General features: G+C 39.1%; 4 protein-coding genes and 1 long non-coding RNA gene across 6 annotated transcripts in view; all 5 read right to left on the minus strand.

Annotated features, from left to right (window-relative positions):
- Positions 1-1014: 1014 nt before the first annotated feature.
- Positions 1015-7640, minus strand: LOC140338629 (guanylyl cyclase-activating protein 2-like). The gene is made up of 4 exons (XM_072422915.1): positions 7446-7640; positions 3969-4118; positions 3286-3394; positions 1015-1690 (listed from the first exon to the last, which is right to left on the minus strand). The coding sequence occupies exons 1-4, from the start codon at positions 7638-7640 to the stop codon at positions 1563-1565; spliced, it is 582 nt and encodes a 193-aa protein (XP_072279016.1). The 3' UTR covers positions 1015-1562.
- A 642-nt stretch (positions 7641-8282) lies between these two features.
- Positions 8283-25733, minus strand: LOC140338630 (uncharacterized). The gene is made up of 4 exons (XM_072422916.1): positions 25534-25733; positions 17737-17824; positions 10725-10883; positions 8283-9822 (listed from the first exon to the last, which is right to left on the minus strand). The coding sequence occupies exons 1-4, from the start codon at positions 25638-25640 to the stop codon at positions 9484-9486; spliced, it is 693 nt and encodes a 230-aa protein (XP_072279017.1). The 5' UTR covers positions 25641-25733; the 3' UTR covers positions 8283-9483.
- A 6834-nt stretch (positions 25734-32567) lies between these two features.
- On the minus strand, positions 32568-37210 carry LOC140338057 (uncharacterized). Of its 2 annotated transcripts, none has more exons than XR_011922173.1 (3): positions 37102-37210; positions 34148-34222; positions 32568-32687 (listed from the first exon to the last, which is right to left on the minus strand). It is a non-coding gene; the product is annotated as an uncharacterized lncRNA (long non-coding RNA). The 2 variants fall into 2 exon arrangements; XR_011922174.1 differs by lacking the exon at positions 37102-37210 and adding an exon at positions 36870-37076.
- A 20711-nt stretch (positions 37211-57921) lies between these two features.
- LOC140338058 (uncharacterized) lies at positions 57922-64533 on the minus strand (the record flags this gene model as incomplete). Its single annotated transcript, XM_072422098.1, is given in 7 exon segments — positions 57922-59437; positions 59682-59760; positions 60146-60175; positions 60505-60614; positions 61592-61727; positions 63131-63264; positions 64395-64533. Coding segments are annotated over 7 exon segments (860 nt in total), but the record flags the coding sequence as incomplete, so codon positions are not given.
- A 2727-nt stretch (positions 64534-67260) lies between these two features.
- The window catches only part of FBXO3 (F-box protein 3), a 17235-nt gene continuing 13528 nt past the window's right edge, over positions 67261-70967 (minus strand). Inside the window, exon 11 of the mRNA XM_072422099.1 lies at positions 67261-70276. Coding sequence (XP_072278200.1) covers positions 70148-70276 — 129 coding nt within the window. The 3' untranslated portion in view covers positions 67261-70147. The remainder of the gene's footprint in view (positions 70277-70967) is intronic.

A 70967-nucleotide genomic window follows, 5' to 3' on the forward strand; every position in this document is an offset into this window, starting at 1 on the left:
AAAAGTGCATCTGATATTCACCAAACTTTCCCTGGTGGAAAATCAGTTACTGCTATATAAAAAACATGCGCACCATAGAATGTTTAGTGAATGTTAGATTTACCACTTCATTAAAAAGACTTTCCCTAAAACCTCTCAAAGAACATATAGCTTGCGTATATCTTTCTTTGCTGTTACCTTTCTCTCATACTTCAGGCACCTTTCACACTTGTGGTTGAAGACCCCGCAGTTGGCTACTCCCAGATACTTAGCAAGCTGAATCATTTTGTGCACATAGTTTGAATGGATCATGGTGCGATTCAAGAAAGTGACAAGATTCCCAACCACTCCCTTTCACTTGAATAGGAGCAGTTGAAGGTTTAGGTTTGTGGCAGAATGCTGTGGTCAACCAAAAGTCTGAAATGACCCAGAGTGTGTGTCTAATAGACAGTAATAACCCATAGAGAGAATTGTAAACGATCAGAACAAATCAGGTTAGTAGTAAGATAATAGCAGCAACTGCAGGTATTAAATTAGAAGGACAGCCATCTGTTGTAGATGAATGTCAGGATGGAAAAAGTTATTTGCATTTGAGTTGTGTTCCCAGAATCATTTTGCATGCAAGGTTTTTTTATGTTTGACTTTATTTGTTTTATTAGTAGTTGTAGTTTATCAATTAGACCCTAAATGACTCATTATATTCTATCATTCAGTTCCATTTCCATTATGCACCCAACAACCAAATTAACTTTAACCCATGACCTGCATTATAGGGTATTGCCATATCATGCATAGCATATTCACACATTTGTCTTTTTATTGCATTCCAATGTTGTGCAGTTTTGATTTATTTTACATTTAAATGTGCTGCCATTTATAAGCTTTCTGCAAGGAAGCAACAATCAGTATTTTTTAACATTCTTCAAAACCTCATAGATGTATATGTACCCTTTGCCTTTTTCAAGTGAACAGACAAAGCTTCCTTTCATGGATAGAATATTTAATGGTTTTATTTTCTTTGTGAAAGCAGTAGCATAAGAGTGAAAAGCATTTCTGAATTAATAATGCATGTTAATTGGATACACCGCTATTAATACAAACAAATGCATTACATGAACAGAATTTAGACCTGCAATTGATGAGTAGCCATTAAGAATAATAGGCAAGGCATCTTCTACCCGATGCAAGCAGGTTCATGACTTTTTCATGGCATTCAGATTCAGGCCAAGTTGCCTACAGGCTAGTGATGTACAGGTGATCTAATGCTATGTTTTCTTCTAATTTTAGAAATAGTCAAGCAGGGCCAAATTTTACAAGTTGCGAAATCTCCATCTGTGATAATGGGTCATTCTGATGCTAGAAATGCTCATAACTGCCCCCGAACAGCGCTAGGTTCTTGCCCCACCATCTCTCCATCATATTGTGGTGGGATCTTGTAATTTGTGGCCAGCTTTATGTATCACATGAGAACAATAGGCGTTAACTAATAAAATTCTAAAGAAGATTGTACGTGGCTTATACAATCTGACAGTAACATGTGTGGCTGTATTTAAATAATGCTGGATAAGTCAGATGTCTTCTCTCTAAAACAAGGCACTCTTCCGTCTTTGTTCCATAAACCAGGTACAAGGGTTCGTATCCAGCTGAAGCATCTTAGAAACCCATCTGTCCTTTCTTGCTCCCTCTACAAACTCATGCAATGTGAGCTGGCCTGGAAAAGAAATACGATTAGAATTGGTATTTTTACGTATCGTTTGTTATTGGGATGAATGTTTTGACATTGGTCATATAATTTGGGGCTGGTTGTATATATTGTACTGTAGGTAGCACTACTTATCTTTTTCCCTCATTGCAAATTAATATTAAGTTCTTGTGATGTGAGAGTATTATCAGTATGAGTAATAAATGTTGATACAACATAGTATTTATTACCATGATTGTAAAAATGTGGCTTCTGTTTAGATTTAAAGTGTATGCAAATCCTGACAATGCATTTGTCTTAATTATATCTGTTCGATAAGAACACAGTTAGCTGTTGAATCTGACTCCAGTGCTGCTCTTTTGATGAGTTACATTGTACATTGAAAATCTCCACCTATGCTATGAAGAGGAGGATGAGACTGTAGGCATAACTCACCGCACACCCTAGGGTGACACTGCTGCTCCTCTAGATCAACATACAAACTGCAATGCAGACCATGTTCTTGTTATATATGTATCAAAGGCACTTTACCTGATGATCCCAGGACTCACCAATCTGTCCAATCGCCAAAAGAAGTTGCTCGAGATAACCATAAAGGCAGGGCCAGAATAGGACCCTAAGCACTTAAAAAACGTTGGTGCCCTGATATGTATGTAATTCAAAATATAAACAATATTAAACCATAATATAAAAGTTTATTTATCGTTAAACAAAACAGTAAGATGGAAAATAATGTTTATTTTTGTATACTTCAACTTTATTTATATTTTAAAAGTTTTCTCCTACTTTTTTTAATTGCAAAGTTCGTTCAGATCCTCAAAATTAATCCTATGTAACACATCTGATTCTATAATTAATAGAGATAAGGCCTCCAGCCTGCCTTGTTGCCTAGTTGTTCTTATGGGATTTTTAATATACTTCAATTGAGAAAATGAACCCTTTTTTTCTGAACTCTCTGAGTGCTCTTGTTAATATTATATATATCTGTATGTAATTTTTTCATTTAATGTGGGGGCCCCTTTTGCAGATCCTGGTTCAGCTGCACCATTTGCAGTATTGCACCATATGGCACATGGACCATGGTAAATTTGGCTATGGAACATTTCTGTGGTGCCCCCTTCCCTTTTATGCCCTAAGGACATGCTTATTTTCCTTAATGGTTAATCCATCCAACAGGCCAGCTTATTGTTTGCAAACCATTTTTGCATACAGCAAATACATCCCGGAACCACCTCCTGATATATTCTCTTTCCCATTCCCATTCTTATTCACATTCATATCCTGGAATGCCTAACCCATAACTTCAAGTACACACCATGTTAATTAAAGAAGAATAGTCACCACTGAGCTTTAACTGAAGGATAACTCTAGCTAAAACTGAGATCACCCACTAATATCCTGGTTGATAATTTAACCTGGAACTATATTGCTGTAAAGTTCTAGCCATAAACCATTGTGCCTCCTTCTATCTAATGATTACCAAATTTTATATGTTTAATAATGGAGGGGAAAGACATAAAAGTGCATGAAGGGAATAATTAAATATAATAATACACAACAAATATGTCACCTTGAAATAAAATAATGGCTGCTGTAGATCTTACCATCACCATTTTCATCCACCAGCTGAAAGATTCTTTCACAAATGTCGTCAGGGCTCAGTAGTTGTGTGTCCTGGTCCCTCTTCCAGTCTTTCTTAATGCTGTAAATAGACTAACATCAAAGTTAATGTTAAGCATAATTTTTTGATATCAGATTTATTTATATAATCCACAGGTTCTTGTTTACATCTCAAAAATAGTTAAAGACTTTTTTCATAAAGTAAGGGATTGCAGAAAATGTGCAACATCCAAGACAGAAGGTTTTCTCTTTTAATGTATTTAGCAGCTTTAAATGTGTTTAATGTTTATTACAATAAACTCATATTTCGCAATCCTCATCAACATTCCAATGAATATATTATTTATACCTTTATTTTAAACAAGGTGTTGTCTCTCACTAGATCTTTGTATTTCTATGCAATGCATGCAAATCTTGGTAACAGTGAGAGGGTCTAACAGGATTCTGCACATAGTTTCTTGAAATCAGTTAAATCAGAGCGTTGGGAATATGGTTGAAAATGTGGTACATTGCTGTAAGGCTGAAATGGACCTTAGGGTATAGCAGCGTTTTTTGTTTGTAAAACGTGTTGGGCATCAGTTTTATTAAATAAATTAGGCTTTAATTGGGCTTTTCAATCTTCAAAGCAAATACAATGTAACATGGTTCCTAATAATTGTATCTTTACCTGGATAATCTCTCTTAGCTCTTTCTTGTCTACACAGCCATTGCCATCCTTATCATATATTTTAAAAGACCATTTCAATTTATGTTCTAGCTTCCCGCGAAGAGCGAGATTCAGGGCAGCCACATATTCCAGAAAATCTATTGTGTTGTCCTGGGAGAGAAACACATTTGTGAATACATATCACCATATTCAAATGTCATGAACCTTGACACTCCTATGGGACAACCCAGGGTTCCCTCCAGGTTGTGACAAACTACAATTTAAGTGGTGGCTAGATAAGAGGATATGCTGTATTGGAGATCTTATGGGATCTTAAGGGATAATATGAGCACTGCTACACTACAGAAAAAATACTCACTCCCACCTTCAGAGATGTTCAGGTTAATGCCCTGACCGTATTTGAAATTTAAACTTAAAGAAGCAATTACCCCCTATCAAAGCACAGCATTTAAAAAGTCATGGTCAGGCTTATCTGAATCTAAGGGGAGAATTTCGGCTGTATATTTAGCTTTATTTGATCCTCGTAAAAAGCTCTTCTATATGTGTGTCAGTTGGAATGTTGAAGAATGGCAGAGTTTTGCGAGCTCAGCTTTGGCTATATCTTGTAATACTTCTCTCATTGAAGCAAACGATAAAGTTCTAATGCCTGGTGGAGTTGCCCATAAATTAAAAGATTCTGGATCAGAATTTACAACCTCATCAATTCAGTCACCCAAATCAATTTATCTAAACCAGGAGTGGGCAAATTTTTTTTACTCATCCAAAATCTGACCTAAAATTTGGCAGACGGGCCGGGCCGTAACGTCATGATGGCATAACCCAGCCCACTCTCCCATTGCAGATCTGGGCCTGCGATGGGAGAGTGGGCGGATTGTTCCCCCCACTTTCTCGAACCCAGGATTTGAGCAGGGGACATGGTCCGCGGCATTGGCCGGTGCCCCCCAAGGGGAGTCAGGAGAAAGACCCTGCTGGGGGCCGCCGCGGCCAGAGACGCGGACCGCTTTATCCGGATAAAAAAGCCTAACGGGCCGTATATGGCCCGGGGGCCATAGTTTGCCCATGTCTGACCTAAACGGTTAGAAACACCCCTATTTGCACAACTAGATGAAGCACTTTCAAAGCCAACTGTCCACTTGATTTTATACACAAATAACAATAGCTTTCTATTTGAAAGCCACTAGTATATCACTGGAATTTACTAAAAACAAACTGAACTGGATCATAAGAAACTGACATGCTTACTCAAAGATTGAGTGAAAATTTTTCATAAAACATGCAGCTCTTGGATCTCTTATCTTTCATCTTAGATAATGCATGAGGAACCTAACGTACAAGCCCCCCCCACATAGAGCCAAAGGAATAACGTTAGAATTAAAACTCATAACAGGAACCAATGTACCAGTGTTTTTTTTTCATTTCTCAAAGACTACTGTACATCAAGATAATGTAATACTGATGATGCAATAGATATTTGAAGAAAAGCCAAATCTTCTCTTCTACTTTTCCCTAATCATTTATCATTTTAGCAATGTTGTTGTGCAAGGTTTGGGGTGTTGATTAAGGATGTGGTACATCTCAGGCTGTGCTAATTCACATATTCATTAGTTGTATTTTTTTGTGTTTGAACTAAAGCTTCTGACTTTTGACAATACAGAACACCTAAACACTAAAAAAAAGTATATAAAACCTCAATTGCAAAATCACTGAGGGTGTATTAAGGAATGTTTTACCCAACACTTATTAAACTTTTACCAATAATCAGCATTTCTCATTGATTTACATTAGCAGGCGGAGTGGAATGGTGATCAATCAGGTGCGTTTGATGGATGTGTGGCAGTTTTGGGAGTAGACAATCATTATCATGTGAGTCACATATCTGGTCATGCAGCAGTGAATTACTAAGGTTAGATGTGTTGGCTGCATTTGTTTTCACTTTTTGGGAAATTCAGAAAATACCTGTTGATCCAACAGAATGTGGTGTCTTTGTCATTTTCATGTGAGCTTAAAAGAATGTACAGATGCTCTTGTCTTTAGTGTGTAAACTGCTAATCACATCAAGTCACTATAAATAGAAAATAATAAAGGTAGACATGTTTGATGTCTAATCTGAGGGACAACAATGACTGCCTCCAGAGATACAATTGTGAAGAATATAAAGGGAAGGAAAGAAGGCTAAACAAAAAGAAACCTAATGCAACTACTACACCTAAGGCCATTACTAGGGTTCCTCTAGAGGTTGCTAGGGGTTCCTTGAGAAAATAGCAATTTGTGACGTTCAGTTCAGTTTAACTATTACCATTATCTTTTTGGCTATCTGTATGCATACTATTCTACCCACTTGCAAGCAATATAATAGGCATTCTTCCTACTGATTACCATGCTAATATACTGTGGGCTGTGATATATGGGATATAGTAATAATCTAAGGCAGAGGTCCTCAAACTACGGCCCGCGGGACGAATATGGCCCGCTGAGGTTGTCCATCCGGCCCGCCGGCTGCTGAGGCTGCCTGAGCCCTGGCTGCCTGCCATCTGCACTCCAGGGAACCCGGTCACGTGACACCACTGTTGCCGGGGTAACGCTGGAGCTGTCGGGCTGAAGCCATCAGGCAGAGAAGGTATGAGCAGAGACTCACTGCTGCCTTCATACATCAGGCTGGTTCTCACTGCAGCACAAATGTACATGATCAATGTACATTTGTAAATAGTATACACATACTATGCACATTGATCATGTACACATGTGCTGCAGTGTGATCCAGCCGATGTATGAAGGCAGCAATGAGTGACAGGTAGCAGACACTGACAAAGTTTTTTAGCAGCCCTTTTTTAATTAATAGTAGTGTTGGGTGTAGGGTAGGGTGTATAAAAAGAAGCAAATTAATGAATTGCTTGAGATTATTCATTTGCATGGAAAATGCAAGATAAATTTGCATTTTCAATACACACAGTGAAAATTCAAATTTATCTGTGCATTTTCCATGCAAAGGAATAATCTCAAGCAATTTTAAAGCCACTTTTTTTTTTAATGATCGGCAAGTGTGCTGTGCATATAGTATTGTTCTTTCATGTTTTTTATACAATAAATACGTTTTGTGCAGTGTGCATAAGAATGTTCTCCTGTTTTTTTTCAAACTATAGTACGGCCCCCCGACAGTCTGAGGGACCGTGAACCGGCCCCCTGTTTAAAAAGTTTGAGGACCCCTGATCTAAGGGGTTCCATACGACCTCAAAATTATTTCGAGGGCTTCTCCCAAGTTAAAAAGTTAAAGAAACATTGACCTAAGGGACGGTAAGAGGCAATCTATTACATTTTATTTTTGGCTCTAGATATGCTATAAATAAGCCCTTCCTCTATGATATATAAGTTCTAATAGTTATGTCATTGGATAAGGAATTCCAAACTATGTCTAAATAAATCAAATTAAACAAAATGGCTTGTAATCATACTAAAGCAGCCTGAAAGAAAACCACTTACCCCATTTCTGTCAAAAGAAGTAAAGACTCGGTCGACAAACTGTGATGCTTCATTATTTGTCGAAATTCCGAAAAACCTTTTAAATTCATGCAAATATAATGCTCCGCTGGGGCACTCTGTGACAAACTTCTTATACATTTCCTGCAAATCTGCCACATCAATTTCCTCCTTAGCAATGCTTTGGTTTTGTCCCATAATGAAGAGTTCCAGAAGTGGCCAGCTTATTTATTGTTACTGTACCATGATGTTATCTGTAAAACTAAACTAGTTTTGATGCTGCAAACAGCCAATCAAATCCTCTGCAGAACTTCCAGCACTTAATGGTAGTGACCTAGTGAAACTGACCAAATCTGATATTATGTGCACAATGGCTGCTTCTTGTCATGATCCTCCCATAATCCCTGCAGTGATCTGCAGCCCAAAAAAGAGACAGCCCTTGAGAAAGAATTATTTTCCTTTTCCAAGAGATTATATATCTTATTATCCAACCAATGTCCTTAGGATGCCTCTGCTAATAAAGGAAATTACATTAGGCTAGTTTATTAGAGATTATAAATAATTCATACAAAATGGAAAAAATGTAAATAAAAAAAATATGTAATAGCATTTTATGTACCTAGCTTCCATCTGTAGTACTGGTTTGTGATTATGTATGTACACGGGGACAGCCATATTGGCTCATTACATATGTGTGCTAAATAATGGTTGGTGTTTTCTGCTTCTTTTCACAATAGAAGTAATCTGTATAACTAAAGAATTTATTATATAAAAGTTTGGACTTTTATTATACCTTTTACTTGATATATATATTCATGAAATACGGTATGCCAATTTGAATCAACTTCATAAATTATTATTTATTTACATAACATATAATACTATACAAAATATAATATACATATATTTTCAAAATATATACATATATTTTCCAACAACAGCATGTCTGTATACAAACTTTTTCTGTTCATTGTAATGAATTACAGGTAGTCCTCGCATTACATACGATACAGAGACTGTAGGTTTGTCCTTAAGTCGAATATGTATGTAAGTTGGAACAGGTACATTGTTTTATTAATGGAAATCAGGACAGATGTTTGTCTCAACATATTAGGCAGTGAGGTGTCAGTTACTGTATAAAATCCTCACTGTGAGTGAGCAAAAAAAAAAAAACTTGTTGGAGCCTAGATATTCATTAACTTCTGGAGCAAGCTGTGATTTAATATGCAAAAAGAAACAACTGCAGAGTTTGCCTTGGTCATTAAAGAGTTACATGTTGCTCAGCTGTGTTTAGCAAAAGATTTCTTCTGCAAGTCATGCAAAACCCCCCCATCAAGCCTCTGTCCTGCACAGGAACTAGCGTTCGTATCTAGGAGTTGTCTGTATGTAGGATGTCCTTAACTCGGGCACTAACTGTACTCCCATAATAGCATCTATAGACCTCACACACCCCATATTTCATACTTTACATGACCATAGAGATTTAATGTTTTTATCCTACATATGGGACTGAGAACTCTTCTTGGTGCGTTTCGCACATCTGCTTCTTCAGGGATATGGAAGTACACACAGAAGAATGAGTAACAGGGACCATAAGGGGTACAGCAGGGGCCTCAATTTTTCAATTAATTTTCCTTATTGATATTGAGTTTTGCAATGCTCTAGCAGTAAAAATTGCTGGAACAAAGAGCAAGGTATTTTCACCATAAGATTATAAAGTATCTGTTCAATAAAGACATTTTAAAGAATAGGCAGGTACGTCAATAATGGAGATGGAGGTTTTCCAGGGTTCTATTGAGGAGAACCGAGTGGTTGTCATCAATGTGGTGAGTTGTCTGGTAGCCAAATTGCAGGCAAGAGGTGGAACACGGTCACATATTTGCAGATCTACACATTCTAGAGATCATCACCCTGCCGCAGAGTGGAATACAAGACAGCATCAATCTGAACATGTGTTGCAAGTCCATTTAGCAGTTTGGCGAAAACTTTAATGGAATTTAATCTAATAGGATGCTATAATGCAGGTGAAATTTTTAATTTGTTATCCAGGCTTATTATTACTCATTGCGCTTCCATTGAGGTTGGTGCTGTAGTGTCTCTGGGTAAGTGGCGCACAAGATCTGCAGTTAATTGATAGTCTGATACGTTTTGTTGGTTCGGTCAGTCTCTTTGCACTCACAGTGGGTCCGTAAATTTTTGGAAGATCTGAACCAAACTTTGTTCTTCTGTCCTGGATATGTCCTGTGTCAGAGTATTTCTGCTCAGGCTTACACACAAGGTTATGGTTAATTCTTGCCAAAGCGGCTGGATGGCTCAAAGATGCAATCGGCCGAGGGGACCTGTTAATGGAACCTTTGGGCAATTCTGGAAATCTGACAAACTGTTGAGAGACATAAAGTGCTAGTCAAAAGAGTAACAATGAAATATCAAATATTACCTAACTGAGCATTAAGAAACAAATGATCTCCAGCAGTTGTTTCTATATTTAGGAACAAGCATAATTATAATATTAAAATCTAACCTTTTACTTTTGCTTTTTCTTTCCTTGAGATTTGGCTTACACCAGAATAAATATTGTTTTGCTTAAATTCAGTCAGACTGCAGTCTGAACAGTACAACTCAAATAACTGACATCCTGTACTGTGATTGGAGAAAATCTTCCTCCAGGGAAGGGACATTGGTAAATGTGTTCTGCAGGGGTGGTCAAAAAGACTTGGGAGCCAGACATTGGAGCTGTAACACTACTCAGCATCTCTGTATAGGGCCCATTTCAAACTTTTGCTTAACTGTCATGTTGTACCACAGGCTCAAATGGGCTCCCAACTGTTGGGAGTAGTTTGGAATAACTTTGTGCACACAGTTACATTACAGTTTTCCCTGGGTGTGCAGTGTCACTTCTGGCAATGTGGTTGCTTTTCCTCCTCTGAAGGAAAAAAACACACTGCAAACTTAAAAGCAACATGTGTAAATGTAATAATTTACGGTATGATTTGCTGCTTTTAGGTGCATAGTAGCAGCTGATTAAGCACCAAGGAGCAACGTACTGCACAGTTTGCAAATGAAAGTTTGAAAGAGGCCATAACCAAGAAGGGAACCCATCAAAATGTATCATCAAAACTTAATAAACTATAAATCTATAAAGACAGCCCTGTATCTTATTATGGATATTATAACATGGATAACCTATTATGATGTTTTTTGGAGACAAGGATCTCCTGGGTTTTAGACATTAAATCCTAATCACGGTTTATATGTTTGTTTTACTAATGTTTTCCAACCGACCTTCTCACAATCCAGAACAGACAACACTTGCACTACGATCACTCGATCATTTCTTTTGACGTTTGACGTTTGTGTTTTTTTCCTCTGGGGATTACTGAATGCCGTCCTTAAGGCTCTCATGGGTTCAAAGTAAACGTTGGCACCGAGAGAATGCCAGACCTGTATGACAATAACGATCGTAAGGTATAATTCTTGTAAAACATAAGCAAACATACACAACTGCAAACTAACAAATTATTTTATTTTAAAAATGAACAGGCAGATATAAAAGGCACAAATAATGTAGCTCTGTAATTGCTATTCTATGCTGTGTATTTTTTTAATTAAGCAGCATAGTTACCTAAATCTGACATGGTATCAGCCTATTGTAAATATTTTACAGAACAGCTAAGAAGGAGGGAGATACAGTACAGGGCGCCAACCATGATCCCTGTTTGCTGGTGGGGAGCAGAATGAATGGTATGGGCTTCTCTATGTACTGTTTCAGTTACAGGATGATGATAGGAAAAGAACCTTTAAAGGAAAGTGAAATTGCAGCAAAGAAAGGTCATTTACCCCTTCTCTGATAGACAGGGCTGTGCTATAGGGAGCTGTGTGGACGGGCAGCATGGCGGTTTGGTGGTTAGCACTAAGCGCTGGGTCCCAGGTTTGAATCTCTTGCTGGGGCATTATCTGCATGGAGTTTGCAGGTTCTCCCCGTGTTTGCATTAGTTTCCTCCGGGTACTCCGGATTCCTCCCAAAAACATGGGGTTAGGTTAACTAGCTATGGCCAAAATTGGCCATTGACTGTGTTAATGACATATGACTATGGTAGAGACATTAGATTGTGAAGCCCTTTGAGGGACAGCTAGTGACATGACTATGGACTTTGTACAGTGCTATATTAATACCGTGTAATAATCCTGTTTGCCTTATCAGCCATTTGTACCAGGAGGCTTTATTATATATAAAAAAAATTACATTTACATAGCTGCACATGTTTTTGAAAGCGCCATAAAACTGGCTTTTCAGAGCTCCAAATGGCTCCAAACAAACATACTTGTACATACGCAGACAGTCAGTTTAATCCTTTATTTTGAACTATGCAGAGTCTAATTACAGTAATTGGTTAAGCCTATTTCTCACTGAAGATGCTACTAAGATACTAAATAAAAGAAGATTAAGGATCCAAGGTCATTGAATAAAATAGGGTTTATATACTGAACCGTTTTATATCCAGGGATAAATAAAACCTTCATCATCTGACCGGTTTGTGAACTTTTGGTATGTATGGCATTATTTAACAAAATTTTCTTTCCTTTTTTTGTTGATTTTTTGTTATTGTTTTCATTATATTTTATGTCTATTTTATCTTTACATTTTTTTATTTTCTATCATCAAAATGAGTCTGAAGATTCCATATGTAATCGTAGAGCAGGTTTACATAATGGGGACATTAGGAGCTCTATTTAAAACTATAGTGGTCAGGTGAAGGATAAAGAGATTGTGGAGTACGTGATGTGTTAAGGTCAGCTTTAAATAGTGATGTTTTTATAAGTTTTGTAAATCTTTTCCTAAACCTCAGATAGCAATATGAAGCCTATCCCTTTTTGTTGGGTGTATTGGGTTATAGAAGAGTTAGATGTTCTGCCAGCAGTAAATATTTCAAACTGTAAATACTTTGCAAAGTGTTTTTAGAAAAGTTTGTGGTGTGCAAGTGTGTGTACTTTTTGCAATAAAAATATTCTCACGGTCAGAGATCTTAAGGAAGAACAAAAAACTGCTGGACGAACTGAGACATTTTTTGTTATATTTTGGACATAAGGCAGCAATCAGCAACAAATATAAAGAGGTCAAATAAAAATTGCTGACCCACTGGTACAGAACCCCAGTTAAATTAGAAAAGATATACTCTCATATTGATGGCAGATGCTGGAGATGTAAAACAGCACCTGGTACGCTCTTACATATTTTCTGGGACAGTCCGGCCCTGGCAGGTTTTTGGGCTGGGGTTGCAGACATAACATTTAAGCTCACAAATACAGACATAATGAATAAGGACGAGTTGGCTCTCCTCCATGTTTCGAGCATGTCAAAAAAGAGGTACAACCATTCTCTACTGCAGCATTTACCGGCATGCTGGAAGCAGGAGAACCTTCCAACGGTAGGCCAATGGCTGAGGAGAGTGCATGATATATACTGTACGAAGGAATTAATCTGGCACAGAGAAAGCAGAAAAGTTTACTGGAACCTGGTAGTATTGGATTCAATATAGCACTACATCAGAATATAACAAGTTACCACCTCAGAATTTTTCCCAATAAAACCCAACAGCTGTACCTGACACCTTACCTTGAGTTTTATTGCTTTAGTGTCCAAAGTTGAAAGGCCTATACTACCAATAAAAAGCCTATATTCAAACTTTTTCCCCACCCTATTCTTGCTCGTTTCCATACCCCCCTTCTCTCTTAGTTTCGTTGTTTTCTTTATTTGTTCACTGTTTTTGTTCTAAACGCAAAATAGAGGTGCTTGGGTTCTCCATGTGATTTCTCCAAACTTGATGTTTACATGTCTGTCACATATTTGTATATTTCTACAGAAAATGTTTATTAGGACTGTTTTTGTTTGAACCTGACTAAAAAAAAAAAAAATGACAACTACTGACCTTGTAAGTTTTACAGTGAAAGCAGGAACTACACTGTAAAAATAAAAATTTGAAGAGGCAGATTGTGTATCAGAAGGAACGGACTAGGTCAGCTATGCAATAAAATAAAATCAACTATCTGTATCCTCACTATTTCCTCACTTCGTTGAAGACTCCGGCATCTTTAACCGGTGCTCCTCTGGGTTCGGGATCTTTGGCTACCTTGACTGGTCAGGCCGGAATGACGTAACTCCCACGCATGCATGTGAATTATTTCATTCCCAGCAGTGGGGTATGCCGGGTATGACAGGTATATTAGAAAAAAATCCAAATAGGTTGGTAAGTTTATTTTGTTGCAGAAGAAACATAATCTTTCCTTTCTGCAATAAATGACTTGTCTGCTCGCCATTTTTTTATGTTATAGGTCCACTATAAAATAAATGTTACAGCAGAATTACAGTGGGAATTATTAATTCATCTAATATCAATTTAATTGTCCAAAAATAAAACCTCTGTTGATGGGCTTTGGGCTTGTGTCTGCATAAAACAGACTGAAGATCCAACTAGGTATATTTCAGTAGTCCATAAAGTGGAACTTTATCATAGAAATAGGAAAATTCCAAGCAGAATGATCTTTGCAGAAAAGACATACTGAAAAATGTTTCTTATTTTCCTTCCCACAAACTTCTTTAGAATGTACATTGTGCTACGCATGCAGTTTACATTTTCTGCATGCCTTTTTGTTGGGATGAATTAACCCCTCTGTGCATGCCAATGAAGCCAGTCCAACATGCCAAATCACAAGAGAAGATGTTGGTGTTGGTAAAAGAGCACATAGACATTGTATCTTTGGAGCAAAGGTAAGTATAGGTGGCTTTGATTTCACTTTAAAGCTCCATTCAGTTCAGACCACCCCCAGTTTTTCTTCCCCTTCGTAGATATATGAATAACCTTTTTGTGCATGCCAATGAGGCTGTCCAAAGATGCCAAATCAGGAAAAAGACTAAGAGGAGATGTTGGCATTGGTAAGAGAGCATGTGGACAGTCCATTTGGAGCAGAGGTAACTATAGGTGGCTTTGATTGTTATGATTCTGCAATCCCCAGCTGTTGTCCATAATCCCAGGTTCACTTAAATCTGCCAAGAGGGGAATCCCTCTGACATTTCCTAACTGCTTCTAGAATAATCATCCCTAGAAGTTGGCACACATCTTCAATGTCATTACAGTATTGGCTGTAGGACTTTATCACATTAAATAGTTAATAGCAGTGAATGACGACTTAAAGAATTGTTTTCTTTTTTCTTGGACGACCTCCTGGTCATTCTCATGGTCATTTAACTCATTGTGTTTTGTTTTCTCCAAACTGCTGCAAAGTGTAAGGCTATTTTTTCAGACTGACTAAATTATGTAGCTACCTCCCATTGGCTGTTCAATGACGGGGTCCTTACAGGCTCCAACTGCAGTGGTAAATACATCACAAAGAAGGGCAGGAAGACTACTAGTTGGCAGGGGGCCTGAACTTTTCTAATAGAAGAAACAGGTGCCATGGAAGGTCACGTGTCAGGTACTTAAAAAAAAAGGTTTTTGAAGGCCCTGTCTCTTTAGAAATTCTCTTCTTTTTTCCTATTCTGATAACCACCAACTACAGGAAAGAAGAAGAAATCTTTCAAACAGGAAGACCAACATCAATCAAAATCTGAGAGAGGTTCTAAATTTTGGCCCACTGGGTTTCTACTTTCAGCTGGGATGCTGATTTTAATCTTTTTTTACAGATGACCACCAGAGGGAACCTTTGTCAATCTAAATATAAGTATAGTAATCACAGCAGGTAGCTACAAAAATGTAAAAAAACAACATAAAAATATAGTTCAGGACAACAATACAACACTAACTGAAACACTAACTGAAAACAAGTAGCCCAAACCCCCGCCATCATAGCTTTTCTTTAAAATCCACTCCCTTGCTTTTTAAGTTCTGGTTTAATAGTTTAAAAACCAGTGTCAGATTTCTTTTAATCCCACTGTTCCCAGAGGGTGTGATTTAAGTTTCTCTTCTTATAGTTGGGATTCATTGAAAACAGAAGAAGATGCATCTGGAGCTCTTCTTTTCTGATGGCCAAAGTCCATTTTCTGAGCTAGACCTTGTAATAACCCTATAAAGTATATATTTACAGAATGAAATTCTTTGTAACGCAATATTCCGCACAGCTGTCTTGATTTTCCAGGTTGATTTGGAAAAACAGGTAGGGCGAGTACTGAATATACAGAAATTTAGGATGAAAAAATGAATTTAAAGGGAAACTCCTGTCTTTTAATATACAAAAATTTAAAATACAAAACTTTCTGATACATAAATTAATGTCATGAGCTTATTAACTGAACAGAAACATATAGTTTTGTTGGTGTTAACCGAGTTTAACTTTACAGTAATTCAGTAATTAAAGTGGAACTAAACCTAAAAAAAAAAAAAGTAGTCAGGAGGCAAATATTTTGGCAAAGGAGAAATACACAGACTCTTTTTAAAAAAAAAGAAAAACAAACCAATAGATTTTTGTTAGCTGGGCTCTGTTCCCAGCACCTCGGAGAACATAGATGCCATGGACAGTGTTACATCACCAATGGCTTAAAAGTAATGTAGTGAACCTGGAAGATGGCAGCAAAGATGGTGAGTTTGGGGGAATCCTGCAGTGACAGGATCTTGGACCTGAAAAGGTAATCACGTTGTGCATAGTTGCCTATTATGGCAAAAACTCCAATGAAAATAGCTCTGTATTAAACAAGGATGCTACTGGAAGGTCCTGGTCTACATCAGTGCTTGCCAAGATGGTCTTGGGTGCCAATGGAAAAAATAACATAATAAAATAATATCAATTGAAGGACGCCTTTTCTTCTTTGTTTTCTATATCATGAGACAATGCATATGGTAGAATGTCCTTCCCCTGGAATAGTGTAGTCACAGTGATTTAAATATGTTAATTCCTAATGTTGGTGCTCCATTTTGGATAATGCAGCTATATAGACCTAGAACAGGTTTGGTAACTCCCAACATGAGGATATAGATCCAATAAATGGATGTGTATATGTGGAGACATATATATGTGCGGAGACACACATATATATATATATATATATATATATATATATATACACGTGTAAAGATTTTGGACATCTCACCTATTAGTGAGTATTCATTCACCTATTACCTAGTATTCATTGTGTTTCTTATACACCGTGAATAAATCTAGTTTTTGAAGACAATTGCTTGTTGAAATTCCATAATGGAGTGAGCATCACCAATATTAATTGGAGAAGGACTGAATATTACTGTGGAGAACATATATGGGACACCACCATCTCCATATGTTGTAATTTTAATCCCACCTTCTGCCTGCCTTCATACCAAGGGAATAAGCATAACGGTAACTTGAACAACTACTTTGGTATGTATTGAAAGATTTGATTATATTGAAAAAAATTATTGTATAATGGTATTGTATTTTGTATCATGTAGTAGTGCTGATACACCTACAATCTGTACTTATTACATCCCTGAGGGAGCGGACATAGTCTGCGAAACGCTTCGGATGATCTCAACATATGTATTGTGTACAATGTATTTAGCCTATGTACCGTATGTTAGAATGTCAATCAGACTCTTCCTGAAATTTGGTATATGGAAAGAGGCATGCATATTTTAATTGTCACTTTGAATGAAGGAAATAAAAAATCTATGATATTTTTATGATATTTACAGCTGTTAAAGTCCAGTCATTTCTTTGTTTTTGTATTCTCTAATGTATATTGGGGATGTTGGCAGTATTGTAATTGTTTGAAAACCAGACAATACAAATGATGATACATGGGAAAAAACTTACCGATCTCACTGCGCATGCGTGAGATCGGCAATTTTTTTCCCTTTTGACAAAAGGGCTCCTTCTGGGCATGCCTGAGTTTTTCGGGCATGTGCAGAAGGAGTACCCAAGAGCCTCCTGGGATGCATGACGTAGGTATCTTGGGAGGCTATGCGTTCCCATTTATTCTCTATTGAATTAGAGGGCAGTACTGCACCCTTTTAAAAAAAAAAAAAGAGGGTGTTGCACGTAAAAAAAACAAACAGAATTTTTACTAAACATAAAAGGGTTATCTACCCTTCTATGTAAAGTGAAAATTCTGAGTTTAAGTATGCTTTAACAGGCAACCGGTGACTGTGAGCAGAAAGGCTATAAAGGCGTATCAGCAAATAGCAGGGCAAGATAAAACCAGCGACTAATCTGCTTCTAAAATTCCTTTTAAAGGTGCACAGCCTCAGAGTAATACTGAAAATGAAACAGGAGTTACAGGACTTTTTTTTTTCTATAATATCTCCTGAAAGATCGGATAACTACTTACCGTCAGAGGATAAATGGGACCACCATTGCTCTGTGACAACTTTGGTCGAGGGACTAGGCCAGACTGGTTCATCCGAGGAAGGATTTTTCTGCAAGAAGGACGTGAAGGCTATGTTACATAATGTCTGCAAAAACTGTATTTCACAACTTGGTTTCATTTTAGCAAGCACCCATTTTAATTACACACAATGATAGACAAGTATGAACAAAATGATGTGTCATGCTGGCATAGTCAGCTGGGAGTTCCAGCATCCAAACTAACTCATCAGACTTGGAAGTTGGAAGTTGAGTAAAAAAAACATTTTTTTAGGTAGTAGTCAATAAAATGGACCTAGAATCAGATACAGTTGATCGAAAATCCGGCCATCGATAATCCATATCCTTTAGTTTTCCGGCATGAATTTCAGATCGAATTTTCAATACAGGGACTGCATTACACTGTTTGGCCACTTATGTTTTGATGGCGCTGTTCTGCAGAAACAGCTGTTAGGTCTTGCTTGATACACCAAATACACCTTGAGACATCTCTGCTGCCTGCTCCCTGGAACTGTGCCAGATGTCCGCGGGTGCTGCGAGAGTAAGGATGGCCTGTGTGTGGAGGTGGGTATAACTTTTAAAAATCCGGCACTCCTCGGTTCTGGAGTTTACCAGATTTTTGAATGTCAACTGTATAATGCTTCCCCTCTCCACAGCAGACATATAGAGCCTGATTTGTTAAAGCTCTCCAAGGCTGGATAGAATACACTTTTATCAGTGAAGCTGGGTGATCCATCAAATTGGCATGGATTGGGTCCAGGATTGAAAACATTTGCTAATAAATAGCAAATGACTTTTAAGAAATCCATTCCAGGTTTGCTGGATCACCCAGCTTTACTGATGAAAGTGTATCTTTTCCAGCCTTGGAGAGGTTTTAATAAATCATGGGCAGAGCATTTGCAGATTGCTTCCTTCCATATGGTGATACTGAATTTCAGAAATATATTCATGGAAGTCTAGTAAATTTACTGCAAGGTGCACTTTAAAGTGAGTAAAGACAGGGAATATCTTCCTGAAAAGGAGTCTCAGTGGACTCTCACAGTAAAAATTGATTTAAGAAGGCTGGTCTTACATCTCCTTTGAGTTGTTTAGCCAATTTAAAGTTTGTACACACAAACTGGTTTCTTTTTCTTTTATATTTCTTCTCTTAGAACCTCTTCCCCGATTCATAGCACCTATTCCAGGCCTTAACTTCCTCCTGGTTTCCCATAATGCCACCCTGCAGATTCTTGGCTTGGATATTGGCTCCATAACCTTCTCTGATCATGCCGCAGTTACAATAGAGGTCTCTGGTTCATGGAGACTCAATGAGACACTTGCCTAAAGCCCCGGGACTACTTGAAAGGGTTGAGGAAGAACTTACTTTTTTTTTTGCCAGTAATGAAGGATCTACAGATAACCTGCCCCACATTTGGGAAGCTCACAAATGCTTCATTAGAGGGTTGTTCATACAGCAGGGCAGCAGACTTAAAAGACTAAAGAAGGTAAGGCTATATTTTATTGCAAGGAGACATTATTGCAAGAACTTCACCGCCTAAAGATGTTACACAAAAGGCTCCCAGCAGCTGACCTAGAAGCCCGACTACATTCCACTCGTACACAAATCAACTCCCTCTATAGGGAAAAGTCACAACTGCTCAGATGCAAACGCTTTTACTACAAACATGCCAATCACTGTGGTAGGGCACTGGCACGAGCACATAAGTCCAAGAGAGCGACCATGTATATTTCCAGTGTCAGAACGCCCACGGGTACAATAGCACACCCTACATCCAAAATAGCTCAGACATTTCAAGAATACTACTGGCAACTCTATAATTTGCGAACAGACCCTGGAGGTGCGACTCCCCCGAAACGGTTGAGCAAAATTCAAGAGTACCTCAGTGCCTCGGACTTGCCGACGCTGTCACCCGAAATCATAGAGACATTGGATAAACCAATAACATTGCTCGAGCTGCAGGCAGCAGTGTGCCGTGCGGCTACAGGAAAGGCGCCCGGTCCAGATGGCCTAACATTAGCTTATTAAAAGCATTTTTTTCACATCTTTGGCCCATACTTGGTCACAGCACAAAATGCGCTCTCTAATGGCCACGGCCTCCCCCAAGATGCATTAGCAGCCCACATCTCGATCATACTCAAACCCGAAAAAGATCCCCTCCTCTGCTCCAGCTATAGAGCAATATCTCTACTTAACAGCGACTTGTAGTTATTCGCTGGAAAATTAGCACAGACTGGCCACAGTACTGAACGGCCTCATTCACCCCGACCAAAGCGGATTCCTCCCTTTAAAGGAGGCCAGGGACAACATGATACGCACATTAGATGTTATTGATTACGCACAGAGCCATAGGGTCCTCCTGATGCTCCTCTCCACAGATGCGGAGAAAGCATTCGACCCGGTGGACTGGATGTTTCCCTGTACCACTTTGACACACTTGGGCACCCACCTCGCATCTTAACCTGGATTGGGTCATTATATATTTATCCCCTAGTGCTAGAGTGCAAATCAACAGCGAGCTTTCACAGGCATTCCACATCGCCAATGGGATGAGACAGGGCTGCCCCCTGTCCCCCCTATTGTTTGTGTTGACCCTGGAGCCCTTCCTACGCTTGATATGCGGACATTGAAAGAATACAGACCGGCTTGAATGAACACAAGGTAGCTCCCTATGCAGGTGATTTACTTTTCTATGTCACTGCTCCAGTAACTTCCCTACCTAACCTCACACAAGAGCTGCAAAGGTTTGCTTCACTTTCCAACTACAAAATAATCCTGCAAAAGTTGGCGCTGAGTGTTACTCTTTCCCGGGCAACTAGGGAGGTGTTAGCCCCCTCTTACCCCTTTAGGTGGTCCACCACGGCCATTTCTTATCTGGGCATCCAGATTCCTGCTAATTTGATACAAGTAGTTGATCTCAACTTCATACCGCTGCTCAACTGAGTCCGGAAGGATCTACAGAGGTGGAAGCAGTTGGCTTTCACCTGGTTTGGGAGGTGCAACGTGCTAAAAATGATTATGCTAGAAATGCTAAATGCTAAAATGTTATGCCTAGGTTGCTGTACATGCTACAAGCCCTTCCTGTACGTATCCCGAACTACGTATTGCGAAAGTTCTGCTCTGAATTCATAAAGTTTATCTGGCACACAGCATCACCTAGAATTAGGATGACAGTGCTGAGACTCCCTAAAGCCAGGGAATGGCATTTTCCGATCCAGTACTGTACCATCAAGCTGTACATTTGTTCAGACTTTTGGACTGGTGCACCAATGGTAGCTCTAAGCTTTGGGTTGGACTAGAAGACGCATGCTCGAGTGCCCCGATAGACACTCTGGTCTGGGCGCCACCGGTGGCCAAGACCACTATTGCCAGACACCCATTGATTGGTGTGACCCTAAAAGTAGTCTCCAATTACTTCACCTCCCAGAACATAGCCATGTACCAATCCCCCCTAACTCCAATTTTAAGCAACCCTGAGTTTCTTTCAGGACTCTCTGATCCAATATTTTGCCAATGGCGCAAATTAGGGATTTACAGAGCATCACACGTCCTTCACAACGGGGATTGGATCCATTTACCAACCCTGCAATTGGACAGGGAACTCCCTTCATTGTCTTCTTGGAGCCACATACAACTCACATATATTTTAAGGTTTCAGCCACGACCCTGCTCATTTGTCTGATCCCTATTGCCCATAGAGGCCTTGTGCACTGCCAGGCGCCATGCGGGGTATGCTTTCTTACGCTTACCAAACGCTGTTGGCAGTACACACTCCTGATTCCCTCCAGTTTGTGGCTAAATGGGAAGCTGATTTAAATGTACACTTTACTGATGAGCAGAGGGATATGCTACTCCATTTCTGTCATAAGGCGTCTATATGTAATAAATATCAAAAGACCAATTATAAACTGGCTACCTGCTGGTATAGGACGCCTGTGAAACTCGCTAGGCTCCTCCCACAGTCAGACAGCACCTGCTGGAGATGTGGAGATGCACAGAGTACATTACTTCATATTTTTTGGGAGTGCCCCAAACTGCAATTCTTCTGGACCACGGTGGCCGAAGGTATTTTGAAACTCACGGAGGTGGACATCAGAAACAATCCGGTTATGGCACTTCTCCACATCTCAGACGTATCCCGAAAAGGGGTATAAGAATTCTCCACTGAGGCACTGAAATGCAGCTAAATCCTGCATTCCAGCTTTTTGGAAAAGTAGCATCCTCCGGACTGTGGAACACTGGCTGAGAAGGGTAGCTGACATTCATCAGATGGAGGACTTGATCTCCACTGATACCAAGAGAGCAGATAAATTTGCCCAAACTTGGTACCATTGGATCCACTTTACTACCACTGTGGAATATACCAGAATGCTACAACACCCCTAATCGAATTCTTAACAATCCTTTATGGGTTAAAATTTGTTTCATTGTTTGACAATATATTGAGTGTGAGTTTGACTACACAGCTGATGAGAACCAACCTGGATTAAAGGTTTATATAGTATGCTGCTTTTGGTAATTACAAAGCATAGGATTTGGTTCCAAAAAAGCGAAAGCCTTTCTAAATCCAGGACTGCTGAGAACTATTCCACTGCAATCAATGCACAATAGCTCATAAAACAAAAGAAATAGCAAATGTTTTGGGTAACACAGACAAACAAGCTTTTTAAATGTCCTCCAGACTGTTTCTTTGTGATAAGCACTGGCTTAGGAACGGCCTTGAAAATAGGGCTAATAAACTTTATAAAGGTCACAAGAAAAGCAATCCAATCATACTTCGTGTCAATAAATTACATAAACAAATGACAATAAAAGTACATAAATCTGTGGCCCCCAATGGAAGCCAATGAAAGAGTGCACATTGCATGTGCCAGAGAAGAGCCCAAGCAATAAAAGCAAAAGCTGACATTCACCAACAAGTTTAATTCGGTGTACAGAATACAGACTACAGCTCGGTGAACATTATTTAAAGTATCAATCAGTTATCTGTCAACCAACTACTATGAAAATCGGCTCAAATAGAAGCCCATTGTAAAAGTACACAATGGGGAGCATCTCAATTGGCTGGTGGTTGTTGGAAGGGGTACTACCTTTAACAACTAGAAGCCAATGGTCAGTGGTGGTCCAATGGCTTGGAATTTTTAAAACGTTGATTGGGTTTGAATTTAGAAACACAAGAACAGGCAAATGATATAGATTAGGAGCAGATGCGCACCATTTAGAAAGCAGCTGGCAAGACTGGCGAAGGAAAAATTATTTTTCACTTGAGATTCCCAAGATTAGGATGAAAACTTGTCAAGCAAAGTCCTAAAATTTGCCACAATGTAAGATAGAACTATAGTTCCACAATGAATATTTGCAATCAGGCAGTATTTTTTTGGGGAAGGGATAGTCGTATCCTTACTGCAATAAAACATACTTACCTGTCTGTTAGGAATATTTTTTATAAAGTATACTGAGGTTTGCATGTGCAGCTCAGTGTAGGATGCCGGGATATGACAGGGGGTTGAATAAATTCCTGGCAATTCAAGATGGCTAGGGATCAGAAACGCAGAGGAGAACTGGGTGAGGGCAGTGGTCCCTGCAATGTAACAAGGACAGGTGAGTATATGTAAAAATTTGCAATCAGGCTGGTAAGGTTTTTTTCATTGCAGAAGGGACACCATCTTCTACAATAAAGAACCTACCTGGTCATAATTTTTTAATGTAAGGGTTTAGTTCTGCTGTAAGATGCAGTGGACTTGAATCCCCTTCCTATTGCCTAGTAATGCTTAGTGTCAGGGGGAAAAAATATGGAAATCTAATAGACATTCAATGCCTATAATTTGAGACTATGATTTGAGGACTCGGCAAAAGCTCCCCGCCTCCATCAAAAGCTTCACTTTAAGGAAAATGACTGAAATGGAATATAATTGAACTTATTTTTATTGAAAAGGAAAGCATTGTCTCTCATATATTGTCGAGTGAAGGAGAGGGAGAGGTTTTTTTTTAGTCTAAACACGCTTTATTTTCTAGGCTAACAACTCTCATACATACATACATACTAAACATTATTGTAAATTAATGTTGTCACCCTAGGACAGGAAGGGTATTACGGATTGTATCACCAGGTAAAATTATGGATAATAAAACCTGGGAAAAGACAAAAAGAAAAACAGGCAGTATATCTAAGGACTAGTACATACAAATAACTAGTATACACATTGGGTCTCTAAAATTTTGGGGTGCTTATATTAGGAATTAGCAAATTACTAAATGGTCTTCCTAAATATTTTAACGGGAATTTTATTGAGATAGAAGTAAGATTTGTAAATGGTGGTACATTCAGTTATAGTTTGCACATTTCCGTTTGCTTTATTACTAAATCCACGTATGTGCAGCCTCTGACTACAACGATAAAACGGCTACAGGAAACAATCATGTGGTCTCTAGAGCAAGAATAGCTTGTGTTCAGTCAGTAAACAATGACATTGTAGAGGACACGTTGCTCTGCTGACCTTTTGCTCCACACCATGTGATTTCCTCCTCTTCTTCTTTCGGTCACTAAAACGACATTACTCAGCGAGCCAAGCCCATTTCATTTTATTATGTATTAGCTGACATCCTCAGAGTCCATAGTCATGACATAACTGTCCTACACAGGGGCTTACAATGAACAGTCTCTACCATAGTCATATGTCATTACCGTAACAAAAGACCAATTTCGGGAGAAGCAAATTGACCTACCTTGCCATATGGAAGAGGAAACACCCTATAGATAGCGTTTAGAATCTGGGACTACATGTTCTACTTAATTTGGGCATTGCATTGAGGAACAGGAGGCTTCACAAAATAGCTTTTATTATAAGGATTTAACATTTGGAGCCTCCAGCATTTTGGTTAGTTTCATGTGATCAGTTTTCTCAGGTCGGGTCATTTAATCACTTCTGCAGATGTCAGAAGTTGGTCCCAACCCTCTCATCATTGGGTTATCTGTTGTCCCTTGGAGCTTAGCACCAAAATTCTTACAGGATGGATAGTGGTGAGATAGTAGGACATTTCTGTTTCAGAATGGCCACTGGTGTATATTTTTGGGTTACGGGATGTGAAATCTCAGCTGGTAGTAACCAAGTAAACTGCAGATCAGAGACTCCCTGTTCCCGATCAGCTTGGGTTGAGTGCAATGGAGGCATTTGAGATCTAATCAATCCCTGATATGGACGTGACAGGTCTAAGACTAAAAAAAAAACAAAAAATTGGAATATTTACAGGGTCGATTTTTGATAATCTGCTCTTAGTTGCAGATAAAACTTTTTTGGGGGAAGAATCGGGTGGTGAGACTTGGAATGAGTGGTGAGGAATTGAAACACTTGACAGGTTTGCTGTATCCTATTAGGGTTTTGTTCTGTTATTAGTCATCAACAGTGAGAGAAAATCTCAGATTCTAATTTACCACCAAAATAATGATAGGGGAAGCATTTTCCAGTGGTGACACCGGTTCTTCCAGTTATTTTACTTTAGTTTAGTGAAGCTATAGTGAAGCTTTTGCAGACTGGAGTGGACTAAGTATATTCAGGGCTCAGAGAAAATATGTAGAATGAAAATGGTCATTGGACTGAGGACATCTAGCACAGAAATTGGAAATTGGGAAAATTACTGAACTGAAATACAATATGGTGCTGTTATTGTATCATTTATTAAGCTATTCTTTTTTGATTGTTATTTGTGCTTTCTATCTAAATTTTTTATATATAGAATGCAGTTCATAAACCTTTAAACACTCACATGCTTTGATTTTTGTCACTCGACCTCCTCGTAAGGCTGAAGATAACATCTTGAAGTTCTGATGTGTGAACAAGACTCCTGGGTAGGGCCGGCTCCTCATGTGTCATAATTCTGAAAAGAAATCATCGTATGAGCAAGAAGGAAATACCCTAGTATTATATGACAACATGTTGTTGAGAAATAAAGAACATAATAACAGTTTAAACACTTTTGTTTAAATGGAATTTAGTAGTAACCTCAGATTTTCTGAATATTGAAGATATTACTTATTACTGCATGTACTGTATAACCTGAAGAATATGTCTAGCAAATCAACTCACTTGCAAAGGATTTACATACACTTTCTGTTTCATCTATGGTAAAGAAATGATAGAAAAGTTCACCTGTTAGGGCGCACATAACAAAATTAAACTAAAGGCAACATTAAAGAGTAGGCACACTTCCAAATTAAGTCACTGTTATCTATTTCTCCCCATTTGTAAGAAAGATATGTAAAAGGCACTCCTTATCTGGGGTGTGTTATTAGGTGTATACTCCAAGGTGTCTTTGGATTTTGTACCCATGAGTAAAGAGTTGAGCAATGCTGCACATGTGCCAAGTCTTCTTTAGCCTCCAGTTCCTATTACTCTCTATGGGACCTGGATTCAAAAGTAGAGCAGACACATGCTCAGCATCCATCTGCTTGTTTGTTTATGAAGAATTGCTGTGGGCAGCAGTAAGTATCCACCTAAAAGCATATTCAAGAAAGTATTCCCCTACACGCTGACTCCATGCAGCCCCCTGCTGCCATCTTGCCACCTTACACGCTGCAAACTGGCACAGATGCCATACACTCTTTAAGGTTCTGAATCACATGGATCCCATCACACTTTTCTCCTCATCATTGCGGGGTACTCAATCTCAACAAGAAATTTTTTGCACTGGTCAACAAGTATTATTGGTCTCAATCAATAATTGATCACCTAAAAAAAGCAGCACGGCGAAACACGTCAGAACAAGAGATACATATCTTTGATCGCTATTTATTATGATCGCTAGTTATTGGTCCACTTATCTCATGATATCTGAATAGGTATGACCATTTACTACAACTGTTGCACTTTGTTAATTGCGTGAAATTTACAATACAAATGTGTTTTGCCTAAAAACCCCAGCTTTTCTCTCTACTTCTTTAATTACAGGGGAACCTCCTCTTAACTACAGGAGGGGTAGAATGGATAGCTATACTTTAGTTAAAAGTGCACAAGTAGTGGTTCCCATGTGGCTCCTAGGCAGCCAACAACCTGCTGATCAGTCTCCATCACCTCTACATTTTAAACTTTAAATGGGGAGTTGGCAGGTGTCTGTCAAATGTGCCAAACACCCAATTACTTCTCCATATGGCCAGACACTGCTTGCAGTATTTGACCACAGCAGCCATCAAGAATAAGATCTTTAATTGATGGATGAAGTAATAAGCATATGTCCCCATTTTCTGTGTGTGTATATATGTATATATGTGTGATTTTGAAAATATAAAGTTGCCCAAAATAAAACTCTTTTTATCATTTGCATACCACTTTTATCCTAACCCATTTAAGGCAAACAATATCAGTGCTACATTAGCTTCTTTTTTTTTTTGAAGGTCCAAGCTACCCAACACTGATATTTAAAATTTTCAATGATGTTGGATAGAGAACCCCACAAATACGGTATCTCTTATAACTTTTGGGAGATATAGGGATAGGGAACCCAACATATATATTATTTATATCTCTACCAAGAGATGTTTGATTCTCAGAACAGGCACAACATTTGTACAGACCTCACAACAAGAACCACAAGAGATATATAAAATGTTATATGTTGTCAGGCGGTTGTGAATCTGCCCAACACAAAAATGCTGGTTCTCTGTGGACTGACAAGGAACTAAAGCAGATAACATCAGCAGTAATGCAAGCATATTGAATACTATTCAATGGCAGTCCATACACTAGCTGATGCATTAAAAGGACTAAAGCATAAAAAACGTATTTAATTAAAAATAAGTATTTCAATTCACCTAAAATGTGTCATTGCTACTTTGCCAGTGAGAATTAGGAAACAACAAAGTATTATTTTAAATTCACTTACATTCGTACTGCAGCCTCCAATCTCTTCCTTCAGCATGCGGGAGGTCTGCCGTCACAACAATAGATATCTGGCAACTGTTCTTCCTTAGATACTTTGTGTTGTCAAACTAGACAAGTAACAAGCTAAAACTGTGAAATGCACATGGGTTAAAAGCAATTTCAGTCCTTAATGACAGCTAGGTTCTCTTAAGAGTAACATTTACTAATAGCACCGCTTTGTTGTTTGCAAGCAGGTATGCAAGCACACAATGCACTATACTATACTTTTATGTCCCACAGATCTTTAGAACCAACATTCAATGGTTACCTATATTCATAAAGATACTGTACATAATATATTAGACAACACCATACAGGGAGTATAGATTCACCTACGGTATGAGTTCGACACTAATGGTTCCTAAGCTACTCATACATACTTATGTGGCTTCCCAATACCAAAAATACCACCATATAATAATGGACAATCATGCTATGTAACTGTGTGTTTATAAAACTGCTAAACCTCCCTACTCAAGTCACGTTTGTATGTAAATCATTTGTACACATACATTTGCGTTCATGTCCAGTACTCCCGAACAACGTTGGGCTGGTAGCCCTGAGTGGAGATACTTTACCATTAGGGCATCAGTCAGAGCATAGACCACTAACCCTGGGGCATGGTGAGCATTATATAGCTACCCTCTCCCCATTTAGACCAGTGATTATGGAATTTAGTGAAAGAAAGTCTTCCAGTACCAACTACTTGTTGTGGCTCTAAGATGTGACCCAAACTTGGGAGCCACCGATCTTGAAAAATATTGGAACGTGCCACCATAAACTACGTCCAACAATTAAATAAGCACCATTTGACTTTTCTCTGCTTTCCCTAGTTATTTTTTTCCAGTCTGAAAGTATTTGAGCAAATAGGTCAGCTTAGCAGGCAACTAGCAGTTCCAAAAGAAGAGCAACAATGGTGCAAAACTGCAAGTATGTAAAATAAATTGCAAGTGCCTCTGGGTCTACCAAAGTATAATGTATAGCATTGGACTTTCAAACATACTCCGGGCCTCGCCTATAATGACCCTTGTGTTTATCTTTAAACGAGAGTGCAGGGAAAACAAATGACTTTAGCTTCATCAATCATTAATTCTTCTATGTTCCTGGGAAAAAGTACGTAAGACCGAGGCTATTGTAAGCTTACAGAAACTTTGTACTGTAGAATGCAATATAAGGAATTGGAATTAGTTATACATTAGACAAAAGTCACATGCCACTATTAGCACGGGTTTCAAGGTAAGTAGCAACAGTTAGCCATTGGGAAAGCGTTCGATATGTAGGGGTTGGTAGCACTGATGCACAATGTCTGGATGGCGTCAACACTATTAGGACCTTCTTCTTAAAATGCCATTCACCTGGCTGTTATGCTGACCCATACTTTGAGTTACTCACATACAGGTAAACTAGAAATCAGACTAGCACCCTGCAAGCCTGAAGTTTGTATCACAAACCATTCTTGGGAGAGCTCATATTTCTACCCCAACAGGTTTATCTTCAATATAAAATGTTCATGTTTGACTGGAAACCTGTAACACTGCTGAAGAACAGGAACTAAAGGTGCATAATCATAAAGTGATTTACTTTACCCTTGTTTGGGGATTCACAGGGCTCTCCAGGTATACAGAAAACAATTTGCTAGGATGTAATGTCAAATGTAATCTCTACAATTGAGCATTAACATTTACCTGGTTTGGCATTTATTCAAAAAGACAAAAAGGTGGTTGTGCAGACTTTTATGTGTCAGTGTGCCCAAATTACCAAGCTAGAAACTATGCAATTCAGAAGTTACTTGATAGAGATTTGTACCCCAGATCAATGAAAAGTTTTAAGCCACAGGGTCATAATGACAACCAGACCACTAAAACCCTTTAGAAGGTCCAATATGAAAGCCTCCATGTCTTCATGTCTCATCAGGTTTCCAATAACATTGATTTGAATTATCTTGCCTGCACTTTTCTGGTTCAGAAGTTTCAAAGTTAGTCCAATAGGTACAACAGATTGGCCTCTCTGCCTATAGCTCTCCATAATCTTAAAGCTATGACCAGATATACCTGGTTTTCTCCTCAGCAATACAAGTCTGTGTTAGTCATTCTTGCAGAGGGGAATGGTCATTACTCGGATTTGCCAGCAAAGAGCAGTTAGGGGCAATTTAGATTCGTGATCTGTTGTAACATGCCCAATACTGCAAGGACTAAATGTACCTAACATGTGTCTCCGTGCTGTGGTGCCATTCATTTCAAAAGCACTAAGGCAGGGCACCACAATGCTAGGGTTCCTACTGTCTATGAAAAAATACCCATTATTTTAGTCACTTTCCTATTTTTAAGTCCTTTTCTTATTATTACCATTGGGAACCAGACACATTTTGGCAAGTTAGAAAGCAATGGCTGGCCATTTAAATTAAATATAGTTTAATTTGTACATTAATGCACCATGTAGATCTAAATGAGCCCTAAATATAGCTTGCAAAGCATTTTGGGACTATTACCACACTAGCTAGAAAACTTCAATTTTAAAAGGGAAGTTGGAAAGATCAGTAATACAACAAGTGTAAAATTAGCATTCTAAAGTTATAAAAACATACATAAAAAGGAAACGTCCGAAACAGCTTTGTTTAATACTTTATTTTATTAATCTAAAGCACTTAAAAACTTTCAAAAAAAAAAAAAAAAAACTCAGACTGAACACATTTTGCTTTTCACATTCCCCAATAACACTCTACTCCGTGCAGCTTCCAGTTTGTCTCACAATAGTTGCTTGTAAAAGATACAGGCAATTATATAACAGCAAGAAGAGAATGTCAAGAGCAACACAAAATTCTGCAGCCAAAAAATAACCTGCACCTGCTTCAAGAGGTAACAGAGCTGATTACCAATAGAAAACTGCAGTTCTTAAAACAAATTACATCTACACAATTATTATGACATATGAATAGAACTGCATTCAACACACCAATTCATTTAACATATTTAATAAATTAATACTTTGTACTCTATAAGTTATCCACAGCAAGTAATCCAGTTTTAGATTTCCTATTTGGTTGTTATAAGTTACTTCACTTTCTACATTAGGTCTGTATTATTCTCCGATAAGACAAGTAATTCCAGCTTTGCTGAACTTTCTTTAAAATGTTCAAACAAAAGCAACAAATACAGTAAGAACACCTAATTTAGATATTACAAAACTTGTGCAATTTTTTTAGAACTGACACAGCTATATTTGGTGTACTGAGTTTTTAGTGATGGTCCTGCTTTCTAGGAGGATACATCACAAATCTTTTTATTAGGGTTGGAGATTGCTGCTATATTAGGGTGCATGCCAAAGCCTTAAAATATAGTGCAATGAAAAAAAAAAAAAACAACACATACTAGTGTAGCTACTCTCCATGCAGGGAGGATTGGTGGATGCAAAAAATGTTGGCCATGTTAATTTACCCTTCCTAAAGCTGTGGACATTGGAACTATATTGGTTATGTATATATATTTTATCAGTTAAGGTGTATCACCTACATCTTTGTTCTCCTACCCCATTACTAAATTCTCCCAATTACTCCATTGGCAAGACCTCCTTTAATGTGTGTTTGTCCCTCACCAGCATTGTCTAGAATGTGAAAAAAAAAATAAATAGAATCTTTTAGGTGGAATTGGGAACCTAAAAGATAAAGATTTTACTGCCAGAAATGTAGAAATAAAAGAAGCGGATAGGTGATTTGATTTCCCATTATCCCAACAACTAAAACATATGTTTTGCAAAGAAAGATCGTTTAGGTGTATGAACAAACAAGCAGCTCTCCAAAATATTAACACATATTAAATTCAAATAGCAAAATTAGTTGAACAAAAGAAAGCCTTCACATAGTCCAGATGATCATGAAAAGAGGAGGAGGAGAGCAGCAGATAGGCAAAGGATGAGTCCGGAAGCAGGAAGACCTGTGAAGCCTTTATTGCAGAGGTTGTATTGGCAGCAATCAAGTTTAATGTTTGATTGCAGTTGAAGTTCTTCTTTCACAGCCTTTATATTACATGTATTATAAGTCCTGCATGAGTGATACTTCATGCCAGAATCTACAAAACAAGGAAAAAAAGAAGTATATTAAACAGGAGAGTCATATTGGGTTTGTGGACACCTGACCATCAAACCAATATATTAGGTGATATAGCAGACTGAAATATATGATGGCAAAGTCAGAGGATTTTTGGCATCATGCACTTCCAATTTCACCTAGAATAGGGATTGGATAGAGCCATGAACCTTTTTGTTTGCTGCTCTTTACTTGCAACCCCGGCCTAGAGTGTACTTGGGATTCAGGCCCGGAGTGTCATAGTAGGAGTGGATGGGCCAGATACAGTACTTCATCCCACTTCCAGGCCTGAAATTGAGGATAGCTAGGAAGCACCTTGCTCATAATTAAAGGGCAAAATCTTTGAAAAAAGGGGGAGGGATTGTTCCATACTAAAAAAAAAAGAAACTGACCTTCTATCCCACTTAGCGAAAGTAGATATTAGGTACATTTAGTAGGCGAGTTATCTCAGGACTCTCTAAACTTATGAAAGTCTTATCATGGCGCCTAGATGGCCTATCACTGTTCAATTGTATGGAGACTGTACATGCTGAAAGAAGTTGGAGTGACCACTGCAATGCTCAGCTACCTTCAATCTCTTCTTCGTGTTTTCAATCTTTACAATAAAACTACCAAGATAAAGTTCTGCTACTTTGTGCAAGTTTTTGGAATCTCCCACCAGGAAGAATCCAGGTACAAACAGCCACCCAAATAGTAGTGATTGCTACAGATGTACATGGTGACAACTAAGGCATTTATAAACACAGATATCTTGAAAATTATTATGCACACTGCAGAATTGGTTGATGCAAGTGTAAATCAAGAAATATCACATTTACCTATTTGGGTAACCCTCATACAAGAGGTCATCGTAGGATCACATGTTTGTTTGATTGTACACTCCCCTTCTAACCAGGCGCACTGGTAACATTCCAAAGCAAGACCTGTACAAAAGCAGAAACCAGCAGGGTAATATACAGCAGGTGTACATGTCTTTAGTTATTTTTGTTTGGGGTAACAAATTAATTTTATTGTTTACTACATTTGTAAGGATCTGCTTTGCCATATGTAGCTATTGTATTACCTATACAGCTTTTGAAAAAAAAAAAAAAAAAAAGATCCATAGATCTAGGAAGAGTGGAGTTTTGACCTTTGCTGTGGAAAGCAAAGAAGATCTACTAGAGCAGTGGTCGCCAACCTTTCCAACCTCACGAACCACTAAATCCAAGGAATCCGGACCGCACATGTGCAGGGAGCCGTGTGTCATTCAAAGGGGAAGAAACTTCTCCAAGTGTGACATCATGATGCCAGAACCGGCCCACTCTCCCATCGCACGCTCAGACCTGCTTGCTGCTGTGTCCACAGCCCTGCGCTATTGTTTACCTAGAATGTTTAGCTAGCAGGTCTGGTGTGATGGGAGAGGGGGTTGGTTTTGTCCATACAGGGGACAGAGTCACGAACCACCAAAATGTTTGCACCGACCACCAGTTGGCAACCACTGCACTAGAGAACCACAAGATCATCATCCAAGGTGCTATATTGCCTATTGTATTCTGTGAACAGCTCATGTAGCCTATATGTTGGTTAATGGAAATTAATCTAAACTTGCAGCAGCTGCTAAGAACCCCTAATGCTGTTTGGTACAACGGCCTTAATAAATAGGTTGAGCTCTATGATATGACCAACTGACTGTCCATGCAAAATTCGATTGTGGCCTTCACTTTCATTGTAAATGGAGTCAGTAGCAATTCTGCAAGTGCTGTCCAAGTTTTTTGCTTTTTTGGATTACTAGAGAGGATTATATTATTACATAAATGAAGATGAAAACTTCCTTGTCCTTGTAAATGACCACCTAGGTTGCCAGCCCATCAGCTTACAGAGAGGACAGTCTTGCTGTATGCCCAGTTTCAAGTTTAAAAACTTGTAGGCTCCCCTTAACTTTGTAACACGTGTCACAACCCAACCCACTTCTGGATACCAGTTTGCATGCTGGATTTCTCTTCATTGAGTTTTTAAATACCCCCTAATTTCAGGAACCCCTATGGAAATGCCCATGCCTTCCTCTTCCTAGATCTCACTGCCTATGCCACCATGTTCCCTTTCCCAGGTTCTGCTGCCGGATCCCCTTTCTGCCCCTGGAGATCCACTGCTCAAGTCTCTTACCGCCCCATGGGAAATCACCGCCTAGGCCCCTTTCGGCCTGAGGGGGATCAATGCCCCAGTCCCATTCTGCCCCAGGGTTCCACCACCCCAGTCCCATTCCGCCCCCAGGGTTCCACTACCCATGTGTCCCTCTGGACATAAATCTGGAATAGCTGGGTGGATTGCATCAATATATCTCATTGCGCTTGAATGTTTAGGTGCACTTTAACAAGAAAAAGAAGGGCTGAAAAAATAAACTTACTTGTGGAACAAAATACCAACAGGAGCAGTCCCAGGGGAAGAGCAAAACGATAAACTGCACTGCTGTTCATGGCTCCTAAACCAAGGAAATAACAATATAGTAAATGTCACAATGTAGACAACATAAATCTATTGACATGCTGCAACAAAAGCAATGATGTAAATGGGTCCCTCAAATATTTTTTGTGAAAAAAATACACTTTAAGCTGGGATTGTACTTTATGCAACCTGATTTTTATATTCTATTTTATCAATAATGGTAAACCTATTTAACTGTACCTTTTGTACAATTGTCCTTTTAATACTCTCCATCTGTTCCCCAGTTTAACACTTATGGTTTAAAGCTGTAGATTCATGCTGCAGCCCCATTTGCTCCTAAAGGGAAAGATGTACTGTGCAGGTTTGATGCTACCGTAAACACGGCTTGCCATATGGGATTAAAGGGGCGAATATGCAGCAAAAGTACCCGGTGGCTCCTACCTCCATCTCTCTTACGGGCAACTGGAATATCCAAGACATAAAAATCCACCTATTAAAAGCTCAGTTTTATGCAAAATCACCATTGGTCTGCAATTCAAGCCACCTGTGGTGTACATTGTACAACCTAGCCAGGGAAAATCATGATTACACTAAACAACCCTTTCCACTGCCTACATGACTAAGATTTTATCAGCTTCTTAACAAGTGCAAATCCAAACTATCCCACACAGGAAGAATCATCTCTTCCTAGTTTATTTGAAGTCTTTGTAAATAGATTACAATATTTGACCTATCACTGACAGCTGACCCTGACAGCCTGGACGGGTCCCAAGAGGATCATCTCTTGAGTTTGCTATACTGGCAGAGGATTGGAAAGAGTAAACTAATACAGCTACCACATCAATGGTCTGCAACGCATATTACACACTTACTTGCACTTTTAGTCTAGCAGCTAAAACTGCATTGTTTACTGATCCTGGGTGCCAAGCAGTTGCCAATATGCACCTGGGAGCAGCGATAGGTGGTCACTGCCAAGTATTTATAGGCAAGTGTAGGTGGTGCAGTTTTTTTATCTTCCGTAGGTAGGATAGATCATGCTTTTGGATGCTGCATGTAATAACTGAAAAACTACATGCCAAGGCTGCCCAAGCAAATAGGAACCAATTCAAAAAACACTAAACTAATCTAAAAGACTAAATCAGTAAGGAAATAGTGCAATAAGGAGGCACAAAATGCAACAGCAGTGAACAGACAAAGTAATAAGGAACTAAAGAAGCCCACTTACACAATGTGCCAAAAACAATGCAGCACATTTTTACAGTAATATATAGAGTGAACAGGCCCTAAAGGATAGCTACACTTCAAAAAATAGAAAACCCTTAAAAGCATCTTTTTTCCCCCCCAAGTATAACAAAGGCGTAAAGAATAGTTAAAGGTTTGTAGCTGGCTCGCCATTATTCCCGATTTGGAATATTCCTAAAACAGTGCCATTCACCAACAATAACCGCAGGTGTATGTGCTTTTAATTACAGTTTGATTCACCTGCAGTGAATGTCTTGTTTAAATGAATGGGCTGCCCTAATGCATTACACAACAACGCTATTCATTTTCAAAATGGGCAGGCCATGCCGGTTGCATTTACTGCTTTTAAAATATGCCCAATTCTTTGCCATTCTTTTTGTACTCTGCTCAGGACACACTTTACTTGGGTTTTACAGATCTCACCTCGCAGGCATTGTTTTGTTCTACAATTACGATTGCACCAGTCTTGTGGTTTTTCCATACAACCATCTCAGGTTGGTATGCAACAGAGCCACTTCCAAGGACCTAAATGAGGATGCTTTTCAACCACAATTACAAGCAGTTGCAAATAGGTTGAAGAACAGCAGATGGTCCTTAAGTGGCAAATGAACAGCAATTGTTTTGTAGGGCGGTCCAGTGTTCCAATACCTGGCTGTTTGTGCTCATCCTTAAAGTTCTTTTTACCTCTGATGACTTCAGGACTTTAATTGCTGAAGTTTCAGACGTGGTATGCATACAAAAAATTCTAACTAACTACTGCAAACTATTAATAGCCTGTTATGGGTCAGCCACTAAAAGTACTTAGGGTAGAGGTAGCATTTTCATATAGGAAATAGTAGCCACCATAGTTAATGATTTGCTGAAGGGCCCATTAAAACCTGCATATGCCAGAACAAAGGCTGAATAGGAAGAAAGGGAGTAAAAACTGTAATAGGTCCCCCATTTCCAGACATTGTTCAGTGCTTTGCCATGGCTGGCGAGCAATGATGTTTGATCCCTACACCTACTACAGAATGGGAACAGTAACTGAGCAGCCGGTCTGTGGTCATCTACTCATTCCTACTGAAAGTGCGATCACCACCCACCGCTTCCTCCCACATGGCTTAAAAAAGTTCCGGGCTAAACACTTGAAATTAATATTTTTATTTTTAGATGTCATACCAATAAATAAACTTCTCAGCACCATTAAGATTTAATTCCCAGTGTGGCCCTAACCTAAGAACTTTCCGTGCACAATAACCCTTTAAAAATAAGTCCCAGCATGTCATTTTAGCTCCCAAATTAGCTGGAACAAACGCCCATAGCTGTAGACAGGGAACATTGTTTACCATCCTGGGAATAATACCAAAAAACATCACAAGCATACCAGATATAAAATTACAATAAATAACACACAAACAACAGAATATAGTTTCCAGAGGTAGAGACACAAATAAATTTACACTAAAATAGTGCATTCAGACTGCAATATAGCAAGAGGCTTTCAGGCAGCAATACAGCAATGCAAAGCTTCCATTAGTAGGAGAAGGAGATTCTCTGTTCTTCATTTCTGCAAAGAGGGCAATCCTTATAAAAATCCAATACAATGTCCAATGCCAATGTAGAAAGCAGGCAGGCAGGAGCCAGCAGATTCTCAGTCATATTAAAACATTATAATACAAAACAAAGACTTACTAGTATGCTGCCTACTAGCTGTATAGAACACAAACAGCCAGCAGAAGTCTAATCTGTAGCCTAGGCTCCACCCAGCATCAGGGGAAGGGTTTATGGTTTACCCCTTATGTGCCAAACTTCTAAGGCAACTGACTGCAAGTTGCAAAATAATGTAATTTAAAAGCAATTTATATTTTAATATTTGCAGTTTATGTTCGCCATCTGTTAAGGTATCAGATTTAGGAGAAAGACAAACGATGCATGTTTTTTAGAAAAACAGAATTATGCATTTTTTTAACATATGCAGTTATTAGATTCTTGCATCTTTTATATCACAAGGTTTGAGCGGATTTATTACTGTATGTGTATGCAAGTTGCATATTAAAATATAAATCTTGGGATTATTTTTGCTCGCATGAAAAGTGTTTTTTATGGTTTTAAAGTTTTGTAATAGATGTGACTTAATTTAAATAGCAGAGGAGGTTACAGAAGAAGAGAAAGTAGATGAAGGGTATTAGTTGGCAGTATGATTATGCAAAACTAAATTTATGGCTGTGGTCTTAAAACAGATTTTAGGATTTCTGCTGATATTTTTGCATGCAAAATGTACATTGATTATATTTCAAATGGTATTACACAAAAAAAATCTGCTACAATTGGCTGCAGTGGTCACTTCTCTAGTCTACCTGAAAGTTTGCAGGTGAATGAAGGTATGAAGGCATTATATGCAGCAGAAACCCACACGCATGCCTGCAGCCTCACATTTCTAAAGGTACGGGGTTTGACGTGTATGCATTGCAGATCTGGAGTTTGAATTGCATGTAACAGATCCAATCTGAAATCCAAAGTGGGTGCATTTTGGCTGATCTGAGGTCTAAAGTGTATGCAACAGGGCCAATCTCAAGTCTGAAATGTATAAACTGGCAATGTTCTGATGTCCAAAAGTGCAAGCTCTTCGGGGCAGGGACCTTTCCTCCTGTGTCACTGTCTGTATTTGTCTGGCATTTGCAACCCCTATTTAATGTACAGCACTGCGTAATATGTTGGTGCTATATAAATCCTGTTTATTAATAATATTAAAATGCATTAGGGAATGATCCAAGGAGTTGAGTGCATGCAATTATGAGTTTTAAAATGCATATAATGTAGCTTATCTAAGGCCTGATGTGCATGCATTGGTGTTAATAGGAGATCTGCAATATGCAGATTTCAGTAAAACAAAATCCTTAATCTTTCCTGCTATAAGGGTCCTTGTTCAGAACTTTTTGTTGATGGCAAATGTCACCTCTATGTGCTCCAAACAACCATGCTGACAAATGTCATGAAATTTTAGTCCACGGTTATCATTGTCAGGAACAGTGCCAGTTTTATAGAGAACGGCGGAGGGGGGTCATCCGGGCAATGGTCCATGCCCCTCGCCTTCTACAGAGCTCCAAGCGACAAAATGACAGGGGGTGCAGAGAAAAAAAAACTGTCCCTGCACATAAAGCACATTAAGACCAATGATGTACATCTGATTGAGGGACATGTAGACAGAAATAGCTGGAGGTGATCAGCACAATGTCATGGGGAAACTATGGTGTGGCCAACTAAACTGCAGTATTTCTCCTTTTTTGCAGGGAACTTTTCCTAAAAATGGTAAAACTTTCTAGTGTAATGACCTTTCATGACCACCAGAGGCACTCATTATCACTTCTATGGCTTTGGATAGGTCATGGCTATGGAACAGAACTTTTTAAAGCATTATCACTCATGCATTGTTTTGCACCCACATACAACTCAGCACTGGTAAAAATCAAACAATACATAACAAGCACTTCCGACAATTGCACATTTGTTTCTTGGTTTTCAGCATTTTCTGTATGAATACATTGTTTACATAGAGGATTAGGTAATTGATTGTCATACTGGAGTAATTGTTTGTTTTACGCTATGTGTTTCACCCAGCCGGGCTTAGTGTATTTACGAGCATTTGTCAAAGTTTGCTATGCACTTGAAGGAACTTATTTTGTGGACTTTTTTCATGCGATTGCAAGTTATGGAGAAATAAGCAGCACGTCAGCACCTTGTCATTGAAAGCAGACCTGTTGCATTCTGGAGCTTTTCAAAAAACATGTCAATTGCCTTTGGTGAAAATTGCATGATGAGATCCAGAGATATAAAATGCTAAAATGATGTGCAAATCTACATCCTTCTTATAAAAGCATGTTTAGTCCCACCCCCTCTGAGCTCTGGAGACGCTCTATTTATCATTTAGGCTGCTTGTCACATTAAAGGACCAAGAGGATGTCTTCACTGATAATGTAATTAGCATGTAATGTTTTACAATACATTAGAAGAGAGCAAAGAACATTTATAGGGTGATAAGAAAGCAAAAGCAATTGCTGCTGCTTAGTTGAACTATGGCCTCCAATTTAAAAAAAAAAGCATCAACATGTAATTATTTGCAAATCTGCATCTTTCACTTTATCTTAACCCTGCAAAGACCTACAAATACCTGTTGATCCTTCCAGTGTCGTCCACCTTGTGCAGCCTTTTGTAATTGAGTGACAACAATGCTGCACTGCTCCTGAATTCAGAGCAGAGTTGCCACTAAGGTAGGCGATATCTGTTAGCACTATAGTGGGATAGGGAAAAGTTGCAGGGGAATAGGCCAACAGCAATCTCACAGTAAAAAATAAGAGATAATGAGAAGAGTTGTACGGTGCACTTGGTTACAGATGTTAAAAATCTATTTTATTGATAAATTGGGTTTGTGATACAAACTTCAGGCTTGCAGCGTGCTAGTCTGATTTCTAGTTTACCTTTATGTGAGTAACTCAAAGTATGGGTCAGCATAACAGCCAGGTGAATGGCATTTTAAGAAGAAGGTCCTAATAGTGTTGACGCCATCCAGACATTGTGCATCAGTGCTACCAACCCCTACATATCAAATGCTTTTCCAATGGCTAACTGTTGTTGGAAGTTGTTTTACCCCATACAACCACCAGCCAAAGAGAATGTGGATACTTACCTTGGAACCCGTGCTAATAGTGGCACTGTGACTCTTGTCTAATGTATAACTAATTCCAATTCCTTATATTGCATTATACAGTACAAAGTTTCTGTAGGCTTACAATAGCCTCGGTCTTACGTACTTTTTCCCAGCAAAATAGAAGAATTAATGATTGATCAATTGATGATCTGTTTTCCCTGCACTCTCGTTTAAAGATAATTATTATTATAGGCAAGGCCCGAAGTATGTTTGAAAGTCCAATGCTTTACATTATACTTTGGTAGACCCAGAGGCACTGGCAATTTATTTTACATACTTGCAGTTTTGCACCATTGTTGCTCTTCTTTTGGAACTGCTAGTTGCCTGCTAAGCTGACCTATTTGCTCAAATACTTTCAGACTGGAAAAAAACAACATCGCACGCTCAGACCTGCTTGCTGCTGTGTCCACAGCCCTGCGCTATTGTTTACCTAGAATGTTTAGCTAGCAGGTCTGGTGTGATGGGAGAGTGGGTTGGTTGTGTCCATACAGGGGACAGAGTCACGAACCACCAAAATGTTTGCACCGACCACCGGTTGGCAACCGCTGTACTAGAGAACCACAAGATCATCATCCAAGGTGCTATATTGCCTATTGTATTCTGTGAACAGCTCATGTAGCCTATCCCTATGTTGGTTAATGAAAATGAATCTAAACTTGCCTTTGTAACACGTGTCACAACCCAACCCACTTCTGGATACCAGTTTGCATGCTGGATTTCTCTTCATGGAGTTTTTAAATACCCCCTAACTTAAGGAACGCCTATGGAAATGCCCATGCCTTCCTCTTCCTAGATCTCACTGCCTATGCCACCATGTTCCCTTTCCCAGGTTCTGCTGCCAGATCCCCTTTCTGGCCCTGGAGATCCACTGCTCAAGTCTCTTACCGCCCCATGGGAAATCACCGCCTAGGCCCCTTTCAGCCTTGGGGGATCAATGCCCCAGTCCCATTCCGCCCCAGGGTTCCACCGCCCATGTGTCCCTCTGGACATAAATCTGGAATAGCTGGGAGGATTGCATCAGTATATCTGATTGCGCTTGAATGTTTAGGTGCACTTTAACGAGAAAAAGAAGGACTGAAAAAATAAACTTACTTGTGGAACAAAATACCAACAGGAGCAGTCCCAGGGGAAGAGCAAAACGATAAACTGCACTGCTGTTCATGGCTCCTAAACCAAGGAAATAACAATATAGTAAATGTCACAGTGTAGACAACATAAATTCATTGACATGCTGCAACAAAAGCAATGAAAATTTAAATGGGTCCCTCAAATATTTTTTGTGAAAACTGTACACTTTAAAGCCGAGATAGTACTTTGTGCAACCTTATTTTTACATTCTATTTTATTAATAATGGTAAACCTATTCAACAACTGTACCTTTTGTACAATTGTCCTTTTAATACTCTCCATCTGTTCCCCAGTTTAACACTTATGGTTTAAAGCTGTAGATTCGTGCTGCAGCCCCATTTTCTCCTATAGGGAAAGATTTACTGTGCAGGTTTGATGCTACCGTAAACACGGCTTGCCATAGGAATTAAAGGGGCAAATATGCAGCAAGAGTACCAGGTGGCTCCTACCTCCATCTCTCTTACAGGCAACTGGAAAATCCAAGACATAAAAATCCACCTATTAAAAGCTCAGTTTTATGCAAAATCACCATTTGTCTGCAATTCAAGCCACCTGTGGTATACATTGTACAACCTAGCCAGGGAAAATCATGATTACACTAAACAACCCTTTCCACTGCCTACATGACTAAGATTTTATCAGCTTCTTAACAAGTTCAAATGCAAACTATCCAACACAGGAAGAATCATCTCTTGCTAGTTTATTTGAAGTCTTTGTAAATTAATTACAATATTTGACCTATGACTGACATTTACACATCACATGAGTCAGAGGGGCACAACACATCAGCCTACTCCTTCCGGTCAAGAATCAAAATTCACCCAAGTACAGTCACTGCCAAGGATGGAGCACAGCAATCTGCAATATTGGTTTGTTGGTCCCAGACAGCCTGGGCTGGTCCCTGACATCCTGGGCGGGTCCCTGCCTGGACGGGTCCCAGGAGGATCATCTCCTGAGTTTGCTATACTGGCAGAGGATTGGAAAGAGTAAACTAATACAGCTACCACATCAATGGTCTGCAACGCATATTACACACTTACTTGCACTTTTAGTCTAGCAGCTAAAACTGCATTGTTTACTGATCCTGGGTGCCAAGCAGTTGCCAATAAGCACCTGGGAGCAGCGATAGGTGGTCACTGCCAAGTATTTATAGGCAAGTGTAGGTGGTGCAGTTTTTTTATCTTCCATAGGAAGGATGGATCATGTTTTTGGATGCTGCATGTAATATCTGAAAAACTACATGCCAAGGCTGCCCAAGCAAATAGTGACCCATTCAAAAAAACACTAAACTAATCTAAAAGACTTGATCAGTAAGGAAATAGTGCAATAAGGAGGCACAAAGTGCAACAGCAGCGAACAGACAAAGTAATAAGGAAAGAAATAAGGAACTAAAGAAGCCCACTTACACAATGTGCCAAAAACAATGCAGCACATTTTTACAGTAATATATAGAGTGAACAGGCCCTAAAGGATAGCTACACTTCAAAAAATAGAAAACCCTTAAAAGCATCTTCTTTCCCCAAGTATACCAAAGGCGTAAAGAATAGTTAAAGGTTTGTAGTTGGCTCGCCATTATTCCCTATTTGGAATATTCCTAAAACAATGCCATTCACCAACAATCACCGCAGGTGTATGTGTTTTTAATTACAGTTTGATTCACCTGCAGTGAATGTCTTGTTTAAATGAATGGGCTGCCCTAATGCATTGCACACCAACGCTATTCATTTTCAAAACTGGGCAGGCCATGCCAGTTGCATTTACAGCTTTTAAAATATGCCCAATTCTTTGCCATTCTTTTCGTACTCTGCTCAGGACACACTTTAGTTGGGTTTTACAGATCTCACCTCGCAGGCATTGTTTTGTTCTACAATTATGATTGCAGCTGCCTTGTGGTTTTTCCATACAACCATCTCAGGTTGGTATGCAACTGAGCCACTTCCAAGGACCTAAATGAGGATGCTTTTTCAACCACATTTACAAGCAGTTGCAAATAGGTTGAAGAACAGCAGATGGCCCTTAAGTCTTTGCCTTACGTGGCAAATGAACAGCAATTGTTTTGTAGGGCGGTCCAGTGTCCAGGTGGCGCTCCACCTTTTCACAATTGAGCATAAGGGAGCAGTCAACTGCCCATCTGAACTTAGCCTAAGATTTGCCAAAACAAGTTCTTCTTAGCACTAGTGTTCCATAGAAATATCAGCAGTGATCAAACATGCATGCTGATGAAGTAGGACTACATGCTTTAGCCCTATGCCAAGGTGGTATGGAAGTTGCCCTTGCAAAGCTCTCCTTTTTAAGGCAAATCGCCTTAAAAAGGAGAGCTCGTCCTTTAAGTTCTTTTTACCTCTGATGACTTCAGGACTTTAATTGCTAAAGTTCCAGACGTGGTATGCATACAAAGAATTCTAACTAACTACTGCAAACTATTTATAGCCTGTTATGGGTCAGCCACTAAAAGTACATAGGGTAGAGGTAGTACTTTCATATAGGAAATAGTAGCCACCATAGTTAATGATTTGCTGAAGGGCCCATAAAAACCAAAATTTGCCAGAACGAAGGCTGAATTGGAAGAAAGGGAGTAAAAACTGTAATAGGTCCCCCATTTCCCAACATTGTACAGTGCTTTGCCATGGCTGGTGGGCAAGCTGGCAATGATGTTTGATCCCTACACCTACTACAGAATGGGAACAGTGACTGAGCAGCTGGTCTGTTGTCATCTACTCATTCCTACTGAAATGATCACCAATAGTTTCGAGCAACAATTGGGTGAATGCACAAGTCTTAACACTAGCAATGAATGTTCTTGCTACTGAAACATTTTATTACAATTCAACAGCCCCTTTACATGCAGGAGATTGAAATGCAGTGTTCTCTCCAGCCTCTTTTAGCTGGGTGCACCATCCAGCAGTTTCCAGTAACCACCCGCCTGTTTTTCAGTGGTTACTGAAGAGTTCGATCACCACCCACCGCTTCCTCCCACATGGCTTAAAAAAGTTCCGGGCTAAACACTGAAAATGAATATTTTTCTTTTGAGATGTCGTACCAATAAATGAACTTCTCAGCACCATTAGGATTTAATTCCCAGTGTGGCCCTAACCTAAGAACTTTCCGTGCACAATAACCATTTAAAAATAAGTCCCGGCATGTCATTTTAGCTCCCAAATTACCAGCATTACTATCCTGGGAATATTACCAAAAAAACATCACAAGGATACCAGATATAAAATTACAATAAATAACACACAAACAACAGATTATAGTTTCCAGGGGTAAAGACACAAATAAATTTACACTAAAATAGTGCATTCAGACTGCAATACAGTAAGAGGCTTTCAGGCAGCAATACAGCAATGCACAGCTTCCATTAGTAGGAGAAGGAGATTCTCTGTTCTTCATTTCTGCAAAGAGGGCAATCCTCATAAAATCCAATACAATGTCAAATGCCAATGTAGAAAGCAGGCAGGCAGGATCCAGCAGATTCTTAGTCATAATAAAACATTATAATATAAAACAAAGACTTACTAGTATGCTGCCTACTAGCTGTATAGAACACAAACAGCCAGCAGAAGTCTAATCTGTAGCCTAGGCTCCACCCAGCATCAGGGGAAGGGTTTATGGTTTACCCCTTATGCCAAAACTACTAAGGCAACTGACTGCAAGTTGCAAAATAATGTAATTTAAAAGCAATTTATATTTTAATATTTGCAGTTTATGTTCGCCATCTGTTAAATTATCAGATTTAGGAGAAAGACAAACGCTGCATGTTTTTTAGAAAAACAGAATTATGCATTTTTTTTAACATATGCAGTTTTTAGATTTTTGCATCTTTTATATCACAAGGTTTGAGCGGATTTATTACTGTATGTGTATGCAAGTTGCATATTAAATTATAAATCATGGGATTATTTTTGCTTGCTTGAAAAGTGTTTTTTATGGTTTTAAAGTTTGATGTTTTTAAGTCACAGATGTGACTTAATTTAAATAGCTGAGGGGGTTACAGAAGAAGAGAAAGTAGATGAAGGGTATTAGTTGGTAGTATGATTATGCAAAACTAGATTTATGGCTGTGGCCTTAAAATAGATTTTAGGATTTCTGCTGATATTTTTGCATGCAAGTTGTACATTGATTATTTTTCAAACGGTATTACACAAAAAAATCTGCTACCATTGGCTGCAATTGTCACTTCTCTAGTCTACCTGAAAGTCTGCAGGTGAATGAAGGTATGAAGGCATTATATGCAGCAGAAACCCACACGCATGCCTGCAGCCTCACATTTCTAAAGGTACGGGGTTTGACGTGTATGCATTGCAGATCTGGAGTTTGAATTGCATGTAAAGGATCCAATCTGAAATCCAAAGTGGGTGCATTTTGGCTGATCTGAGGTCTAAAGTGTATGCAACAGGGCCAATCTCAAGTCTGAAATGTATAAATTGGCAATGCTCTGATGTCTAAAAGTGCAAGCTCTTCGGGGCAGGGTCCTTTCCTCCTGTGTCACTGTCTGTATTCGTCTGCCATTTGCAACCCCTATTTACAGCACTGCGTAATATGTTGGTGCTATAAAAATCCTGTTTATTATTAATAATATTAAAATGCATTAGGGAATGATCCAAGGAGTTGAGTGCATGCAATTATGAGTTTTGAAATGCATATAATGCAGCTTATCTAAGGCCTGATGTGCATGCATTGGTGTTAATAGGAGATCTGCAATATGCAGATTTCAGTAAAACAAAATCCTTAAACTTTCCTGTTATAAGGGTCCTTGTTCAGCGCTATTTGTTGATGGCAAATGTCACCTCTATGTGCTCCAGTCTTCCTGTAACATATACCCCGGATATAAACTACAAACAACCGTGCTGACAAATGTCATGAAATTTTAGTCCACGGTTATCATTGTCAGGAACAGGGCCAGTTTTATAGAGAACGGCGGAGGGGGGTCATCCGGGCAATGGTCCATGTCCCTCGCCTTCTACAGAGCTCTAAGTGACAAAATGACAGGGGTGCAGAGAACTGGACTGTTGTACATTTGGGGCCTCCTCTTTATATTTGCCCAGAGACCCCTAAAACTGATTGAGGGACATGTAGACAGAAATAGCTGGAGGTGATCAGCACAATGTCATGGGGATACTATGGTGTGGCCAACTGAATGTTATTAATCCTGTATACAAGAAGCTGTGTGCTCTGTTTCTATTTATTGCAGCCAAAATGTATTTTTAGGTCAGGACAGGAGGTTAGATATCTACCAGTCTTCAACAAGTTGCTTAAGCGCCAGGACCAGCTGCCAAAGCACCTAGGTGCCAGGATTCTTTGCACTGCAGCAATTCTCCTTTTTTTGCAGGGAACTTTTCCTAAAAATGGTAAAACTTTCTAGTGTAATGACCTTTCATAACCACCAGAGGCGCTCATTATCACTTCTATGGCTTTGGATAGGGCATGGCTATGGAACAGAACTTTTCAGAGCATTATCACTCATGCATTGTTTTCTACCCACATAAAACTCAGCACTGGTAAAAATCAAACAATACATGACAAGCGCTTCCGACAATTGCACATTTGTTTCTTGGTTTTCAGCATTTTCTGTATGAATACATTATTTACATATAGGATTAGGTAATTGATCATCTGTAAGGAATATCATTTTGCTGAGTTTTGAATTTAAGTTGTTTTTGTGTTTTTTGCTATATTTTGCAGATAATTGAGTTGTGTCCAAACTAGTTATATCCTCCTTATCAGTAGGTCAATATTTGCTCCATCCTTACCTTGAAGCTTCTTACCTTGCTCAGCAAAGTTGTTAATTAAGTTTCTTGTTACTGACTAACTACTAAGTGTCTTCCACCTTGTTGTCTAACTATATAAACTGTGATGTGATAATAAAGCTTTGAGACGTGATATAGCTATATGCTTAAGCTGCGTGTTGTGTTATTCACTGCTCCCAATGCGTTGAAAACAGAGGTCATGATAGAGAGGGAAATTTTGGTCTGGGATCAATAGGAAATCGCCTTACCAGTTTGGTGTCAGAAGTGGGATATCTACCTTATAAAGACCAGGATCGGGTAAGTAGAAATTTTCTTTTCTACCTCTGCCCTCCCCTGGGTCCCTGTAGATATCTTACGAACCTAAGCACTGTGGCAGTGTAGACTCCCTCATAGAAGGACTGGGTCCTTAGTTAGGAAGATTTGGGAAATCTTTTTTTGAATATGTGCACACTCGTGACCTCTGTTTTAATGTATAGAGTATAAGAATTTTGTTGCATGATATAGAAATATAAGAAATACTGTATATAAAATAAGTTTGTGTACTAATCTGGTTCCCAAGGTGAGGTTGGGTCAATCCTAACTGCTGTGGTTGCCTCGGGCAAGCAGTAACGTGACCTAAGTTGCGTTTTGGTAAGTGGTCCTGGGAACAGGACGTCAGTGAGCACTGCAGCTACCTGCTGAACTAACTAAACTAACTGAACTAACTGAATTAACAATTACTGTGTATACCCGTCTGATATTTATACTGTAATTTATACTGCAACTATGGGAAATTCCCAAGTTAAGCAGAATAACCCAGAGGAACCTAAATATCCCTATAAGAAACATGTAAAAAAAAAAAGTGTGCTAAAACCTGACAACAGGGATGCCCCCTATAAAGTTAACTGTAGAGCAGGAGGTTATTACACTGACCCCTTTTACATTACACCTGAAAAATGGAACGGAAAACATAAAATGTCCCGATCCATCCCAACTCCTGCACAAACAAATGTAAATAATTATCCCTTTATAACTGAAGCACACTATAAAACGTTATGGGAAGAGTTACACACTGAGTTTGTAAGATTACACGGAGATAGAAAATCCATGGCTACTGCATTAACATGCAAGCAAAAGCCAGGAGAAAGGAATAAGTTAATATGCTAGAAGGTTTAGTAAAGTGTGGAAGGAAGAAGCAGGTTTAGGATTAGGGGGAGATTTGAGTATAGTATTTACTCAGTCACTGAATAATGGAATGATTCCTGAACATGGGTGCACTGCCAAAATGATTATTGCCAACTGGAGCGCTTTAGATGCCCAAACATTTTTACCCAGTTATTAACAAAGGATGCTGCAGGATGTTTTGAGCTGCCTAAGCTGTCCAAACCCCATGTACAGGGACTCCACCACCACTTTGTTACAGATCTCTGATCAGGCCGATGAAAACCCAATAAACACATTAGAAGTAGGACAATTCCTGATAGACTTCTTAGTAGACACAGGAGCGACTTGTTCTGTCCTCTGATCCTGATCCTGGTCAGGTCCATCTACATCTGGTGGGCCCTCTGTGGGAATAAACCTCATCACCCCTACAAGACGCACACCTCATATTCCCATATGTGCAGTACATGGAGAATACATTACACATCTCTCATTCAAGGTATTACCTAGTTGTCCAGTTAACCTAATAGGAAGAGACCTGGTAATGTCACTGGTTGTTGACCCAAAGGGAGGGATTAATATCAATACAACCTTGCAACTGCCCTTATTGGATTTTCCAGTTCCTGACAGCACATAATCCACTGGACCATATGACGTGGGATTCCTGGACTGCACCTCATATACAGCACTTACAAAATCACATACACCAATATACCAAAAGCAGTATCCTTTAACTAAAGACAAGGAAGATTCCTTAGCAGCCATGATTCAATCTTTCTGCCAGCAAGGCATACTTAAGAAAACCTGCTCTCCTTGCAATACTCCAATAAATCCTGGCAAAAAGCCTGATGGCTCATACCGCTTTACACAGGAATTAAGAGCCATCAATGAGCTTATCACACCCCTAACACCGTTCATGTCAGATCTTAGTACCATCCTTACAGCAGTACCACCCGAGACCCAATTTTACAATGTTATTGATTTGGCCAATGCATTTTTCTCAATACCATTATCGCCTGAGACTCAGCCCGTTATGGCTTTTATTTTCAAGGGACAACAATATACCTGGTGCCACTTGCCCCAGGGCTTTGTTGACTGCCATCCCGGTCTTCTCAATTGCCCTCCAGCAGGTTCTTGCCAACTGGCAGCTGCAGCATGGTTCCACTTAATCGTTATGTACAGTAGCCCCTCTCAGGAGGCATGTCAGAGGGACACGGTGTCATTGTTGTGTTTTGTCTCACTTCTAACTTTGGGTCACGAGACGATACTTTACACATCCCATGCTGTACTACACTTGCTTAAGAATTTAACCACTCAACACATAACAGCACAAAGGTTGTCTGGTTATGAAGTTATCCTAACATCCACTGCAGGATTAAGTATAAAATATGCTCCTGCTACCAGCGGTCCTGTCGCTGTACTGAATGCCCTCCTAAAGGTCTTAAAGGGCCGGAGGATGAAGTGCCAGAGTCACACTCATGTATCACTGAAATTCACCTCCCCAATCAAATAGCCATTGTCAAATGTCAAGCACACACTTCTTCCAATTCCTTTAATGCTGGGGCAACAGACTAGCAGATTTTCATGCCAAAGTCTCTGCTCGGTCTACCACACCCACCACTAGCCCCCGATACACTTCTGCTCCCCATCCCAGCTTCCACTTCAACCAACACACATCTAACACAATTACAGTCCTTCGTCACCCCACAGGACATTGAATTCTGGGAAAAGGAAGGATTGACCTTAGATTCCTTTGGAATCTGGTCAAAAGGAAGGATAGTAGGGCTGCTCCAAATAGCAGTACCCCTCATTGTTTTCAAATCCATGGTATGGGACATAAAAGCATTAAGACCACAACACAAGAAATACACAAGCGCTTTTGTGCCCAGAATTTAAAGGAACAGACGCAAGTCATACTTTCTCACTGTTTAACATGTGCTAGAAATAATGTGCAAGGGAAGAAACAGGACACAATGAACATTTGTTACCTCCACAGGGTCCATTACAAGACTTAGAAATTGATTTTACACACATGCCAAAGGCTTCCAATGGATGTCAGATAATGTTATTGATTACACATAGATTCAGCAGATGGGTAGAAGCTTTTGTAGTCAGGAAAGAAAATGCAAGGACAGTAGCTAAGATACTATGCAAGGAGATCATCCCCAGATTTGGATGCCCAGTGAGATTAAGCTCATACAATGGCACTCCATTCACTTCTAAAGTCGCGCAGGAGATTTCAAAATTGAAATTTTCAAAATCATGAACATAGAATGGAAGTTCCACATCCCATATCACCCCCAGAGTGGTGGAGTAGTAGAAAGGACAAATAGGACACTGAAAGACAAAGGCAAACTTAGGAAATTAACTGGAGGGACATTCCATAAATGGGACCAATACCTACCAGCCATACTAGCAGAAATAAGAATGACACCCAACCCGGTTAATAAGCTATCACCTTTAGAAATTTTAATAGAAAGACCTTTTCCCACCCCCTGGGCTAAAGACCCTTTAATTTTAATACCCGGGGATCTCCAACAAATCCAAGACCAATATGTAGCTAAACTTATTGAAAATTGAACAGCAACTACGGAGATATCTCGCTCTCATTTTCTTTCCCTACAGATCAACAGACGCACCCATTCAAGCCCGGAGACGTAGTGTATGGTCAAAGCTCAGCACAAGCACAAATCCTTGGATCCAACCTTTGGACCTCCAGTCACCATGCAAGCCATCACTAGAACATACGTGCTGACCAGTGGAGGACCCACCTGGATACACGCTTCAAGATTGAAAAAGGCACCACTGATCCAGCGCCAGGATGATGCTTCTTGATCCACGAGTACCAGCCCAGGAGCTTGTCTGCAGTTTTGGAGCCCTGATTATCATATTCTGCCTTGTTTGGGTCACAACAACTTGCCACTATCACCCTCAAGACTTGCCCTTTGTTTGTCCCCAAACAAGCCATAACCTAAAGAATTACTCTACCCTGTCGATGCACCAGCGATTACTTAAGTATAGTGATTGGACTAATTTCCAGGGTAACATATGGGAACGTCTTGCCAAAGAAATATATAATGGTTCTAGTTTTTGCATCTGATATGCATAGTACTCAAGATATGTTAACTTCTTGTTTGATTGCTGTCTCTACTCCAATCAGCATGCTGCTTAGAGTCTATTATATAGTTATATACGTTTATCTCATGACCCCTTTAACTTTTGTAATAACTGTCAAACCTATGACTCCCTGAAATTGTTATTGTCAATATGCAAATCTAGAATCATTCAGCTTCCTCAAGTTATGTATGCTGAAGAACCTGAGGCTCTTTTTTTGCATGTAAAGGAACAAAGGTATGAAGTCAGGTAGTTATCCTTTGTTTAAGGATAAAAGGAAGGGAACTGTAAGGAATATAATTTTGCTGAGTTTTGAATTTAAGTTGTTTTTGTGTTTTTTGCTATATTTTGCAGATAATTGAGTTGTGTCGAAACTAATTATATCCTCCTTATCAGTAGGTCAATATTTGCTCCATCCTTACCTTGAAGCTTCTTACCTTGAAACATCTTGCTCAGCGAAGTTGTTAATTAGGTTTCTTGTTACTGACTAATTACTAAGTGTCTTCCACCTTGTTGTCTGACTTTATAAACTGTGATGTGATAATAAAGCTTTGAGACGTGATATAACTATATGTTTAAGTTGCGTGTTGTGTTATTCACTGCTCCCAATGCGTTGAAAACAGAGTTCATGATAGAGAGGGAAATATTGGTCTGGGATCAATAGGAAATCGCCTTAACATCATCATACTGGAGTAATTGTTTGTTTTACGCTAGTGTTTCACCCAGCCGGGCTTAGTTCATTTACAAGCATTTGTCAAAGTTTGCTATGCACTTGAAGGAACTTATTTTGTGGACTTTTTTTATGCGATTGCAAGTATTGGAGAAATAAGCTGCACGTGAGCACCTTGTCATTGAAAGCAAACCTTTTGCATTCTGGGGCTTTTCAAAAAATATGTCATGTCTTTGGTGAAAATTGCATGATGAGATCCAGAGATATAAAATGCTAAAATGATGTGCAAAGCTACATCCTTCTTATAAAAGGATGTTTAGTCCCACCCCCTCTGAGCTCTGGAGACGCAGAGGGGGTGTATAATTAACTGCCACCCCTGTTCATTTTATTTGAGGTGTGAAGAAGTAGTAATCACAAAACAAACTTATTGCCAGTATTAACTAGCCCTAAAACCAAACTTTTTTTTAAGATCCTAACATTAAATTACAGTTTTGTTTTTCTTTTAATAGGCTGTTTTGCCCCCCTCCCAAAAAAAAACAGCCCCCATTGCAGTATTTCTCACAGTATTTCTGGATTTGGGCTAACGGCACTCCTGGACCGAGTACCAGTCACATGAATGACATTTTTTTGGAGGAACCACCCACCACCTCCACCACTGCAAGAAATGAAGAATCAATTTTGTATTTTTTGTCTTTTGTCTACTTGCAAATTGTTCCTGTTTTGGGACAGAATTTATCATTTCTATCTAGTTGACTATAAATTTCAAGTTCCTGGTAATAAATATTTTCTAGTAAACTGAGAAAAATTAGATCCATTGTAGGTGTTTTTTGCAGTCGGTGCTTTCCAGATGACCTTCGGCCCTTTTATCTGGCATTAAAAGAGAGTCTCGGGGCATAACAAGATGGTGTATCTCTCGCAGCAATAAAAATCTTCCAGAAATATTCCTTCTCTATTCTAATTAAAAATGAACAAATAAAGGTATGCAAAGGTATCTCTGTTGGAGCAAGCTTTGTATTATTAATCCAGAAAATTCCTGTGTTAGGGTGACAACGCCGCCTTCTGGACATGCAAACAGGAGAAACATTGTCATCAGATAAATCCAGAAATTTCTACAGCAATGTCAAAAGCATACAAAAAAGGCATGGGAATGCAGAAATATCTTTGCCTGCCTCTTGGTCCCATGCACATTGGGAATTCTATGACACAGCAGTCGAGGTGTGCATGGCGTTGAAAAAAAAAAAGCTACTAGTGGTAAGCATAAAAGGTACAGATTTTTTAAAATGATATCCCAGTGGTGTGTATATTCATTTGTGCCACATCCCAATATTTAAACTAGCAATCCAGAGCTGCCCCAACTCTCTGGAATGGTCTTCCTTATCCTATTTGGCTTCCCTCCACTACATATCTCCCCTCCTAATGTGTGATACTTTCCCTACATCCTAGATTGTAAGCTCTTCACGGCAGGGTCCTCTCCTCCTCTTATGTCACTGTCTGTATCTGTCATTTGCAACCTCTATTTAATGTACAGTGCTACATAATATGTTAGTGTTATATAAATCCTGTTTATTAATAAAAATATTAATAATAATAGAAAGAGGGATTTTTTTTACAATAACAAGGACTAATAAAAACGGTACATAAATAATACATAAAACTCTTACATAAAATGAGTATAAAGTTTAGGCCATCCACCTAATTGATGTGCTTGCCAATGGAAACCCAACATCCAACTAGAGTTTTCATTATAAACAAGCTAATCACATTATTTGTCTCAACGCGTTTCACGGAAACAAGTCTGCTTCCTCAGGAGTGTAGAAGGTAAGTATTCTGAACATCAAAAGTTATATATACATAAGTTTTTGTACCAAACATTAGCTAGTGTTCTTCAAGAAAAATAGGATCAGATAACACTTAGTTATAAAGTGACAAATAAATCATCATCACCAAAGCCGTAAGCCAGAGGTCCCCAACCCAGTGGGCCACGGCTCTTGCCAGTGCACCCGCCAGTTGGGTCAGGAGAAGGGGTGCACCAGCCAGAGCCGCTGACCATGTTTCCCAGAGACATTGCAGGTTTAGGGCGGTGGGCAAGTTGTCTCTGGACACAGGTCGCCCACTCTCCCATCGCAGGCTCAGACCTGCAATGGGGGGGTGTGAGCGGTTCTGGCATCATGACGTCACTCTGGGGGAAGTTTCTTCCCCTTTGAGTGACACACAGCTTCCCGCACATGCAGGGATTATTGTGATTAATAAAAACTTATGTTTTTAAGATGTTGTTAAGCGTTGCCACTACAAAATCCCTGGTATTGTAAAAAATCCCTCTTTCTACAATTAAAAAGGTAAAATAAAACAGCATGGTGGCTTAGTGGTTAGCACATCAGTCCCAGGACACTATCTGCATGTTCTCCCTGTGTTTGGATGGGTCTTCTCCCCAAAACATACTGGTAGGTTAATTGGCTTCCCCTTAATTGACCATAGAGCCAACTGTATGCATCTTGTGGGACAATTATTATTATAAATATTATATATATATATATATATATATATATTAATTATATATATATAAAATTAATATTATTATAATTATATAGCGCCAACATATTATGCAGTGCTGTACAATATATAGGGGTTGCAAATGACAGACAGATACAGACAGTGACACAGGAGGAGGAGAGGACCTTGCCCTGAAGAGCTTACAATCTAAGAGTTAGTGAAAATTAGTGAAGCATTTTATAAATAAATATATTAAAACAAATAAAGAGAAACTCCAGGCAAGACTTTTTCTTGAGTTTTAGATTAAGTGCATGAGGGGCAGAAGCTCTGCCAGACTTTTACCACTGCTTTCACACTGCTTTCAGAGATGTAACATAACGTATGGCTGGTGCCATCTCTCTGCCATGGTTGATGAAGAGGTTCCGATTTAGCGCTATAGCGGACATCATAGAATGGCCAGATCTGAACAAACCCATCAGAATTCTGGATCGGTACTGCCTGCTTTGGCTTCCTAATATTGCACCCTCAGTTATGATCACAAATGTAGCTGAACAGCCATAAATTGTGCTGGTAAATGTAGCTTGAGCAGAAATTACTTCATTACAAATTTATAGGACATTGCTTGGAAAATATACAAGTCCACTTACAACAAGAAAGATTCTTTTTTATTTTTTAATAAAAAACTCCACTTGGATTTGTGCTATTACATCCATTGCAGCAAGATGCATTCAAATTCATCATTATCACCTTCTATTGTAGATTATAACAGGAAGACTGCCACCTAGTGGTTAGAAGTATGTGTACAAGGCATACCTTAATGGTGATTTGTACTAATGGGCTTTCCTATAAATGTATAACACAAAACAGGGAAATATATATATAAAAAAAATATATATATATAAAATATATAAATGTAAAAAAAGTAGAACAAAAAAATGGGCACTGCTTTTTTGTTCACTTCTAGAAACATGATTGCTTTGTCTATGATGCCATATTTATAAAAGCGGTGGAAGTTTTGTTTTTTTTGGTGGTTGGTTTGCAGGAGCGACTTGTCAACTACAATCTACAGTGGCATCAAAAGATTTCCACCTGTAAAGGTAAGTGTTCATTTTTTTATTAATAATATGTTTTCATGTTATTTTTGAATTATTGCTATAATGATTTAAAAAAAATGTATATGACATAAAATGGGTTACAGAAAGACTGCACATGTTTTACTTAAAGACAACCAGTGATTTCACCATACAGGGGGACTGAGATACCACACACATGCAGAGACTGCCCCCTACAGACTGAGCATAGGTTGTGCATGGGTCACCCAAATATTGCTGCCTGACATCTTTGGCATTATGCTATCAGTAGTGTAAATCCAAATACAGACACCACTGAATGGACATTGCTTGCTTCCCTACTAAGCCCAAAATTAGGGGCTTATTTGATTAAAGCTAAAAAAAAGATGGACTATCATGGGAGAACCTGGGTGATCCAGCAAACCTGGAATGAATTTCTTAAAAAATAATTTGCTATTATTTGGCACATGTTTTCAATCCAGGACCAGATCCCTTCCACCCAGTCTTGGAGAGCATTCTTAAATCAGGCTCATTGTATGCAAACCCAAATGCCTAACCCCCCTAGCAGTATTCCCGAGTGAGTCACACTCTAAACCTAAAAAAACTTACCTTGCTCAGTCGGGTGTCCCCCTCCGTCCTGCTTGTCCCCGCAGGTCCTGGGGACACATCCCACTCCGATCTCCAGACGTGAAGTTTAGAGAGGATCTTTGGGGTACATGCGTGGGTGCATGTGTCGGTGCGGGTGGGAGGATCGGCGGGAAATTCAAATATTTTTGTATTGGATTCAATACAAAATAGCTGTATTGCGTCCAATACAAAGTAATCTTTTTATAAAATTTAATTATTTTATATATATAATATACAAGCTACTGTTATATTACATGTTTAACTTTTTGTTTTATTTTTTTAACAGATTTTTGTGTTTTTTTATTAAAAGTTTATTATTAAATTTATTATATATTGCACATATTTTGGTGAGTTATGCCTAAGAATTATAGGCCTACAATGTAAAATAAATTTCCATGCAAAAGAATGTAACGCTTTTTGCATGGAAATTTTGACAGAATTAGAACGCTAGGGGGGTTAAAGCCATGTATATACCGGTAACTCATGTTTGTCTTGTAATTGGTGTGCATATCTCTGAGTTTTGTATAAGTTAATAATGAATACCTGTTTATTCTGTCCTTCCTTTGTTAATAGGGTGACACTGCTTTCCCTCCAGGTAACAATGAGGCTGAAGTGTTGTCACCCTTTTGTCTAAGCTGCACACAGCCATATTTTCATACCATCTGCTGCAGTCAGCACCCATCTACTTGTTAATTGACAAATGCTCTGAGAATTTATGGGCAGGACTGGGATTTCCAACCACAATAATGCCATTAGTAATGTCAAGCAGCCTCTCCCCTTTCACAGCCTTGGCTGGCGGTGTCACTGATATTGCACTCTTAAAAAAAAGCAGACGCACATATATCCTTTAAATCTGACTTCCAGCCTTAAATTGCTTTCTTCCCTAAGACATTGGGCCTGATTTATTAAAGCTCTCTAAGGCTGGAAAGGATACACTTTATCAGTGAATCTGGGTGATCCAGCAAACCTGGAATGGATCTGGTCCAGGATTGAAAACATTTACTAACAAATAGCCAATGACTTTTAGGAAATCCATTCCAGGTTTGCCAGATCACCCAGCTTCACTTATTGAAGTGTATCCTCTCCAGTCTTGGAGAGCTTTATTAAATCAGACCCATTGACTTTCCTGTACAGAAATTGGGTATTTGTATTATCTCTGCACACAGCAAAAAATCCCTTTACGTTCGATTAGAAGGCCCAGCCTCTCAATAATTACTGATTTGTTCCCAGATTAATGTACTACAAGCCCCATCAAACATCTGTCCTTTCGATGCCCCCCTTCACCATTCACCTATTTGCTCCCTGCCTCACCATTCACATCTAGGCAGTGCCATGTGTGAGTGTTACATTGGGCATTTGCCATCAAAAGCACTCTATCCATGGAACATCCCTAGGTAGCACATTCATGCTCATGATTGTCATGCAACCATAAACTCTACAAACTGTGACTGCCATTTGACATATATTCTGCACCACCCACAGGGCAATAAAAAGTACAGAGAGCCCTGATATTTCTTAAAGTAAGGATTTTTTTAAAAATATTCGGCTGTTGATATTAATGGGGATTCAGATGCATTGTATTTATGAACATTAGATTGGAGTTTAAATTTAAACCCTGCTAACCGAGTCCAGGTGTGAAGCTGTAGTTACCAGCAATTGGGCAATCGTTTTAAATTTATCTGATTGCTCTTTTGCCAAGATTGCTTCACCACCACCATAGATATAAGATCGAAGCTTGACGATAGTATGCCTATGGCCTGATTTGGGGACAGAGTGTGGAATAAGCTTCCACTTATTAGAAAAATGCACCAATGCCAGTTTTACCAAGTATAGAATATCTTTATTATTTACATATAACTTATTACATCTATTTTACAATACAACTGTATACAGTTATCCAATAGATCTTACATGTATTACACATATAAAAACATCATTTATTACCAGAAGGCACACAAAAAATAACACATAGCTGATCAGTACTTTTTATGCCACTTCGATTTGGGCTTGTGTTTTTAGGAACTTTCAAATCCATGAAAGAAAAGTTATACCTTTCCTAAGTAAAAAACTATTTAATGCTTTTGATGCTAGTTGTATGAAGATGATCATGTGACCTCTGCAAAAGGGGAAGATCAAAGAACTGATTGCTTACCTCTAGCCAATCCGATCTCTGATCCTTCCCATTAGCAGTAGTCACGTGACTTTATTTATGAAAAAGTTTTTGTTAGGTGACAAGCACTTGAATGAAGTTGTAGCAGCATTTAATCTATAATTTGCAGTTGGACAAGACTAATTTGAGATAATCTGTCCGAAAAAGACTATTAATACAACTTTATTGTAATGGGTGTGTCTAGGTCTAATACAGGTCCCCTTTAAGAAGTGCTGGCTCGCCGCTTTGCTTTATCTGGCACTGTGCACATTTTATTAATCATAGGACTTGTTATAATTAAACAAGGTTTACAATAACAGATTCTAATCACAGCCTCTGATATACAGATTACCACTAGGGGCAGCATTCACAAATCTCTACTGTATATGAAATACGATGAATAAAATATGGAGCAGCAAGCACATTTGGACGTAACAATCACATCAAAAAGAAACTTTCATAACCGATTTTAGGGCTACTATACATGAATTACAAGTAGGTTATTGATACTTTCAAAGACACTGCTAAGTTTCTGCCCAATAACGGCAGAGAGAATACTGCTATTTGTCAGTTTGCAGCCTACTATTATTAAAAATGACAGCTAACCATCAAATTTACCCAAAAAGTATAATTTTCTGAACAAATTTGGAAATTATTGTATATATGTTTAGCAATTTTACTAACTGCTCTTTCACATCATAGGTATAGTAGTCAGGATCCATTCCACCCATACTTGTATTAGACCAACAGAGGTCCAATAAAGGTTAATAAGCCTTCTTTTTACCTTTCTCAAAAAAGTCCAAGGGCAAATAAGCAGGATTCCTAAATGTCTTGAAATTGCAGGATTTCTAGATGTCTTGAAATTGCAATGTTTTCTTGGCCTGCTGCATGAGTCTTTAAATCACAAGTCACCAAAGGTCTCTAAAACCCCTATAAAGTTCTTTGGCCCCTCGTTATTCTTCAGTATCAAAGGCCATGTTGGTGTAGTGAGTGTTATAAATGTTCATTTCTGGAAAAATGGCAGAAGGTCGCTTCTGTGTGTTAGTGAGGTTGTCGTAAAGCACCCCTTTGTTGGCATGGCTAATGCGTCGATAGATGCCTGTTTGATTCCAGGTGGGCATTGGAGCCTGAGGGACATCCGATGGGTGGGTCCTTTGCCTCCCCATACAGCAGATAAACCTGTTCCTGAAATCAGACAAGTAAATCATTCATTGTCATCATTGTCACAGATCCTTTGGAAAAAATGTGCGGTAGAAGAACAACCCCTGAGGAGCAGAAGGACTTCCCCCAAGCACTGAAACAGTAAGCATGGGCGGAGCTAATCTACAGCAATTTGCTCCAGGACTCTTGTACAGGGTTATTAAGAACATTCCACTAAAACTAAACAACGTTTTACATTTTTTGGTAAATGAAATGTAATAAAACTTACCCCCTCATGAATATAGCTGCAAACAGCAATACAACAAAAACCATGGCCAGCAAGCATGCCATGACGATTTTCTTCCAGGCTGTATGAAGACACATAATAAAAAGCTGAGTACAGGAATTTATTTTTCATCAGACCTTAGATTCAGTAGCTGCTGTTTTAGCTATGTTCTTTGATGATCCTGCCTGAACATGTTTCTTGTTCTAGGGTGACAACTCTTCTTTTACTTATAGAGGTGCAGCATGGTTACCCTAGGTTGTCCTATGATTTGGCTGCAAACAATTCCCTCTTTTTTTATCACCATTGCATTTCAAATGTTTTGGGGTTTGCAGAATTTAGCTGGGAAGGTTGTGTCACATATCCCAAGAGGCTGTGGGCTGCCTCCTCTACGCATGCCTGACCATCAAGGTGTAATACTGCATAGTATTTCATAAATTAAAAAAATAATATTTGAAATATTTACTTACAGTCATCCTTGTTAATGATGACATCTGCCACTGTGGAGAAACAAAATAAAGTTATCCATCTGTAAAATTTTATTTACAGTATTTGTATGTAAGTATGATTAACACAGCTGCCACCTAGTGGTCAAAAGCTTCATATCCATCCATCCATCCATCCATCCATCATTGTCATCAGTAATAATTCCAGCCTATCAGAAAAAGATCAAGTGACATTGCAAAGGCATAAAAATGCTGAATTGATGCTTATCAGAAACTTGATAAACTTGACATTTCTGCGCTTTCATTTGCATTTTTTAGGTTGATGATAGGGTTTCTTTAGGCATGTTGAATTTTATGCATCCAGATATACTATGAGTACTTACAAGACGGGTTGTAGCAGAAGGCAGATGCCTGGCTTAGGGTATCATGGCATACATCTGATACAAACACTCCATTTTGGACTTCTCCGACACCCCAGTTGTACCAGCCAGGGCTATAAAGAAATGCAGATCAGTAAATACAGTATTTTATCACTATTTATGTTGTAACTGAAGCTTGTCTCTTAGGGTCCTTTGTACCCTTGGCTAGGAGCTGCATTACTACCCCACCTACCACACCCCAAAAAAAAAACTTCACCTAAATATTTTCTAAAACTTGCTCCCTAAAAAAAATTTGGATTGACCTATCTGTAAATGTGAGAAGAATTTCAATCAATTATAAACTTTGGGCAGTACGTTACTTTTGTACCGATTGTACACTTTTTTGTATACATTGTACACTTTTTTTATCCATTGCTTCGGCTGTTGGATCATTCACAGCCATTCAAATCCCTGTGCATTGCTCCTATCAATAAAAAAACAAGCCACCTAATGGCCAATTAGTGAAAATGCACAGCAGCCACAATAGTAAATGCTCAATCTTCCAAAAAATCCAGGTGAAATTGTCAAGGGAATAATTTATAAATACAACCCCTTAATGCAGATTTAATTTGATTATTGAAACCGCTGCTGCTATATACCCCACATTTGTAATAACAATGTAGCACCGAGTTGTGCTCAGTGGTGTAACTATGTGCCAGTGCCACCTATACAGAATAGCAATAGAAATTGCAGTGTAAGGGGGTTGCTAATAATGCCCAGATCCAGAGGGGGCAGTAGTCTAGGCTCAATAAGGCTTTACATAAAGGTCACATGGATTTTAAAGTGACCTGAGCAACTGTGTGGTGCCCTGACAGCACAGAATGTGGAGCTTCATATTCTGTGGTGTATGACGCTATCAGATTTTGCACCCCCTCACTGGCTCATCCCCCTGTCGAACAAATCCTTAGGTATGGCTCTGCTTACCACCCATTGCAAATTGACAATATAACCCTCTTGAAATCTACCAGCAAGGGCCTGTGTGACTGATTATAGTTTATTTTTCTTTGTAAACCAAAGTAGATAGGATTGTCCAGTCCATATTATGGCATACCTGTTATTTGGCAGTTTTCCAGCATTGCCTTCTACTTGCTCCTTTGTGGCTATTGAGGTGCCAATACTTGAACAAGCCAAGCTGGCATTTTCATATGAGGCAACTCTGTTCACTATGGGAATGATCTTTATTGAACCTAAGGAGATAGAGTGAAAAATAAAATTAGTTCTATAAATATTTCTGTTGGATTTATCTAATATATCTATTGGATATTTTCAAAGTAAGTTTAATTCTCTAAAAATAAACCTCATTAACCCCAGGGGGAGGGGGGCAAGTGACTAAATCCCATATATTGGGACATTGGGGGTTTCGAGAATCCAATGCCGACATTAGTGGCAGGGTTTAGGGTGTGTGCCTGTGTAAGCTCCTTGTTTGGCATAAGCAAGTGCTTCTTTAGGCAGGGGTGTAATAACTAGAAATCAATATGCCCCCAGCAAAACGTCAGAGACTCAGAATACGAGCATCATTTGCTACCCCCTTCTTCCCCATCATCATATTAGATATGCTCCTGAAAACCTACAGACAAAGAACACACCTGTACACCTTCTGGAACCCTCATCCTCCAATTTTTTATCTCCCATGCTGTACCTCCTTTCATTGCATCTCCCCTGGCTGGTGGTGCACAGGCTCCTCACTGGGCCAGCAGCCAGGGCGGCCCACCTCTGTGGAGCTGTGCAGCCAATCACAATTGTTCTCCCTCTCCTGTGCCACACTGGCAATCAAAGTGGCAGTGGAGATAAAGTTGGCACAAGCACAGGCTGCAACAAATGTCAATGCCGCCATCCTCCTGGTCCCCTCTACAACTGCAAAGGTTTATAACTATGTCCCTAACTGCTCAGCTCCTATGGGCAAACAGAACCACGCCAGGGTGAAGGGATCGGAAGTATGAGCAGCTGTATTAGCCAGAATTCAAGTGTACCTGTTGCTTTGCTCCACATAGGCAAAGCACAGAAATTCTTTTGGCTGATGACTTAACAAATCCTCGTAGCACTGGTAATTTTCATTTAGGATCTAAAGAGTTTTGGAAGAGATGCTAATGCTCAGACTAGAGTTTAATAGCTCATTCTAGTGACATGGAGACCATTGGAGACTATAGTTGCAGCTTTAACCAGGCTCCTATTTTAAAGAATAGAGATGCCAGGCTGGTTTTATCCACAACTCACTTCCTGCAGTGTATAACTGTTACTATTTCACAGGCCACGTGGGAGGAGAAGTTCAGAATAAATTGCCAGAGGAGCTTCCCCTTGTGTCCCCTTGACCATGAGATATCATGGGTAGACTAAGACCCTGACCTATGGAACTATATCACTGGTGTATTAGCCTACAATGCATATATCAAGAATTAATATGTATTATTCAAGCTGTGGGTACCTACCAATGCTTCCTAAATACCTAAATATAAAATGCCCTGGGCACGTGGATTTAAAGTTAGACATTCCTAAACATGGCTGCAGTTATTCCATTTACTTCCCCACCATGTAGAACTTTAGGCACATTTGCTAGAAGGTTGGTGTTACATCAGTTCATTCTACAACTTACCTGTTCCATCTACACAGAAAGCTGAACCTATGTTCGGACAGTCTCTTATCAAAATGCCCACATTATACCCGGCACAGTTAAGGAAGGGAGTTAGCCGAAGCATGACCAGCTTGTGCTCAGCTATCCAGCCCCACCTGGGAAAAGAGAAAGAGAAATCAATATATTTAGTAAGTGTACCTACCTTTGTATCATGTGCTTAACTAAACACAACTATTGTCACCCCTAGAAGTCAATAAAGCTGTACTCCAGAGAAATACACAAGTGGCATACATTAACGGGAGTCTTTTATCTGCCAAAGTATTTCTTTCCAATCCTGAGACTTGGAAAAGTTTGCTCAACAAGGCATGGGAGGGACTGGTCTTTTCCCTCCCTTAACTTGTGACTGGACAGTGAAAGAAAAAGCAACAGTATATTCTTTTTATATATGAGCACAGCAGCACAACTCTTCCTATCTGAGTGTTGCTGGACAGGTAAAGGCAGAAATAAGTCAAATTCAAGAACAGTAAGAGCTAAAGGACACTGCATGCTACCCACTCCAGCATGTATTGTATAAAAGGGACATTAAATGGAAAGTTGCACCTGGACTATTGCTGCAGAATATAGAAGAGCATGGAGTGGACAGCAATATCTGCTCTCTTTTTAAGACCTTAAAACAGAACCAAAGCCAAATCGCATTTTTAAAATACATAAAAAATTTATATGAACTGTTTGGATTGCCAAAATATTAGTAGTGTTCTGTTCATCCCATTTCTGCAGCACTCTGTAGTTGGAAGGCAATGGGCACCAATACTTAGGCTACGTACACATGTGCAATGGTTCTTGTCTGATAATCGGCTCAGGGCTATCGGACGAAAATCTTGAGTGTGTATAGTGTATAGTGTGTAAAGTCCATCCATGGACGATGGACGACGAACGATCATAATGCAAGTGAAAGGGAGAGAACACAGTGAGGTGCCTCTTCGTCGATCTCCCCTCTCCATAAAGCAGAATGGTGCTGTATGTACAGCACTCGTTCATGCATCATGCAGTCGTTTGTTGTTGTAGAGAATTGTGAAAGATCGTTTTCAATGACAATTTTGCACGTGTGTACACAGCCTTAGAGGCAAAAGCTCATCTTGCTTTCTCCACCAATAAGAAAACTATGCAACCAGGGATCAGAATGACCATCTGGCAGATGACATTTTTATCCTGCATATTTTCATATCATGACCGGTGTACTTTATAGTCTGTATAGCATACGGTGGTTCCTTTCTTTCACACTTACCTGCAGAACTCATAACCTTTTTTAAAGGCAGTAGTAATTTCATCCATAGTTGCCAGTCGGCTGTACTGCATGGAACAGGCGGTTTTGGCTCCCTCATAATTCACACTGATATTGGTCGGCATGAACACTCCAGAAATAACTATAGGTTAGAAATCAACAATTGTTAAATGGTCACGGTTGCCTAATTTGGGGGAAGTTGTCATTTTACTGCCACTGTATTAAAATGCATTTCATTTCTTACTATGTTCACATTATATCTTGCAGCTGAATATCATTTACTGTAGTACAAGCTGGTTTCAGTAGAGTCGTGAGTACAAACGGTTTAAGATTTTGAGCAATACAAGGTTCAGAACTAGGGCATATGAAGGGTTGTAGATTACATTTCAGTTGCAGGCCTGGTCAGATCAAAATTCTGCACAAACCAAGTCATACATGAATAAAAATAGAATAGAAGTGAGTGGATAAGTCTTCATAGGACCACATCTTGTCAACTAAGGTCCATGTTTTACATTTTCCAGAAAAAGACGACAGCCCATGTAACGTTAATTCAGTGTTTCTCAACCTTTTTGGCATGGGGGAACCCAGGAAATACATTTCAGATCGTCAGGGATCCCTTTTATAATTATTATATCCACAGCTCACAATACATTAGCTTGGTGGTCAGTAGGAAGAATGTCACTCTTAAAGATAGCCAAAAAGGTCATTGGTGTCCATAAAAGTGATCTGAGTGGCATAAACTTCTCATTGCTCAGTGAACCCCTAGCAACCTATGGAGGATCCCAAGTTGAGAAACAATGTTATACCAACAATCAGGGAGAACCTGCAAACTCCATGTAGACAGTGTCCTGGCGGAGAGTCAAACCTGGGAGCCAGCGCTGCAAAGGCTAGGTCCCAGGTTGTCAGTAAAAGAACTTCCTGTCCTAGGGTGACAACACTCACCATACTGTATCTAAAAAAGAAGCAGTGTTGTCATTGTGGGCAGCAAGGCTACACATGTACACATGTGCAATGATTCGGGGACGATATCGGATGAGAAACTTGCGTGTGTACAGCGCTCGTCCTCCATCGTGCCGCTCCGTTATTCTCCCCCTCGCCTCTTTATAGAGAGGTACAGCACTCGTTCATGCATCGTGCAGTTGTTAGTCATCAAGATTCTTTCCAACATCAATTATTGCACGTGTGTACATAGCCTTTGGAATACAGGTAATCTCCTGCTGTCCTCCTAAAGGAGAGGAAAGTGCTTTTTTTTTTTTTTTTTTTTTTTTTTTTAAGTTTACTTTTTGTCTATATATCACAGAGAACTGAAAGCAATGAAGCAAAGAGTAAAGATTGATTTAGCTCACAATATTTCTTGAACGTTCAGCAGGTATTCACTTGCACGTATAAAACACTTAACACTTTTAATGGTACATTTAACAGACCAAGAAAAGAAAAGCTAATATAGATGGGTACTTATAGCCCTTGTGGTAAAAGGAAGGATAAGGGGTTCAGACTACTCTTTTGTGATTGTATTGTTTGCCATATCCCACTCACATAAAAGTGACTTCCACTATATTAGAAGAGGCGTCTAGCGTTTTTTTTCTTTGCTTTTGCTAATCATTATCATACCATTAGAATATCTATGTATAGATATAGATCAGGAACACCCCACATATTTAAATGACCTAAAAGCTTTTGATTTGTATGTATGGTTTCATACATGTTTGCTATGCGTATGTAAACTGTGAACTATCAATACAAACTTGATTGTCAGATTTAACACCCCATCTCATCTTCATTGTCTTCTTGCTTATAGCCCTTGTCAAATGTATGCCCTTCGTGGTACAAGTATACCATATTCCACTTACACCTGTCAGCATGCTCATACAGCTAATCGCTCTGGAACAGTATTATCAGGCTTTAAAGAATACTCTCGATCATCCTAACATCTGGGAGTCGAGAATTATTTCTCTCTCTTATTCCGATAAATATTCTTCCCCTAACATTTTAATACAATCTTAATGTATCCCCTGAAGAAGCCTATCAGCAAAACGCGTCAGGATAGAGACGTTTTCTGTAATATGGAGTTTACCTGGGTTTCTGTTGTATAGTTAATCCGCATGATAGGCATCATCCCCACGACGGATTTCAACAGGTTTTTTCATTTTGACACTCAATCTGTAATTATGTGATTTGCACTTTTGATTTGCCTGAATGCCTAACTTACAATCTTACTTCTGCCGTATGAAACCCCAGCCTTCTCTTTCAATTATTTACTGGTACAAATATAGAGAAAAAAAAGAAAGTAGAACATGCCATTTGTGCCTGATGGCCAGCTTTACCTGCAAGGATTTATTCTGCTCACGTTTATTACCAACCCCACTTCCTCCAGAAAGTGGGGTCCCACAAATAGAATAAACTCCTTTCTCTTCAGGCTTTTTCCCTATTCTCACACAAGCTATGTTTATTCCATGTCATAATACAACACCACCAATCGTTTATTTAGGGGTTCTCACCATCCCGAGGAAGCCTAATTGGCGAAATGCGTCAGTACCTGAGACCTTGTTTACTTTCGAATATACATTGTTTCCTCTCATTTTTCTGCTCTTGGAACCATAAATGTAAATGTTCCTACATAGTTGATCTATTTGTCCTATCAACCTCATAAGGAAGGGTTAGGACCACACTTTACGTATCTTTGTATTAGTCACCTGGTTTGTGTCCAACAGACCAAAAAAGCAAATTGTAGACCATTAGGGTTTAAATACACTAACACTTTATTGATCAAACTGAGCCAATGCACTTCACCTGCAGAACAATATTTAGATGCAGCCCTTGGAGATATCACACACATTCTCTTTTGGACTAAAAGACATCAGACAAAACCTTTTTGTTCTTAAACGATTTATTTGTTTTTAAACAAACTTATTATATACTGTATTCAATATCATAAAATTAAGCTTTATAAATTAAAGAAGGAAAATTTGCTTTTTTTTTTCTTATTTAAACATACAAGCCTAAATTCACAGAAAGCTGTGTTATTGAATGATCTGATCCAATATATACAACAGAGGACATATTTACCTTTACAACAAGGCCAGAGGATGAACAGCTTAATAAAAAAGGATGCTAAAGGCCTTGACAACAGGCACACGTGCACCTCTTACACCAGATTGCACCAACAGTGTTTTAAAGTGTAAGAATATTTTATTCTAGCCAAAAAAAAAAAAATAAAAAAAAAAATCATCAGGCTGCTTTGGCTTATTTTTGGAATACTGAGGTCTGAATATCTGCTGTGTAAACCTCATGTTAAACATGTACAGATTAATACAGAGTAACTAAAAACTTTATCAGCAGAGATACATGTATGAAAACTGCCACAAATGAAAGATTTGATAATTTGAGGTTTTAAAGGAAAAGCCCATATGAATTCTTCCTAGCTTACCATGGCTGGGGACTCGGATATCTCAGAAACAGTCTGTGGAAAACTTGTGGCTATGGGCAGTGGTGCTGTCCTGCTGCTGTATTGTCTTGTGATGCGAGAAGTATAGATCAGTTGTCATCTGGCCCTTCTTAGGTAATAGTTTAGATCCCCAAAACTGGGGTAAGAGCAAAGCAAGCTGTGATGCTCACCTTTCCAGAGCTTTTTTTTTCCCCCTTCATGAGATATTCTCATGGTCTCCAGCTAAACAATGCCCAGCATTTATGGTGTAATGATGCAAACAGCAGATGCTCTCTGTATCAGTGAGATCACCCACTGCCAGATAATCAGGTCCAACCTGTACCCTTTTGGTACCTGTTGTGTAGCCTATGACCCCAGCCATTAGGATGAGCCACAATACTTTGCAAAGAGGTGAAAGGGAAAGATCTAGCATAGCTAGAGTGTGTCACACGGTCTCTATTTTGTACCCCAACAGTTTACATCCTTTCCTTTAATTTGTCTGCAAAAAAATTGTTTAGGAGCCCCTGGGGGCTGGGAGAGAGTTTTGATTAAGTTTGGGGCACCAAGTCAACAAAATTAAACTTTACGCATTGGCCCAGTAAAACCAGAAAGAATCTCCAAAACTGGACTTTTCCTTAACTTCAGTGTTGAGCTACAATATGCAAATGCTCATTGTATTTAAAACTAAAATCCTAACAAAAAAACTTTTTACTTCTTACGGGCCTGACACCATATACTGAAATTGCACACCAAAAAAATACTGATAAAAAAAAAAAAAGACAAAAAATGATATGAAGTGACAAAAGCCAATACATCTGGGATATCAGTTTGCCTAATGAAATATAACCAAGAGCTTATCCCCCAATGTAATAATAAAAATCTAGAAAAATATGGGTTACCCATAAAGTAGTTTTATTACATAGCTTATAAATAAATGTATTTTTATACCTTACCAAAAGGTAAGCACAAGACTGCTTGGTTGAATGCCAATCCCTTCAATAATGTGTAGTAATGTGCCTGTCCCTAGTAGAATAGAGATTTATGGTGTTTAAGTTCTGTTGCAGCCCAGTAACCAGTTACTTGAAAAAAGATGGGTTGGCAGGAAGCACTTGGACCTCAATAAGCCCTTCATATTCTCCAACAGTTACAGAGTAAAATGGCTTTGCAATATTAGAATGATGAAGGGGCCTCCAATATTATATATTGGATTAGAGACACTTTAGAGCAGTGGTCGCCAACCTTTTGGGGCTCACGGACCATTAAATTTACAGACTCTGGACCGCGCATGCGCGGGGAGCCATATATCACTCAAAGGGAAAGAAACTTCTCCTGGAATGACATCATGATGCCAGAACCTTGCGATGGTCCATGTCTCAGTCCAGTGCGCCCCTCAGCGGGGTCCTGCTTCTTACCCTGCTGGGGGAAGCACCAGCCAGAGCTGCAGATCACTGGTTGGTGACCACTGCTTTAAAGTATGAACACTGCAAAGTGACAATGTCTCTACAAAGCCCCCTCAAACCATCAAAGACTCCCGTATACTCAGAAGAAAAAGGTAGTTTCACCAGCTGCAATGGAGGAAGGAGCACCATGGCACCTCTAACATAGTATATAGTAATGAGAGGATCTCTGTTAAGACTGTCACTATCCCCCGGCTGCCAAGCTAACCCACTTCAATAGTGAGCCTTTGACCCATCAAATACACTAGCAGTGCAGTCATAACTCATTGTTCCAAATGAGCGACTTTAAAAAAATCAAAGCCACTGGATCTGCATGACAGTCGGCAGTAAACAAATTAAACTACAGCTTCCTGTCCCAAGTAAGAAACAGACCAGGTCTGCATGATATTTAGAGGCCTCAACTTCTGCTTCAGCTCTTCAGTATCAATAATTGGATTAGAATGTCTAACCAATGGTGAAATTGAATGGGATTGTTAAATGGTTTAGATTGTGGCAGAGCTCCAAGGCATTGAAAACAGATAATGCTATTTTAGTATAGAATGCACCTGGACAACCTTAACACACAAAAAATGATCTATAGAATAGTATAAGTATTTACAGGCAGTACAAGATCTTGTTCTGGTAATGGTCCTAAATGGTACAAGTTCAACATAATCTTTCAGTAAATGAAAACACCTGACCCCTCCTTTGTGTAAGATCCACAGTGGTCTTGAACCATTGTATGGTAAAGCACGTTTACTGTCACAGACTGGCAAATCTCCTTCTCGACTTATGAGGAACCCTTCTCCTCATACATGGCCTGCCCTAAGTAAAGAGTTTGGAAAAAATGCAAAAGGGACAAGACAGTTGGTTCTTCGCTAGCAATTGTTAGCCATTCAGGTGAAACGTGGGCAGTGGACTGGTGGGTTAGGCATATCGAACACCCGTCTCCTTTCTTCATCATCAAAGTCGTCATTGTCAGCAGGGTTATCATCATGTAGGTAGCAATCATTGCAGCTTTCATGCTGATAAGTGGAGAAAGACAGAGAATTAGGGCTATGGGACTGAGATCAGCAGATGTTATACTTTGATGACAACCCAAATAGTTAGACAATCTCCAGCACAATTGCTTGGTATGAAATATCAGCTAGATGTACATAACAACCTACTTACTAGCAAACACATTAATTTGACACCTGGTTAAAACCTTATAGTTATTGGGGCCTGTTTAGATAAAACTAGTAACACACGTCCCCTTTGTATGGTTCTGGGTAACATTAGCAAATATTTCCTGTAAGTTTTCATTGATCCTCAGATACTTACAGGATAAAAATAACTACAATTACTTACCTAAAGGCCAAACAATTTTAATGCTTCCCAAGAAGGTAAAGGGGGAAGGTATAATGGGAATATATATATCAAGACTCCATGATGTCAAGTTCTGCTTACATTTTTGCAATTCTGTTTTATTCCAAGACCTACATTTGAGAGAAACTTCATCCTGCCCACTGCTGTCTGCATAGTGCCAAGGTCTTTCAGCAGAGACCCAGAAGGTAAAGGACAGCAGAGTGGGACTGGGGCAGCCAAATGACCACTAAAAACCGATTCCCTTTATTGTGCTCAAAATGACCACCAATGAACCATTGGGGTAAGGGGGCCAATTTTCATCAGTCATTAATGCCAAAAAGGAACACTTACTGACTGACTACTACTACT

This window comes from Pyxicephalus adspersus, chromosome 9, assembly GCF_032062135.1.
Source record: "Pyxicephalus adspersus chromosome 9, UCB_Pads_2.0, whole genome shotgun sequence".
Taxonomy (NCBI): domain Eukaryota; kingdom Metazoa; phylum Chordata; class Amphibia; order Anura; family Pyxicephalidae; genus Pyxicephalus; species Pyxicephalus adspersus.

What these genes read in the sequence shown, in the direction of transcription:
- LOC140338629 (XM_072422915.1), bottom strand. Translation starts at nt 7,640, where the DNA reads ATGGGACAAAACCAAAGCATTGCTAAGGAGGAAATTGATGTGGCAGAT. An exon ending in CTTCTTTTGACAGAAATGGG is followed by an intron (nt 4,119 to 7,445) that starts GTAAGTGGTTTT and finishes TTTCTCTCCCAG; the next exon opens with GACAACACAATAGATTTTCT. An exon ending in AGCTAAGAGAGATTATCCAG is followed by an intron (nt 3,395 to 3,968) that starts GTAAAGATACAA and finishes CTTTGATGTTAG; the next exon opens with TCTATTTACAGCATTAAGAA.
- LOC140338630 (XM_072422916.1), bottom strand. Translation starts at nt 25,640, where the DNA reads ATGACACATGAGGAGCCGGCCCTACCCAGGAGTCTTGTTCACACATCA. An exon ending in AGTGACAAAAATCAAAGCAT is followed by an intron (nt 17,825 to 25,533) that starts GTGAGTGTTTAA and finishes TCCTTCTTGCAG; the next exon opens with AAAAATCCTTCCTCGGATGA. An exon ending in CTGTTCTGGATTGTGAGAAG is followed by an intron (nt 9,823 to 10,724) that starts GTCGGTTGGAAA and finishes GTCTCTCAACAG; the next exon opens with TTTGTCAGATTTCCAGAATT.